Source organism: Watersipora subatra, chromosome 9, assembly GCF_963576615.1.
Source record: "Watersipora subatra chromosome 9, tzWatSuba1.1, whole genome shotgun sequence".
Taxonomy (NCBI): domain Eukaryota; kingdom Metazoa; phylum Bryozoa; class Gymnolaemata; order Cheilostomatida; family Watersiporidae; genus Watersipora; species Watersipora subatra.
The window spans coordinates 29442014-29493988 of NC_088716.1; the positions used below are offsets into that span (position 1 = coordinate 29442014).

Here is a 51975-nt window from a genome sequence, read left to right on the forward strand (position 1 = left end):
ATTGTATTTAAAACTTGGGAAATCCATGTAAGTCTGATAGTTCACATTAAAAAGCATCGGGGTGCAAATACATATTTTTTTCAATTTCAGTTATAGAACTCCGCTGGTGTTACTAGTTGTATATCAGTTCTGTCTATCAGTCCATTATCTTGATCTTAGTTAGTTCCTGTATGCTCCATCATGTGTGGTCTTAGATTCACTCAGGCTAGCACTGGCTCTGATCCAATTACATCATGTTAAAGCTTTTTTAGTGCTTTCCGCAGCTTTCTGTGTTATGTTTCCACAATCACAGTCAGTGTAACACTATAACAAGGTGATAAGAAGGCTTTTTGTGATTATACTACTGAATACAGAGCTTTCTGGAAATTTTATGTCCTTGAGACATTCTAAGCAAGTTATGCAATCATATTCTGTTCATACAACAGTTGGTTTTGTCTATATATCGATTTGGTAGCTTAAATCTCGCAATATAGCTTTTAATTTAATAGATGACGGGTTTGTACTATCACATGCAAATTATCTAAAAACGTCGGAAACAATCCACTATGTCAAACTTTGACATAATAGGTTAGTCCATTGCAATATCTGCTTTGTATGGCAATGCAGTCATAAGTTGGAGAAAACCTTCTTATAATAAATAATACATTATAGTAGCAGTAGTAATGGCATGCTTCTGTCATGTAATGACAATGCTTGGTAGTGTTTTGTCATGTTCCCTGTTTCCTTATCAGGAGTTTTCTAAAGACCTTTTGTGTGTCAGCCTTGCTGCCTGAGTAAAGTTTTGTCCTCCATTGCACTCTGTTCTTAGATACAGACGTCCAGCTGTTAGGGTCAATGTTAAAATCTTTGAGATCTCGTTTAAGTACGTCTTTATATCGCAGACATGGTCTGCCAGTTGGGAGGGTTCCGTTCTCCAGTACACCATGAAGTAGCTCATGAGGGATTCTGTCAGCTGCCATACAATTGACATGACCAGCCAAACGAAGTCTGATGAACTTCCGTCTGTTAGAAAGAGAAGCAGATCCAGTCAGCCTGAAGAGGTCTTCATTAGTGAGTTTATCTTTCCAAGTTTTTCCAAGGATAAACCTGAGGCTTCTGGTGTGAAATACACTGAGCTTGGATTCTTGTGGTCTGTAAGCTGCCCACGTCTCTGCACCCTAGAGAAGGACACTGAGAACGCAGGCTTCATACTCATGAACTTTGGTTTTGACACTGAGGTGCTTGTTTTTCTAAACAGGCTCGGTGAGCTTGCCAAAAGTCGATGATGCGAGACCCAGTCTTCTTGAGATTTCTAAAGGGGTATTCTGTGTGAGAGAGAATCCAAGATATGTGAATTTATCAACATCTTGAAAGACTTGGAAAATGGACATTGAGAATATGTTGGCTTCATTAGATTGAGACAAAGTCACAGTCTTCTTCGAACTGGTGTGTAATCCAAAATGACTGCTCGCTTCTGAGAAATGGTTGAGCAACAACTGGAGGTCATCTTGGGAGGCTGCACAGAGAGCAGTATCATCTGCATACAATAATTCTTGAATGATGTACTTTTTGGTCTTGGAGCTAGCTTTGAATTTAGCCAGGTTGAAGAAGTTGCCATAAGTTGTCATAAGTTGGAGAAAATATTTTTATAATAGATAATACATTGTATTTAGGTCAAGATTCAACAGCCTAAAAAGCAACAATCAACTGCGCAAAACAAAATCACTATTTAAAACTATGTAAAAATTAAATTGATGATGCAATTAGTAACAAAGTGCAGTTCATGTTGTTACTTCAGCTTAAAAACATGTAGACAAAGTTGTAGGCTTTGCAATCCTCAAGTTGGATAGTATAATAAATCATAGAAGTATGTGGCATAACTATGTAACTAAAAACCTGTTAGACATAATTAAAATTCACTAGGATAATCTTCAAGTATAGGATTTAATTTAATAGTATTAGTCTTTTTGGCTTTCTTTTATTTCATTCTTTACTCAGCTTTTTATTTTTGTTTACAAAAATGCAAAACTTTGAGAGAACATAACTCCATATACTGACACTACTCTACATGTTGAGATAAACACTTCTTAAAAATTCACATTGTATGTTGAAAAGATTGTATGTAGAAGTGACAGTATGCTTATGTAAGCGTGTATCTCTAACGTATCGATGAGCAGAGTCATAAAAATGAACTTTAAGATACCTGAATAATTAAGCTAGACCAACAATAAGAATAGGTGTTTAGGACTACATATAAATGGCTCAGCAACTGAAAATGGTCCTGCAACAAGACAGTTTGTTGGCATACCTTTCAATAACCATGGGTTTTTATGAAAACAAATAATAATGTCACAAATGATGTGGGATAAAGAAAAAATAAAAAGGCGTATAACAATCCTCAGTTGATAAATTGGTAGTTGTAATTTCTGAATTAGGGATTATTAGTTCGCTTAATATGTGATCAGCGGAGAAAAACCGCTTTTGAAAAACACCATAAGCATAGAAAGATGATCCTCTATAGCCTCCTCTGAGATAAGGTTAATGGGATCATAACTGATCAGTCACGATCAGGGAACTCAATCAGGAATTAAGTCTCCTGATCATGACTGAACAGACTCAAAGTTGCAGAACCTAAGTAGGTACGTATTTGCTACAACATATGAATTCCCTTTGTTGCTGCTTGAAAAACTTCCTTCTGATGTGAAATATGATTTTTTAGTTTTCATGAACAACATTTAAGGAGCCTGCACAAATTAGTCAAAATAGAGAAAAATGAAAAACATAGGACTTCATGAGTCTTATATGTCTTCATGTCTTCATATAAGTGAGGACTATTGTCTTATAGTCTTACTAGCTGTGCCACCCGGCGTTGCCCGTGTAATAGAAGAGTCTTGGGACAGAAAATTGATTTGTATTTAACATATAATAACATTTGCCATTCTAACTTTCAAACTACATATCATGAGAGAAGTGTGTCGAGTATTTAAAATATATTAAGAGAGAAATAAAAACAACTGTAAAGGTTTTAAAATTTTGTCAAACAACTGCACCATTCAAGCTAGTGGCCTGGCATATTGCCAATGGAAACTCTACTAAGCTAGTTAATAAGGTTAGGCTTCCAATGACAGTAAGAATTCCATGAATTTCCATGAAATTCCATGAATTTGAGTCTTTATTTTTGTCAAGCTCAGCTGTTCTAATAATAGTTATAGCCGGATTTCCAACAGACAGACGGAATTCCAACACACGGACTTTGAGAAATATATATATAGATTATAACTCCATTAGAGAAAACTGAATCAATGAATTTATTTATACTGTTTCAAAATGATGGATATTAGTTTGAACAAGTTTCATTCGTCGCATCCTTTATTTTAAAACCAGCAAAGCCATTTATATTTTTGCAGCCTTCATAGCAATAGTTGTAAATTGATGTAATTATTTTTGAAGTTGTCTACTCTTTTAAAGAACTTGACCGATTTTGCAAGGCATAAGGTCTTGCAAAAATTAGGGGAGTAGAATATACACCCGCCACCGAGTTAAACTGTTCCGCGGCCAATTCTTCCGCGTTCCCCGAAAAGCGTGAGTCCTGGTTAGTATAGTACAGTACATAATTGATTTGCTTAGACCGGCGTGAGCATTTTTTTTTATATATTACATATATTTGGGATATTGCCATTTTAATACAAGGTATGTTTGGTGTTAAAATGTAGTTCTATGATGAATTTGTTTTTATGCTCACACATTATTAAATTATCTTGACAGTTCCGTACATATCTATGATCACTGTCGGTCATTTATTACCGTAAGCTGAAAGCACCTGTAGATGTAAAAGACAAATGTAAACACCTGGTTGGACGTCGGTGAAGAAAGTGATACGGTCACAGTTCTTAGTACTAAAAAATTGATCGAATATTTGCTATGCTTTGTTATGTTTATGGTTTCGTATTAGAAAGTGAAGATATTAGACACTTCAGGCTACTAACTACTATATAAGACACTTCAGGCTACTAACTACTATATAAGACACTTCATACTACTGACTACTATATATGACATTTCAGACTACTGACTACTATATATGACATTTCAGACTACTGACTACTATATAAGACACTTCAAACTACTGACTACTATATAAGACACTTCATACTACTGACTACTATATAAGACAATTCAGACTACTGACTACTATATCAGACACTTCGTTCACATCACCGATTGCTATGTTGTTTGGCAGATACAGCATTGAACAATATGGTTTTATTTTTTCTTGATGTACCTTTGTGAGCAAGGGCTCTGCTCAACAACACATTTTAAATGTTTTAAAAAAATGCTTGTTCGTCTCACTTCATTTGACACGATTATGGTCAATTTCATAGAACTCGGCACTCCTTTCAGCGATGCCAGGTCTTGTGGTGTTTAGAAGACGATGGTCAATAGGCTCTGATGACCTCATACTTCCTGCTGTTGGTCTCGCCTTCCTCAACATCATCTGGTAAACATTGCTACTTTCCATGATACTTTGGCTTGGGAGTCTTTACATTGTGACATTAACTATTCTTCTACACATCACTGAGCGTGCCATATAGACCTAAACAACAAATGATGGTTGTTTCTCTTTAGTTGTGTGCAGTGTATCAGAATAGACCAATCTCGAGTGGAATGTGTGTTGTGACAAAAACAAAAGTGACCTACACTTTTGTTTGCACTGGGGTGGCGGCTGTACGCATAGGAACTTTGAAGCCATCCAAATGGTGGTTGTTGGTGTACTATGATGTTTTTCATTGGAACAATTTATGATCATCAAAATTTTTTAATTGTGTTAAAACATGAAACCATATTAAACTAGACTTCACATTTTGCTTCAATTGTAAGTCGATCGTTGTTTTGAGCAACGGTATCTACCATGTGGACAAACTGCCTCATGAGCGCTTTTTTGACCTTCCGTGATCTACGTGTCTACAATATTAATTTTTTTGACATAACATAGCGTCTTGCGCATGCAGTCCTTTTGCAATTCATTTAAACTTGTTTTGTTGCTGCATTGTGGAACAGCATTTATAAATCAACCACCAATAGTTATAAACTTGATAGATGTGTATGGTAGTACTAACTACTAGCGGTACACGTGTCTACTCGTCGTGTAGTGAGCTGTGATTGTCTTGTAATAATCAATCATTATTGTCTAACTTGGCCGCATACAGTATTTAATACGTTATCAGCAGCATATCCTGAGTACCCTAGGCGTTCAGTATAAATAGGCTACTACTTGTTTGAAAATAGCAAATAATCAATAGTCCAACACTTGTTCAGTGCATTCCCTGACATTGCTGCTTGACTGAAAGACAGCAACAAGTTAGCAAAGCTTGATCTTATAGTCAATCCCTGAACCACATGAATTGATTGTATAATGCATTTGCATTTATCTTCATGTGTTCATGAATGCTAGTACTCAGCGTTATGAACACATTCTGCTAGCATTGTTTAGCTTCAGTTCAGCATTGCTAGCTCACATTCATTTATGTTTAGTTATTTTATATAGGAAATATTGCTTTGAGGTATGAGAGAATTAACATATGAACTCAGTCCCAGTACGCATTATGCTCTTGTATGTCGAGGTATGGCTATATACAGATTAGAGATGCTAGATATTGGATAAATAGCCTAGAACACTAGTTACATTCACTAGTATGTATGGCTGGCTGCTCAAAGCCAGGCTGAAAGGAACTATTTTGGGAGCTCATTTTTTGCTAAAGATTTCCAGCATTACTCTACAATCCGAATTGGAAACCGAGCATTGAAAGGTTTACCATGTTTTTTGTTACTAATTTTACCCTGTAGCTGTATAAATTCCGGTGTGGTCTTTGGGGAGTTGAGTCTTGCTCTGAATAATATAGATTACTTATGCCTAGACATGAATATTCATTACTTATCTTTTGTGTATTGCTTTTCCTGTAGCTTGTTAGTCATTAGGTATTTTTATAAGTCGGTTAATTAAAGATCAGTTTATGGTAGTATAACATGGTACTAAAATATCAGTTTATGAGATACGGTAAAAGAACATGTACAATCAATCAAGTGCAAAATGACTCTGTCTAGCTGTGATTCTTCCTTGTATATATCGGGTCTAGGGCTTTGGCTCTGCCTCCTCCCGAGTCGGTCTCAAATTGTTCATAGAGCTGAGCCGACCCGAGTTGCATTGGCTGTTGAGGTCTTATCTGGCCTACCAACTACCATACAAGTAGAGTAAAACGCCAATAACCCCATAAGGCTTCTTTAAGCCTTCCCTTTGAGTGGCGCTTTATTAGAACGGATGTTCCAATAAAGGCTGGTGCTGTATTCTCAAGCATCTCGTCAGAATGTTGAGAAGATAAATTTAACCCTTTCACTAGCTAATCGAATGTTGCCCACCTTTCGCACTCTCTTTCGGGCAGTTCCACATTAACCCTTTTGGACGCAAGAAATTTGCTAGCTCACCGCCAGCTTGTTAAACATATCTAAATAAATATGCACGAGGAAGCTGATACATGTCTCTACCCGTTGATATCTATTGCTTGCAATAGACCTGCGATGATATTATAGCCTGTGTTACAATTTGTTGGAGCTTTAAATTTTTTATTTCAATTTAAATTTGAAAGCATATTTTCATTTTATAACTTTATTTAACAAGGTTGTATAAAAGCTGATTGCACTCAGCGATATGTTTGCTAAAGTTTGCAGCCAAAACTGGCTTTTTATGTGCAATAAAACAGGAGTTACTAGCGTCGGTCCATTGTAATCTGAGTTCAGATTACTGCAAACGTGCTATCAAATAGTATGCTATAAATCTGCCAATTTATAAGTTTGACAATATTAATCTAGCAAAAGCTACTAATATATATTTAAGAACAAGTGACATAAACAAACCATAATTATAATACATGCTAAAAGAAATATTAACATTTTTGAAACAAAAATATTTGCGTCGTTCGCTCGGCAGGTTCCGTTCTCATTGTTGCTTTTATATTAATTTTATCATCTTCTGGCTGTTCAACACCTTCTACAGTGTCTTCTGACCTGAACTCTACATCTGCACTGCTGAACTAGTCGATATTAGGGTCTAAACATTTTTTTAGCAGAGCAAAACTTTTAAGCATTGCCATCTGAAAAACCTTTCGCGAAAATAATGATAAACTTTTACGGATGCTTGCTTAGCACAAGTCGCCCAAAGCGTCATAATGGGTTAAACTGACTGGGAGGCTAAGCAGGACTGGGTTAAACAAGGAACTACTATTAGCCTGATACTGTTATTAATTATTTCTGGTTATTTCTATTTAATGTTGCATTCAAAGTTTTTAACGAACAAACCTAAAGACTTTGAGTTGGAAAACGAACTTCGATACGAACAGAAACAACGAAAGAATTACTTGTTATAATTAATGTTGGTATAACGAGTCATTGTTAGCACAATTTTGTGGACACTTCCCTACTGGTCACTTGCTATTCTCAGTTCGTACAGATTAGGAATGTCAACTAGTGGTGCTCAAACAAGGTGCTGTTCAAATACAGGTTTTACGGCGTCTTCAATTATGTAGTTTCATTGTAACTGGGATTTTGTAAAGACAGTCAGAAGCTACAACATAACGACATTGAATAAATCCATAAATCTTTCTACAGGATCTACATTTTTTACTGTGTCTATAAAAATTTTCATTCTTTTAACATTTCCTGTTTATACTACCATTGCATTGGTGCTGATGCACACTCATCTCTAAAATAGGTCTCTGATAATGCTTTCATGTTGTTGTTTTCAATTTCATCAGATATGATTGAACTTCCTGCTATGATTGTATCATTGTGTCATAGATAAGGAAATGCTCATTCAAGAACATGAACAGAATTTTAATGACTAACAGTCATAAGTTCAAATTTCAAAGCGCTCAGCACATTTGAACACAAACATGACTGAGCACGTTTGTGTTCAAATGTGACAGCTTGCTGTCAATGCCATCTATGTTTTAGCTGTCAAAGCCTCTGCGGTAGTTGTGCTTTCATCGGTATTTTAACAAGTGTGGTGAAGTTTTAGTTTCACTGTGGCGCGTTCAACATTGAACACTTTATACTAAAGTTTGGTTAGATACCACTTCGTTGTTTAGCTGAAATGCAGAGAGTAATTTTTGTTACGTTCGTGTTTAGTGCGAGTCCCGCTGAAGGTTTTTCAATATATCTGATACAAGTATGTCGAAGATGAACTAACATTGCAATTTATTATTGAAATATTACATCTTGATTATATAAACTACCAATTTTATGAAAATATAACGATGAAACAGTTGATATCAAACAACATGATCGCAAAAGTTAGGTAAAAATTCCATAGACTGCAGCCATAAGTGGTGAATAAATGACTCTCATGGTTCAAAATGGTTGATGAGCCAGTAATGGTGTGTGAATCTAGTGTCTGTGAATCTAGTGTCTGTGAATCTAGTATCTGTGAATCTAGTGTCTGTGAATCTAGTGTCTGTGAATCTAGTGTCTGTGGATCAAGTGTCTGTGAATTTAGTGTCTGTGAATCTAGTGTCTGTGAATCTAGTGTCTGTGAATCTAGTGTCTGTGAATCTAGTGTCTGTGAATCTAGTAAATCTAAGTGTTTGTTGTTCCTGGGTCCAGTTACAGCAATAAAGCTTTAGGAATGAAAAACCACTTCGCGCTGGAATTTAACTCACTATGGCACACGACCCACTTGCCATACTGGGAATACTTGTGCACATACTTATTACACCTGCCATCGGTTAAAATACACATGCTTCGTGCTTTGGCGAGTACCCTTGAACTAATAGAAGAAAAATATGTGCCCAGACTTACCAGAATGCTATAAATATGTGTAGATATAGTATAAACCTAAATAAACTTATAGCACACACAGAAATGAAACACCTTCCTTTAAAAGTTAGATGGTAAATGTTGATTAAATATTAATTTTCTGGTCAAAAGCTTTATTACTCATGCAATGCCAGCATTCATCTAGTTGTTTATATAGAGAGTCATTATTTATTTGACGAACTAAAAATCTTAATTTTACTGGCAGCGTGTTATAACTTTTTCATTTTCTTTTGTCTGAAGGTGTTGTACACTTTTTTAAAAGTTGTCTCATAGTCATCTTGAAGACAAACCTGAGTTGGTTAGTTGCGGGTATGTTGTCACGCAAGTTTTTGCCTTTGCTTTGTTAACGAATTTAAGTCTATTGCATGTCGCTATCGACATCAGCAATAGTGTAGCGCTATTAAATACGGAAGCATGATTTAATATTATATAATCTTTGTTTTGTTTCTATCAACCTTTCAGCATAAAAACAGCGCATTCAAAGTCTTTTATTTCTAGCTTAATTAAAACTATAACAATAGTTCAGGTTTTGAATTTTTTTGTTGTATAAAGAATAGCGGTGGCAACAGTAAAATATGTACTTGTCATCTATCAAGCGCACAAACTCTTAAAAGGCAGACCAAGGGGAACAAATCAGAAGTTTATTTTGCAATTAATAAAAATTTGAGAAAGTAATTGAGGTATTAAGTCTGTAAAAGTCTGATGTTGAAGTGATGCGCTTCACACTAAAAAAAGCTGTCTATCTTTATTGATAGGTAACGAAAATGAGTTTTTGCCTGCTTTAGTCATTTTTGCAGGACTTCTTTAGCATGCCAAAACAAGCTGACACTTATTATCTAATATGACACCTGTTGACAGGTTACTTGCCCTGGCCGTACTGCTACTCTATATCTACACATCATGTGGACCTGATGAGGAGACTTGTTTGCAGAAATTCATCTGGTACCCAGGGACAACAATGGTATTACAATTGGTCCTGCTGGCCGTTCATGTAGCGATAGCTGTTCAGAGTGGAAGAGGTGGAGTACTGGACACGGAGGCAAGAAAGCACCTTCCTTGCTACTGTTACATTCGGGCGGGTATGATTTCTACATCACCAAATCTTTAACTTAATCAAGTCAAAGTGGTAAGATAAAAAGAAAAGTTGTCGATACAAAGAAATAATTTTGCAGTTAATGTATAGTCATTGAATTTAAAAGTTAGGTTTAGTTTTTTCCTATTTGAAGGGCCAAAGGGGGAGTTTGGGAAGATCTTGGCACAGAATTTGCAATTTACATGTCATATCTCGACATACAAGTGTCTCGACATACAAGTGTCTCGACATACAAGTGTCTCGACATACAAGTGTCTCGACACACAAGTGTCTCGACACACAAGTGTCTCGACACACAAGTGTCTCGACATACAACTGTCTCGACATACAAGTGCCTCGACATACAAGTGTCTCGACATACAAGTGTCTCGACATACAAGTGTCTCGACATACAAGTGTCTCGACATACAAGTGTCTCGACATACAAGTGTCTCGACATACAAGTGTCTCGACACACAAGTGTCTTGACACACAAGTGTCTCGACATACAACTGTCTCGACATACAAGTGCCTCGACATACAAGTGTCTCGACATACAAGTGTCTCGACATACAAGTGTCTCGACATACAAGTGTCTCGACATACAAGCGCTCCAACATATGAGAAAATTTAGATAGGAGTAAAATTTCACGCAAGTTTCTCTATTGAGATACGAGTAATATTTGATATATTATAAGTGTACAAGCTGGTTCTCGATGCGGCTACACTGTATGGCCAAGTATGCGCTACACAAGTATGCGAGAGACCGTTTTTGAAAACAGAATCGCTCAGTTTTTTCCTCGAACCAGTTTGAAAAAAGTTTTTCAAAGGTTAACTAAAAGTTACATTAACGTGAAGCGAAAAGCATCAAACTGGAAACAGATGATAAAAAATAAGACGACAAAATTAAAGTAGGTTTAGAAAACAATTAAAACTTATCTTCAAGTGTTTGTTAAGCTAAATTCTTTCAAGCTAATTTGAAAGTTTCTGTTGCGCAGCGTCACCAAAGTTTAGTGTACAGAATGTGTTGCTGTCAAGTGTCTCTTAGGCATCCGTTGTCCACTATCATGCCTGTCTCAAAGTTAAAAACCGCTAGTAGTGCACATAGTAATGTTACATTTTATTTCAGATTTTAACAACTAAATAAACATTTGTTACTTTGTTAGTGTAGGTACTAAATTGCAGCAATTGAAAGCACATTTATCCACTGCAATTTCCTGTTTTATGTGGTTTTTCATAGTCTGGAAACGGATTAGTTTGTATTTAGTTATTTCATATAGGAAATAGTGTCCTGAGACACGAGTAAATTGACATACAAGCTCAGTGCCAGAACGCATTAAGCTCATATGTGAGGTATGACTGTACTTGCACTTTACTGTTCGTATAACGTAATATCCATAAATATAGTAAACCCTAGATATGCTAATAATCAAAACAAGTGAGGTCTATAATTAGCATGACGCAACGCCATCGTAATGTGTAAAGTTAATCAGCTGCTCTATGAACTCCTATTGACTTACCACTAAAAACTTCTCAATTATTCCATAGTTTGTGCATGTGAGACTGCATATTTTATTGATAATATATAAAACTGACTTTGGATGAGAAAAGCAAGAATCTTAGACACATGGTAATGGATAATACCAATGATTTAGAAGCTTCTATATCATTGATAATGCAAAGAGTGACCAGATAGAAATTAAACTAATAACAAACTAATGAATCAAATGAGATTTAGAATCAGTTATCTGCGGATGACATTCTTCAAATTCTTGATGACATCTGTCAAAAAGCCAGGCTGGCACTCTACTGTTTCAAACCATGATCGGATAGTGCGTGAATTTGGCAATGTAAATTGTGTCTGCAGGTATTCATAAGCCTTGGGAGAATAATAGAACAATGTTATGGCAAACTCTTTTACCTTTTTGCTGTAAGTCTTTTTAGTCTTTCTAGCTTTGTTGTGGTTTTATTTGACAATAATTCTCCCAGACATCCCTCCATCGATCGATGTAATCTCTATATTGTTGAGTTTATTGTCCTTTTTCAGTATTGGGATCAAATTATTTTGAATCCTATTCCTCCGCTCTGATCGACGGACTCTCTGCTGTAGAGCTTTGATTCTTCTTTTTAATATTGAGACACGTGTGACAGCAGGCTGTTTAGGTCTACCACCACATCGGCAGCTCGTTTTCAAGGCTGTAAGTGTGTCTTGATTGTCAGAAGCTGCAGGTTGCTCATCATCATGGATAGTAGTATTACCAGGTGTAGTATTTTCAGGGTGAGGTATTTTGGTGCTGGCTGCTGTCTGAGATGTTCTTCCACGTTTCAGCAGGCTTTCTGTTCTTATGGTTGGTGTCCGTCTTTTCACAGCTTTTGGCTGAAGGTAGGTTGGATAAGCTGTAAATATTGTAGGTATTGCATCAGATTTTAGTATTGGTTTTCTTCCAATACCTGGTGGAACCCTGTAGCAGTCTTTCTGAAAATGTATAATACTTTCCAATACTACTAATAATGTCTTTCCACTGCATAATACAGAGCTTGATGTTGGAGTCCAATCCTGTCTTCGCACCGCCTTTACCCAAGCATTACGGGTTTCAGATCGTTTCTCGTTTGGAAAGCGGTGAAATGCCAGATCTGGGCATTTCTCAGGATTGCTTGAATTTCCATAGGCACAACACAATACATACATGTAATAGAATATCCTTACATTACTTGGAATGAGACAAAAAAGGCATTTGATCAATCATGCCAAGCTAGATTACAACCCTATCAGCTGAGAGACAAGTTTGTAATGTGTTGTTGTAATCAGTCTAGACACTCTATTTTTTGATAGTCCCAAGCATTCATTTACTTCACTTTCAATTCAGAATAATCATAGAAAAGTATGTTCGTTGTTATGAGACCATAATAAGACAAGTAAGTTCACTTGAGTTGGTAGTTTGTTTCCAGTAGTAACTTACAACGTGAGCCAATAATATAGTACATGTGCAAAGGTTAGGTTTACCAAGTTTTTAAAATTTTTATTGTGGGTTATGTTATTTTATTGTTAGTGTAGGTACTAAATTTCCGCAATTGCAAACACATTTACCCACTGCAGTTTTCTGATTTATGTGGTTTTTCATAGTCTGGTAACGAATTAATTTGTATTTAGTTATTTCAAGTGGGAAATAGTGTGTTGAGACACGGGTAGATTGACATACGAGTTCAGTACCAGAACGCATTAAGCTCGTATGTGAGGTATGACTGTACTTGCACTTTACTGTTCGTATAACATAATATCCTTAGATTGCAACTGTTCTCACAACAGATTATTTACGTTGGAGTGTCTACTGTATTTAATTAGCAATTTAGCAAATATTGTGAAAAATAGATTCTGTACGTTAGCTAGCTAACATACAGATACAGCTAGCTAACATACATATACAGCTAGCTAACATACAGATAGCTAACATACAGATACAGCTAGCTAACATACATATACAGCTAGCTAACATACATATACAGCTAGCTAACATACAGATACAGCTAGCTAATATACAGATACAGCTAGCTAACATACGGATATAGCTAGCTAACATACAGATACAGCTAGCTAACATACAGATACAGCTAGCTAACATACATATACAGCTAGCTAACATACAGATAGCTAACATACAGATACAGCTAGCTAACATACATATACAGCTAGCTAACATACATATACAGCTAGCTAACATACAGATAAAGCTAGCTAACATACAGATACAGCTAGCTAACATACGGATATAGCTAGCTAACATACAGATACAGCTAGCTAACATACAGATACAGCTAGCATACGGATATAGCTAGCTAACATACAGATATAGCTAGCTAACATACAGATACAGCTAGCTAACATACAGATACAGCTAGCTAACATACAGATACAGCTAGCATACGGATATAGCTAGCTAACATACAGATATAGCTAGCTAACATACAGATACAGCTAGCTAACATACAGATACAGCTAGCTAACATACAGATACAGCTAGCATACGGATATAGCTAGCTAACATACAGATATAGCTAGCTAACATACAGATACAGCTAGCTAACATACAGATACAGCTAGCTAACATACATATACAGCTAGCTAACATACAGATACAGCTAGCTAACATACAGATACAGCTAGCTAACATACAGATACAGCTAGCTAACATACAGATACAGCTAGCTAACATACAGATAAAGCTAGCTAACACACATATAGCTATCTAACATACAGATACAACTATCTGTGTCTGTAAAAATAAAAAGTGCGCATTTAGCTTGTGTAATCAAAAAAGAATATACAGTATATGGTAAGAACGAAGGGTATGGTAAGAACTGCTTAGCCTTGAGGTTAGTGGTTATGCACGCTTGTTATTAGATTTAGGATTTTAATGTTGCGAGTTCAAATCCAGTACGAAGGTGATTTTTCGTTGCTATAATTTTATTGCAATAACTGGACAGACGAACGCCAGATGACAGAAAAACACTGAGATTTATAGATATGCTTCACCACGCATATGGTTTCACCACTCATTCATCCTCTATAAGTCTATCATTGTTCTAAACTTATTTCACCTACAGTGTCTGAGCCTACAGTAAGTGTGAGTATAACGCTTGTCAGCACTCTTTAGGTGCACGTGGTAACTGAAGTCTTACAGTCGCCCCTTTATTAGCCATAACAAGTTGTAAGGTGTGTATGGTAACTTATAGTCACCCCTTTATTAGCTATAACAAGTTTACCTCAGGTGTGGTTTCCCTCTGTCTATGGTCATGAACAAACTCTCTACTATTGCCCTCTACTATTGTTACCTGGAAGGATCAGAGCGACTGGCTCTGTTCTCACAAGTTTTTAGGCATGGTCCAGAAGAGGCGAACCTTTATGAAAAACAATTGTAGATGCTTTAGTTGGAAACTTATGTACATTTTAGAGCAGCCTGTGTAGTATCGACAATTATTCTCGTCGCTTATCTATTTGTTTATATGGGTTCAGCTTATATCTGCAGTTACACAAATGAAGCAGGATAAATTCGTTTATGGTTAGAGAAATACCAATTATATATCAACACGTGAGTAATTCAATTAATTAATGCTAATTAAGGTGAATGGATGAACACTCCGCTACCACCGCCCGTTCCAGAATAACTGTGAAGCTGGTACCCATAATTACATGTATCAGACTGTGTGGTCTTGAGCGCATGATTCTGTTATGGTTTGAATTTGGTACATTAATTCATTTCGGTCTTCACCTAGTAAATCATGTGTGAATTAATTGTTAAATAAAAGTTTATTTCATTACCACATCGTGCATATCATTTCATGAAATTTTTACGCCACTGTAACATTTTAGTAGGATTATTTTTCATGTTAGAGCAACTACATTAGCATATTTGTAGGCTTGCTTGTGGTCGAACTTGTCTGGTTCTGCGCTGGATGTGGCTTTCTCAACTGGAAGTTAACATCTGGCCATTGTCGCAGCACGGACTTCGTCTATATACTCATGTGTGGTAAGTAAAACATTATAGTAAGTGTATGCTGTGCCCATGACTGTTGTTAGTAATATCAAGCTATGGCTCTAGCCATAGTTGATTATTGTATAAATCCATAATGTGTTATGATGATTAATGTAGCAACTGTGTCTTCCTTGATCTAATTTATTGTTCGTATTCCTGTCTTCAATAACCTGCGACAGTAACAGTCTCGACGGCCTCGTCTTTCTGGCTGTCTCATCCTTCTGGCCGTCTCTTTCTCCTCACCGTCTCTTCCTCGACCGTTTCAGCCGTTTCCAGGGCTTCTGATTCTTACAAAAGTGAATGATTTAACTTCTGCACATCAATCCACTTAATAATCCAGTGGCATTTGTTAATGCATATAATCTTTGTTAGCCTTCTTTATGTTGTTATCTGATTGAACATTTGCTTGTCTCCCTAACAGTTGTTGTTGGCGCCAATGTGGTCATCCTATTTCTCACCATCCTCGCCACATATCTATCCTTTGATTCGGCTGGCAGAACTTTTTGGCGACTTCAAGAACTTCAAAACTGCACAGACGATGCAAGGAGGTCCGCTCTAGTCAGGTAAAGTGATTGTATGCCTTTCTCTCTTTACTTAGCTGGTGTACACAAAAGTTTTGTGTGGTTTTCAATATTTAAAGGAGGCACAACGTAATGAAATTTTGTTCAAAGTTTATGGCATCTGTCAAAGCCTCAATCTCTCAATTCAAGGCAAAGTGCTTGTGTTGCCCAACTATAAATGAAATAATTTGCATCAAATGGATCCTGTGGGTGGATCGGAGAATCTGTACAATCAGATCAGGGGAGATGAGTCTTCTGACGAGTATGTTCTCTAATCAGAAGGAGCAGCTTACAATTTGATATCTAATGCTTACTTTTGTAAAAAGTTAGTTAATGCCTAAAAATGTATATTAAAGTCCCGGAAAGAAATGAAATATTGTCAGGCTCTGCAAAGAGTTGTTGCAAACACCATGACCAGAAGTGATCGAGTATATTTTATTCAAAGGTTTTTATTTTTAACTGAGCCCAGAGAAGTATAAAGCATAAATAAAGATGCTGGAGACTGTTTGATGGTGGGAGTTCTGTACACAGCCATCTTGTATATCAGCCATCTTGTATATCAGCCATCTTGTATGTCAGCCGTCTTGTATATCAGCCGTCTTGTATATCAGCCATTTTGTATGTCAGCCATTTTGTATATCAGCCATCTTGTATATAAGCCGTCTTGTATATCAGCCGTCTTGTATATCAGCCGTCTTGTATGCTTCTCACTTCTTTTTCTTGCTACATATTACTACAGATACTACAAAACATCAAACAAATTTTCGCGGTATCTGGTGACATTCCAATTGTACACAACTTATTTTTTAGCCTGTCAAGTTTTCTGCTTTTGCTGCTCAGAAAAAAGCCCTTTTTTACAGGTGTCATTGGTCTTCCGCAGCGTGTGTTGAACCTTCATGTTAGTAAGTCTATAGAATTAAAGCTTGTAGACTAAACTCTTTTTTGATTATAGAAAACTAGAAGCTCGTTACAGACAGAAATGTATGAACAGGGTGAATCTAGCATTCTGCTGTGAATCCGTCTCTAAACCGTCTGATGTAAGTTGTACTTACTGTCAGTATAGTAATCTTGTATACTTTATATAAGTCTACTAGTTACTGTCAGTATAGTAATCTTGGATACTTTATATAAGTCTACTAGTTACTGTCAGTATAGTAATCTTGGATACTTTATATAAGTCTACTAGTTACTGTTAGTATAGTAATCTTGGATACTTTATATAAGTCTACTAGTTACTGTTAGTATAGTAATCTTGGATACTTTATATAAGTCTACTAGTTACTGTCAGTATAGTAATCTTGGATACTTTATATAAGTCTACTAGTTGGATGCCCGGCGTTGCCCTCGTAATAAAAGTTGTTGGACAAAAAGTTTATTTTAATTTAACATACGCGACATGTACCATTCTAACTTTTAAGTTTCACATCATGAGAAAGCTGTTTTGTGCAGTTCAAATAAATCATGAGAAAAATGCAACAACTGTAAAAGTGTTTAAATGTAAATGTGAAACAATTAGCAATAGCAAGTAATGGCTAAATAAAGTTTGGTTTGCTACAATTACATTGAAAAATGATTTGGGAATGACACAATTAATACGAACTGAGAAAACAAAATAAAAATCAAGAATATTTTGAATTAATAATAACAATTGGTGCATGGAAGTGTGTGTATAAAAAGGTTACTGTTCCAGCAGGAGCTTGTCCATCAAAACTTTGAATACGACGATACTAGTACTCTTCAATACTTGTACAAATGTCAAAATGAGACACCGTACTGTTTTTCTCATTAGCATCGGTACTCATATGTTTTCACAGCATTTAAAGGGAAAAAATCGGACAATTTCTAACCGACCTATCTTTAAGTTATTCGAAACATCTATAGCAATATGTTTAAAGTTATATTTGAAGTGTTATTCTAAAAACCATTCATGAGCAAATACAAAGTTGAACACAATAGCCGATGTCAAAGCGAGAGGGACAAACAGGAAACACAACTACTGACATCATTTTCAGAGATGTCTTGTTCTTCCTAGTGTTTCAACTGCGATGAAGTTTTGCCTATTTTAATCTTGAAACATCTAGACAGTCGGATCACCTAAAATGGTTGTGTTGTTGATACAGCTGTTATTTTACCTGTTGGCCAACGAATGTAAACTATTTAGTGGTAATTTTGTAAATTCATTAATTTTATCGGTTAGGCCGTAATATTGATGATCAAAACATCAGAGTTGTGCTTTTTGCTGCAGAAAAAAGTATTTGAAGACATTGCTTTGCTAATGGCGTCGTACTTGGATCATTTGGACCTGGTCTTGTCTGACTTCCTGGCGGGCATGAAGCTTCTTCGGCTACAACAGAAGGCTCTCTTTACCGAGGCTATCAATCAGGTATTCTAGTCGTTAGAGATCATAATCACTATGTTTCTGTGACACAGTTAATTCACAGGTTTGCATCATCCTCAATATGGAAACTGCCAAAATCCGCAAGTCAAGTGAGTTTTGTAACTTTAAAAATTTTTATCCAATATTTCATGCTTGCGAAAGATGAAAGCAACGCTTGCAAATGATGTGAACGAAAATGCTGTACAAGCGGTTCCATTTTAAAGACTTTCAACAATTCACTCGTTCCTATTTTGAAAGCGTGCTGCTAAGCGGTACAGGAGGGCGCTGAAATGATCTCTGGCATAGAAATCCTTATTTTATTAACAAAGCACTCGCATTAATCCGCAACATGCAAATGTCCATTAACACTTACCACATAATAATTCAATGTGTGCACGACTCCAACTCCACATCCACACATTGGAAACATTGTGAAGGAAAAAAGGATGCTAAAGTTAGGAGGTGTGTGGCAGCTCAGCCGGACTCTGATGGTGCATCCCATTTACTCAAGTGTTCCCATTTAGACAAGATGGTATTTGCTCACTGGTTTCAATTTTTTTATTTTGATTTATCTGACAAAATTATATACTAGGTGAATGCCCGGCATTGCCTGGGTAGTAAAAATGTCTTTGAACAGAAAAATTATTTTTATTTAATGACATAACAAGTACTTGACATAAGCAGGGTTGACATCAGGGACATCAGTTTCAGGTGATGATAGCAACATTAGGAATGGTATTTTGTGTACCACACAGATTTGTTTAATGGTTTGCATACCAGATAACCAGGGTTGTTTTAGTGGGCCTGATTCATGTATGAGAGAACTTATATGTCTATCAGACTCAGCTTTTTAGAGAATTTAGATAACGGTTCGGTGAACATGTCACAAAAAATATTACCAACAATTCTCCAATGTAAACTGTAAAATATATAATGTGAAATATATATTGCAAAATATATATTGTAAAATATATAATGTAAAATATACAGCATAATATAAAATATATAATGTAAAACTGACTAACGCAAACACACAGTTGGATTTGTCAATATAGATTATAAGTGAGTAGACGCCAAACTTGTGTGAATGCTCGTCTGAGAATAATACCCCAAAAACTTTTGCTCTCCAACTTTCTGAAAGCTATTTAACAATTAAAATTGCCCAGAACATTGCCAAAGGCAGTGTTCATGTAAATGATCATACAGGCACATACATGTCCCTACTGGTACATACTGTACATTCACCAGTTTCCTAACATAATAATCACCTATGATTGATAGTTAGGTAGATGATCAGTCATATGCGCAGCCTGCAGAAGGGGACCTTCCGTTGGTTGGGCAACCTTCTCTTCGGTTTTGGCTGAGTGGCTAAGTTTGAGAACATTTCAACAAATATAGTGTTGGAAACAGCCACTGTTTTGCACGCTGATTCATTCAAAGATTGGTACACCCATTATTTACACGCCTGCAGCTCGTACCTCTAACAAGCAAAGTTCTTCAAGGTTTCACTGTAAACAAATGACTGATATTGATGATGTCTGCCATAATTTTGTATTTAATTTTTTACATGCTTAGCATAAATAAGCATGGATAGAGAGACAGCAGAGGTCTCTATGACTACTACGTGAGTTGGCATATTCACTTATATTTGTATTGGCTGCTCTGCTCCCCTTCTGCTCTCCATTACGTTTAGTTATGAATATGGTGACTAAATAAGTTTTCATTATAAGAAATTCGTTGTACATCAAGGTTTATTAATATTTATTTATTCTGAGCGGTAATTACCAGTGGGAAAATCCCGATAAAGCCGGTCATGAAAAATATAGTGAGAGAAATGTAAACGGGAACAAGCAGGAAAATTTCAAAATATTTCTCATTTTGATCCTCATGCATCGAAATCTGTCTACTTAACCTTGACCTTAACTTAACCTTGACCTTAACTTAACCTTGAACTGCTATAAAATGGTGACATTGATATTTTAGCTTACATAAAATGTAGTTTGTAACCTTGATTGGTGAAGTGGTGACACTACAGATAAGTTGTACAACGTATAATTTATCTGTTTGTTTGACGTTTAATAACACACAGATTCCCGGGGAAATTGCAATCCTCTTGTAGTACATTTCAGGTATTATAGCGGAATGCTTTCTAACAATTAATTTAAAAGTTAACAAAACTAGTTATAATCAATTTCTTTTTATAGCCTATCTCCTTATTACACTCGGTGGCCAATCCAATGGCATAGACAACAATGAGAGAATAGCTCATAATAATTTTTAGACAGGCGGCTTACTTCCAGCCCTCAATAATCACGCGTCCGTAGTAACGCTGGCCATTTGTATCTTATAGCTGAGCTATAAAACATGTTTGCAATTCCTCTGTGTTTTTATGGCCTGAGACTCCTGAACATTCATCTAAGCTTTCTAACATCTTTTGTTTATTCTAGATTTCTCTAAACACCAACACAACAAAATCGATATTGATTATTTCTATTAATCACTGTGATTTCATGCTTTGGATGTGTTTGGAGTTGCCTGCTGCCGACGGATTCACACCCTACCATTTCAACAATTTGAATTTGCCCTATAGATCTTTTCAAGATTTACGATGTACCCCTCAAAACACAACTTATTAAAGTAGACACTCTTTCGGGTCATGATCACTTGTCAATTCATGTGTAGTCAACTAGTTGCACTAAAAAGTAATTATTTCATCATCCTCGTACGAGCAACCCATTCTTAGCAAGTAAATGTAAAATCAAAAGGCAGAAAGTGAGTAGGAGTAGAACATTTTCATGGACCTGCGTGGTTATGTGCCGAAATTTTTAAACTTTCCCTGGAGAAAGCTGATTGATTTGGATCGATCAACAGTGAGCATTTCTATGATATCGAAGGACTCTCACAGCGAATGTCTGTGCACAAATTTAGCCAAAGGAAATGGCGCCGAATGTGTTTTTATCGGTTTTATGTGTTTTTATTGGTTTTATGGGTTTTTATCGTGCATATTATTTCGAGTGAAATCAAGTTTGAACCCATTGGAAGCATGGAAACCGTGATTAATATTATTAGGAAGGTAGTTGAACAAGTTAGTCATTTTTTGTTTTGTTTCAAAAAAATTAAAAGATAACTTTACAGGTAAACATTGTAGTGTCAATGTAGATACAAAATATCCCAAGCATCAACACAATAGATGAAAAGTGATGGCAGTATTTTACAACCACTGCATGATTTAGCAACCCAAAATTGCATTTTTCTGCTCATCTGTTAGTTGTAGAACCTGATCAACTTTTTCTAATGATTTGGTAGTAATTGCTAATTGTATTGCCTAGTGCGTATTCAGGTGATTGTATTGCTTAGTGTGCATTCAGGTGATTGTATTGCTTAGTGCGCATTCAGGTGATTGTATTGCTAAGTGCATATTCAGGTGATTGTATTGCTAAGTGCGCACTCAGGTGATTGTATTGCTAAGTGCGCATTCAGGTGATTGTATTGCTTAGTGCGCATTCAGGTGATTGTATTGCTAAGTGCATATTCAGGTGATTGTATTGCTTAGTGCGCATTCAGGTGTTTGCATTGCTAAGTGCATATTCAGGTGATTGTATTGCTTAGTGCACATTCAGGTGATTGTATTGCTAAGTGCATATTCAGGTGATTGTATTGCTTAGTGCGCATTCAGGTGTTTGCATTGCTAAGTGCATATTCAGGTGATTGTATTGCTAAGTGCGCATTCAGGTGATTGTATTGCTAAGTGCACATTCAGGTGATTGTGTTGCTTAGTGCGCATTCAGGGGTTTGCATTGCAAAGTGCGCATTCAGGTGATTGTATTGCTTAGTGCGCATTCAAGTGTTCGCATTGTTAAGTGCATATTCAGGTGATTGTATTGCTAAGTGCGCATTCAGGTGATTGTATTGCTTAGTGTGCGTTCAAGTGATTGTATTGCCTAATGCGCGTTCAGGTGATTGTATTGCCTAATGCGTGTTCAAGTGATTGTATTGCTTAGTGCGCGTTCAGGTGATTGTATTGCTAAGTGTGTATTCAGGGGTTTGCATTGCTAAGTGCGCATTCAGGTGATTGTATTGCTTAGTGCGCATTCAGGTGATTGTATTGCTTAGTGCGCGTTCAAGTGATTGTATTGCCTAATGCGCGTTCAGGTGATTGTATTGCCTAATGCGTGTTCAAGTGATTGTATTGCTTAGTGCGCGTTCAGGTGATTGTATTGCCTAATGCGCGTTCAGGTGGTTGTATTCCCTAATGCGCGTTCAGGTGATTGTATTGCCTAGTGCGCATTCAGGTGATTGCATTGCTTAGTGTGCATTCAGGTGATTGTATTGCTTAGTGCGCATTCAGGTGATTGTATTGCTTAGTGTGCATTCAGGTGATTGTATTGCCTAGTGTGCATTCAGGTGTTTCAAAGAATTCAGTTATCAGTGTGCTTTATAAAAAGAGTTATGAATTTGTCTCTTTTTGTCTACACATTTGTTGTTTAACCATATGTGTCTGTTAGCCACAGAGCTATAGCTCATCTGTTCACTGGCAAGTATTTAGGCACTTGCATTGATTGGCCAAAACCTCTTGACACATGCTTATTGGTCAGTGTCTTTTGACACATCTATCAATTGGCCAATCTCTGTTCACACATGTGCTTGTTGGTCAGTGTCTGTTGACACATCTATTAATTGACCAATATCCGTTGACACATGTGCCTATTGGCCAATATCTGTTGACACATGTGCCTATTGGCTAATGTCTGCTGACATGTATTAATTGACCAATATCTTTTGAATCAAGTGCTTATTGGTCAGTGTCTGTTGGCCCATGGCTTAGTAGCCAGTGTTTGTTCATACACGTGTTTATGGGTCAAAGCCAGTTTACTCTTCTGCTTATTGGCCGGTGTCTGTTGAGACATGTGCTTATTGGCCAGTGTCTGCTGAAACACGAATCCCTTATTGACTAGTGTCTGTTGACACCTGTGTTAATTGACCAGTGTCTGTTAATTAATTTGTTTGTTGACACATGTGCTTATAAATCCAAATCTGTTGATACCAATAAGCACATTTTTATTGGGTGACACATGTGTTCGTTAAGTATTCTTCTTCATAAAAGCAATGCTTTATTTTATTGCTGGTTTACAAATTGAATGACTCTTAGTTTTGCACAGACAATACTGCGTTCATTGCATCCAAAGCTCTTAAGTTTTTTATTGGTTTTAGTCAACCAATGACATCTATCAGTACCTGTCGGGAACCCCAATTTCTCCGCGCACCAAGTTTCTCACTCTCAAGGATTGCAAAACGAAGAATGAACTTGAGTGCATGACTTACTTTGCGGAGTACGCCGTCGCCAGCTATGGCTGGCAAGGACAGTATTTCTTTTATCCGACTAAAGCCTGCTGCTCCATCAATGTCTGCTGCAGGTAGGTTTGTCTATACATTTCTTTCTTTGGGTTTGAAACAAATTTTGGTGATTGTTCACAAATAGAATGTAAATAGTAAAAAAGTTGGCGACTTTCGCACTGAATACATAAGAAGCTTTTATTATGTTCATTTACGTTCGGAAGCTGATATATTTACTAATGTTGATACTCCTAATAGCAGTGTGACTGTATCAGAAGCTGATAGAATTACTAATGTGGATACTCCTGATAACAGTGTGACTGTATCAGAAGCTGATATAATAACTAATGTGGATACTCCTGATAACAGTGTGACTGTATCAGAAGCTGATATAATAACTAATGTGGATACTCCTGATAACAGTGTGACTGTATCAGAAGCTGATACACGTATGTTTACTAAGGTTGATACTCTTAATAACAGTGTCACTGTATCAGAAGCTGATATTGTAGTAGTTGTAACAGAATGTGCTCACATGTTTGTTACACCTCTAATGTTATGTTGCCATACCATACACTTTATATCTGTCTAACATGTTAGGAACAGCGATTTGACAAGTTCTTATCAGACATTACATACTGTTCCATCGTCATGCACATATTACATGTTTTTATTTGGATAATTGATGCTTGGTAGCATCATCTGATAGTGTAACTGCATAAAATATTCTCTGAATAAAGTTTCTCCCAGTGTAAAAAATGTGCTCTCTAGAGGAGTTGTCGCCCTTGGAGTCTGAAACCCTCAAAGTTTACAACTGCCATTACCAACATCTGGTTCTTTGAAGATCACAGATTTTATTGTTGTTGCTGTCATAGCTATTCATATCAGTTTAGTATTCTGTCAAGTTAAATTTAGTGTTCATTTAAAAATTACAAGCAACTGATTAACAAATAACATAAAAATGGTTTGAAATCAATTGGTAACATGACATATAGTTTTGGGTGTAAGGGCTGTGTCAGGCAGGTGAATTCCTGGACTGTAATTTGTTATATGACATGCAATGCAGGTGTGAGGGGTGTGCCAGGTGGGTGAATGACTTGGATTTTACTGGTGACAACTGCTGTCAGTGCCAGTACACAGCGATTGCTGCCGGCTCTCCACTCGTTTCAGAGGAAGATTTTATTTATGGCAACTATGACAATGAGGTATGTAGAGCTTCGCTTCAACTAGCTGAAGGCGGTTTCACACTATATCACTGTATATACACCTTCCCTTTTTCAATTTTTCGTCAGAGTTTTTTCAGTCTTTTAAGAAATCAGAAATAGATGAGATGGTTGTAGACAAATTTTCCGAGTTACTTTGTCTGCTTGGACCACAAGTACAAAAAGGTCTTACTTTGTATAAGAGGAACCATGTCTATCAGCGATGCCGCCATTGACCTTCAGGGTGACATGAAGGAAATTCCGGTGGAACCGCGTCAGCCTAGTTGGCTTGGTCATGCGGTGAGTAATCATTACATATGCTCTGGTGCTTTATCTTTTTCATTATTCTTGTTTATAGATTATAGTGTGATATACATGCATGTAATATACTATATATTTGATTATAGTGTGATATACATGCATGTAATATACTATATATTTGATTATAGTGTGATATACATGCATGTAATATACTATATATTTGATTATAGTGTGATACACATGCATGTAATATACTATATATGTTGCGTTAGATTGTACTAATAGATTATCTTACCGATGTTGCAGGGTATGGTAGCTTCTGCTAGTAATGTTTACTCTGATGTTACAGGGTATGGTAGCTTCTGCTAGTAATAGATTATCTTACCGATGTTACAGGGTATGGTAGCTTCTGCTAGTAATAGATTATCTTACTGATGTTTCAGGGTATGGTAGCTTCTGCTAGTAATAGATTATCTTACTGATGTTACAGGGTATGGTAGCTTCTGCCAGTAATGTTTACTCTGATGTTACAGGGTATGGTAGCTTCTGCCAGTAATGTTTACTCTGATGTTACAGGGTATGGTAGCTTCTGCTAGTTATGTTTACTCTGATGTTTCAGGGTATGGTAGCTTCTGCTAGTAATAGATTATCTTACTGATGTTACAGGGTATGGTCACTTCTGCTAGTAATGTTTATTCTGATTTGGCTGAAAAGGAGGTATTAAAGCGTGCATTCAATCGCTGCCAGGTCAGTCTCTTCCATTCATTCATAAAACTAATTTGACTGTTTAGTCTAATTAGTTAAAAATGAGCTCAAAAAAGCGCGGTAACGACGCTAGCTTGTTTAAAAAAAAGCACTTTTTTGAGCTCATTTTTCTCAGCGTTCAGCCTATTAAACATACTGTAATAAGCTACAAGAAATTTTAAATAGTTTATATACCTTTCATAAATGACCGAGATTATTTTGAAGGCCGAATTTAGATAATAATGGGTTTTAAGACACCCATCGCTATCATTCTAAATCGGACTAAACAGCCCCAACTTCCATTCCTGAAAAGCTAGCATGCGTCACGTATTTATAGGCAGAGCTTGTTGTGCCAATTGTGTTGTTTTCGAGACCGATATTGAAACGCTGTCAAAAAGCCTTCATGACTTTGAAAGCTAGATGACCAATCTTTATTTTGAGTACAAAATCGGAATCAGCGTGTCTAATTTACCTAGAAAAAATGATAAAAGTTGTACGTGGCAGTTATGGTTCAAGCTTACTAACAAGAGCAGTGAGAGCAAGCTTTAGTGACATTGTGCATAACACAGCATCGTGGTGCGTATTTCAACTCATGTATCTGCTACCTACTGTATCTGCTCAATGAATCCTCTGGATCCAGTGTAGCTTAATGTGAGCTTAATTGTCGCCTTGTTAATAGGAGGTTCTGAAATCAAATCCTCTATGATGCGGAATTTTCATTCATAGATTTTAATCGTTATAGCTGGACATACACACGACAGACTGAGATTTATATATATAGGTGATTATTGAGGTAGTGTACATTGCGCGCATGGCTTTCCTTTAAAAGTTGACTTGCAACAAAATTCACATTACAGTTATTTGGTATCAAAAGATTCACCATGTCTTACTCTGTTGTGTTGTAAGTGCCAAATATGTGGAAATGTGATTACAAGCTATTAAAAGCTCAAAAACGAAAAGCGGCCGTAGATTGGAATCTCTTTATTTCGATGATGTAACCACGAAATTTGGTTATCGTCTGGTCACGTATGTTCTCACGTGAATTGAAAGGCCAATACAAAGCTCAATATAAAACCTATCATAGTACTAGTTTATGGCAAACACTTCGGGTTTTACCGAAGACCCCGTATCAAATATAGATGCTCGCTACTTTACAGTTTTGCTTCGGCATTATTCAATCGTCAAGTCGTTCTCTGATCATGTGACCCAATACTTCGCAAATAATTTTTGCAGCACTTTTCGATTATCACAGGTGACCAACAGGCTCGTCATGATTATCAGACAATGATATGTACTCCTTCGAGCTAAGGTTAAAAGTTTAACGGTTTTTTACGGTAAATTATAAGATATCAGTGCTAAAAGTGACAGCATTACAATGACGATAAAACAGACGCGTAAGAACAATAGACATAGTTTTATTGAATGCGTGAAGTATATTTGTGAAAATATTTCGACGAATAAGGTTGCAAGAAAGTGTAAACGGAAATCATCTCTCACAACTACATCACATTTGAGCCGTTTTGGAAAGAGAATCCAAACTACGGCGGTCTCATGTGGCTGCGATTTTCTGTTCGTTTTTTAGCTCTTGAGAGCTTGTAATCACATTCCCATGTATTTTGCACTTACATCACTGCAGAGTAAGACATAGTGAATCTTTTCATACCAAATAACTGTAATGTGAATTTTGTTGCAAGTCAACCTTTAAGTAATGCAAAATGATTCATCCATTTTTGTGCAAGAGAGTACAACTCCTGTTTGACTATGTCTTTTCTTACTGTTTTGCTTCTTGTGAGAAAGATATTGAGCATGCTGTTTACAGGGATCAGATTACCAATTACTAATCATTGGGCACTCTCTCGGGGCCGGAGTTGCTCCTATTATTGCCTTCATCTTACAAGAGCAGTACCCGCAGCTCTATTGCTACTCCTATTCTCCTCCTGGAGGCCTGCTCAGGTATGTTCTTGCTTGTATGGCTTGAGGAAGAATCTTCTAAGTGGCTGCCGCTGTTTAACTGGTTGCCTTCAAGGTTGAGCGGAGGTCATAAGATGAGTGTGTTCAGCGGTTGACCAAATACACATTTCTAAATTATTGCCATGACTGTGTACTTAAACCTAGCTGCTTATATGACAATTAAACGAATCGAAACGATTTTTAGCTCAGTATAAGCAATGATGTGTAAGTATGTATGTAATTAATGGTTTCGAATAGTTGCATATTCGAATGAGAGTTTGTATGGTTTTTGCTAGTCAGTGTAAAATTATTGTGACACCGCCATGATTAGCAAATTTCATAACAGCTTGCAAAGCCGTCATGAAAGATTGACAATCGTTGTATGAAGTTAGGGGTGATTAATTGCAGGTCAGCATGACTCAGCTACAATGAGACTTAAAATGTATTAGAATAATGAGTCAAATGCCCTGCGTTGCACAGGTAATAGAATAATTAGGCTACCTTATTAATTTGAGTAACTTACCTGGAAAGCTAGATTTTACTAAAATCTTCACTAAAACAATACCTGTGCTTTGGGCCAACTTACAATCGTACTAGTTATTAACCCCAAGCAAGCGCTTCAAGCGTGAGTATTTTAACCAATGTAATGACTATTTGACTAATGAATTCAGTGCATTTCATGTAGTGTAATGGTAAAGTTCCCCGCCTCTAGATCTGGAGGTCCCGAGATCAAATCCAGTGTTGTGTGCACTTTTCATCGCTAGATTTTAATTACTATAACTGGACACAAGGTTTAACAAAAAGACAAACACTGAGGTTTATATATATAGATGCTGATGCGTCTTAATGATATACTTACAATCATCCTTGTAATGTTCTCTGCTTACCATTATCTCAAATCATCTCTACGTACAAATTACTCCGAGTTTGACTTGAAATCTGTAATTTCAGCTAACAACATCCAATTTATCCCAAAGCGTTGCAAGTTTGTAAATCTGTTCCTATGTATTTGGTTTTTCTTCACCTAACCTGACTCTACAACACTTGACTTATATTAAATACTGTTTCATACCTACATTCTCCTTAGTATTAAAATGAGCAATTATAGTAAAACATGATCGAGTATTTTTGGGTCAATTCGGCAGCAAACTTGAGGTGTCTGCTAGTAGTTATTCTGAGGAGAAGATTGAGATTGTTGGAAAGAAAAGTGAGCCTGGAATGAGTAAAGGTTGAGAGGCTGTGTTGAGAGAGGCTGCGTTGAGAGAGGCTGTGTTGAGAGAGGCTGTGTTGAGAGAGGCTGCGTTGAGAGAGGCTGTATTGAGAGAGGCTATGTTGAGAGGCTGTGTCGATAGGCTGTGTCGATAGGCTGTGTCGAGAGGCTGTGTCGAGAGGCTGTGTCGAGAGGCTGTGTCGAGAGGCTGTGTCGAGAGGCTGTGTCGAGAGGCTGTAGAATGAGTGACAATACATCTCTCTTCTAGATTATTAGTTTAGTTTCTTACGTGTTGTCTACATTAAGGGTTTACTTACAATAGTTCCATATACATTGTAATGCATTTAGTTTAGTACTAAATGTAACGACCTGAGTATCTATCTCTAAGTTTTCATTCTGTGAATTGAATCTAATGAAATATAGTGTATTATTATTTAGTATCTGTTGCAACACGCGAATGGTTTGCCATAAGAAGGAAATCTTGAAACAGATGAGCTTTGCATTTTGTGTTTTGACTTTAAACTGCTGTAACAACTATTATGATCAGCCACTAGCTTCTGTTGTGGTTTCTTAAAAATATATATAGATATATATTTAATATGGTTGACAGCCTTGACGCGGTAGAGGAGAGCAAAAAGTTCACCACATCCATAGTCATCGGGAAGGACATTATACCAAGATTAGGTACAGCCCAGTTAGAGTATTTCAGGTCAGATCTGCTGGCCTTGCTCGAGGATTGCAAAGAACCCAAGGTTGGTGCGCGACCACTCATTGCTTCCTGCCATGAAGGCCTAGAGTGTTGTAGCAGCAGATGGTTATTAAAATTTATGTAAAAGCGTTATTAGGTTGTCACAGAAGAGAGCACATGTTCAGCAACTTTTTCAAAAGTCGTCTTATTGTACGTAAAGCAACTTAGATGTGGCTGTTGAGAGATTTCCAAGTGCCTCTTAATTAATTGGTGATTAATAGGTCAGTTCTATTAACAACTACATGTATTTTGTGTTTAAATCACCAGAAAATTATCTGCAATATTTAAATGCAACACAATTATTTTATTGAGTAATATATGCTTTATATCAATGATAAGTTTGTTATGGAGTAAGATAAATTTAACGAAGAAAAGTGAGCATTTTCTATTTTTCAAGTCAGTCAAATTTTCTCAAGTTTCTCAAACACACCTTGAGAACTTTTACAAAGTTTCTTAAAACGTTACAGTTTTTCAAATCAGCATGTTTGCTGTTTTCATTCACTTAGTCTCCTACAGTGTTTGAGTAATATTAAAGTTATTATTATAGCATTATTGTTTTTAAATGATCACAGGAAGACTTGTGTAAGGAATAGAGTGGCTAACCACGCTAATTGGAGACAATGTAAAAACTATTAATGTTTTAGTGGAAAATTATCTTTTCTGGATGGCCACTGATTGGTCGTTGTCTGAATGTAAAGGAAAATATGACTCTACCGAGGGCACGCTCCCAGGACTACAATCCATTTCAGCCCAACACTCACAGCTCTGTTCACACCCATCTCTACCCACCCGGCTGTATCATCCACATAGTCAAGAACTATCCTAAAGGTAGCATTTCTATACAATCATTTTGCTTAATACTCCGCTAGTGTTTATTAGCAACACGAACTGTGAGCACACAGTAAATAACTATGTTCTACCGCACAAACAGAAGCCATTTCATCTCATTACTATTTCAACACCAGATATTACTGTAGCTAACCTCTTGCAGCTGTCCTACAATGTCTTACAGTGTCTTAACACAATTAGCGAGTCACCTGATTTGTCTTATACTCAGTCAATGTTATTTTCTAATCGTTCCAAGTGGCAATCTCTTGAAAGTGCTGTTCTGGCATCTTGGCTCCGTATCGATCCCAGTTGTGTACCCTAAATGCACTGTGAGCTTATTCCAACATCGAGAACATTGGATGCAAACTAGTTTTCTGCACATATTTAATAAGTTTGTTATAGCTCTGCAACAACAAACCTGTTGAAATTATGCAAAAAATATCTAACAAATTTACTCTATACAGTTTTGGTTAATGTAGACACAATTCCAATAGTTCTGGACAGTGTAGGTAAAATTCCAATAGTTCTGGACAGTGTAGGTATAATTCTAATAGTTCTGGACAGTGTAGGTACAATTCCAATAGTTGTGGACAGTGTAGGTATAATTCCAACAGTTCTGGACAGTGTAGACACAATTCCAATAGTTGTGAACAGTGTAGGTATAATTCCAACAGTTCTGGACAATGTAGGTACAATTCTAATAGTTTTGGACAGTGTAGGCACAATTCTAATAGTTTTGGACAGTGTAAGTACAATTCCAATAGTTTTGGACAGTGTAGGTACAATTCTAATAGTTTTGGACAGTGTAAGTACAATTCCAATAGTTTTGGACAGTGTAGGTACAATTCTAACAGTTCTGGACAGTGTAGGTACAATTCCAATAATTTCGGACAGTGTAGGTACAATTCCAATAGTTTTGGATAGTGTAGATACAATTCCAATAGTTTTGGATAGTGTAGGTACAATTCCAATAGTTTTGGATAGTATAGGTACAATTCCAATAGTTCTGGACAGTGTAGATACAATTCCAATAGTTTTGACAGTGTAATTTTATCCATCACGGTTGTCATTGAATTTGTTAAGCTAGTGTTTGTTAAATAGCACAAGAACATGTTTAGTTTTACTGAAAGTTGAGTTTTGAGTTGAAGCAGAGTATACGCTAGTTCTCTGACGATCGAGAGGCTGTAATAAGTTTACAAATGTTTTTACTATTTTCATAGTAACTAGAAGGTATTGAAATGTCACTTCTATATATAAAAGTAATCTCAGCGATTCATAGTGTAATTACTAGCTTCCCTAGTAATGGCCATTGCTATTGTAAACCGTTCTCTTTGATCACTGAACCTGTGATCACTCTAAGTGGTAAGCTATTCACAGATTCTGGAAAAGATCAAAAGCCCATGTACCAAGCTATTTGGTCGGACAACAAATCCTTTGATACAATCATTGTCTCTCCTAAAATGGTTGAAGATCACATGCCCAACACTGTGCTGGATGCCATGAAAAATGTAAGTCTAAAATAACATAGTTCTATTGTTTAGAGTAGTGCTGCACGGTAAGATGATATCATTGGATGTGACGATATATTTCAGTGGATGATTTTATATTTGGTCAGTTTTCAAATTGATATGAATATCGAAGCTGATACTTTATTAAAATAGCGACATATTTTATTTTGCAAAACTAGAGTGTCCACTCTCCTTATTGTAAAGAGGGGACAACTTCAGTTTTTTTAACCGATTTGGACCAATATTTCTTTCATATCATTCATATTAAAGCCCAACACTATATATCGATAGAAGACAACTCCAATGCTCAATATTTTTCGATATTCAATATATTTAAAGACCAAATAATCAAGTTTACATGCGAAGATATCGTGCAGCTCTAGTTCAGAAGTCCGAGTTACATCTAACATGGCAAAGTTATCGGCTTGGATATATAGTATATAGTAGGTTCTATTCACACTAATGCATGTGGGTAGTTTCTATCCTGGTTCAACCTTTGTGAAAACTTCTCAGGTACAAAAATGTTAATCATTGGCTTGTATAGCACTGCTAAGACACTGGTATGAACATGATGTGATATGTTCAGTTGAAATGTTTTATACATATGTGTTTCATATACAGTCAGACTTCGGTTGACCTGTTTTATACATATGTGTTTCATATACAGTCAGACTTTAGTTGACCTGTTTTATACGTATGTGTTTCATATACAGTCAGACTTCAGTTGACCTGTTTTATACATATATGTTTCATATACAGTCAGACTTCAGTTGACCTGTTTTATACATATATGTTTCATATACAATCGCACTTCAGTTGACCTGTTTTGTACATATGTGTTTCATATACAGTCAGACTTCAGTTGACCTGTTTTGTACATATGTGTTTCATATACAGTCGAATTTCAGCTATGAAGGTAGTGAATTCAGATATTTGCTTTGTAGGTTTAAGCCATTGTATGCTAAAGGTAATATTCTTTTAAGAACGCAGAGTGTTTTCTTAGAAAATAGTAATATATACTTCAAGTAATTATTATGACATTAAAACAAATACATTGTATAGAATTGTTTAAAAACAAAATGTCAACATCTAAATTACATGTACAAACTAAATCAATAGCGTGACGTCCAATAAAAAAGGTCTCTGTAACTTTACCCTGTAAATGCTTAAAACAAAGTTTTGGCTTAGGTCTACTCTATTGCCAAATGTAGTTTAAATTATCTTAACTTAAATACAGTGGAAATGCTACTTATGAAATTTTGCTTCGCCTTACGAAAGATGTTTTTAGATACAAAAGGTTAAAAGACTCTTCTTATTTTGGCCTGTTTGTTTCTTATTTTTGGCCCTTTTGCTTCTCGTGTGTGCAACACAATGCACAGCGGGTCTCAATCAGTTTCATTTGCTAGCGAGAGTCAGTAACCGAGAAATGTTTGATTTTTATTTGTTGTATAGTTTGGAATTATCATATCTCACATACAGAGTAGGACTGCTTTGGTTTCTAACGATTCAAGTTTTTTGTTTTCTACATCCTGGTAGTTTGTCAGTTTGCGCCAATGTAAATAAATCTTTCTACATGTACTTGCTTTTTTAAAAAGCATCGTTTTTTGAGCAAAAAAGCCAAGACATCAATACAACACCGACCTCCTCTGACCACTGGCCTTTACTCCCCGCGATCTTCACTTAGCATTGTGTAAACGGCCAACGTCTAAGGTGAACAAACATACCGCTCAAAGTTTTTATTCGTTAACTTCTCTGTTCATTTTTCTTTTCGTGTATAATTTTTCTATTTATTATGCAGTGATATAATTTTAACATGAGTTTGTTACAGGGTTTTAACCATTATGTGCATTTCTAATTTACACAAATGTTATGGCCCAGTTTTGTTGAAGCTTGGAACGAATTATGGCATTTATTCTCTACTTATGAAATGATTTTTGGAATGAATCAATGTCATAAGTGGCGGTTTCACTCTATAAGTAAAGAGACACAAGCTGATATATACAGTAAAGAGACATAAGCTAATATATACAGTAAAGAGATATAAGCTGATATATACAGTAAAGAGACATAAGCTGATATATACAGTAAAGAGACATAAGCTAATATATACAGTGAAGTGACATAAGCTAGTATATACAGTAAAGAGACACAAGCTAATATATAAAGTAAACAGACACAAGCTGATATATTGAGTAAAGAGACATGAGCTAATATATACAGTAAAAAGACATAAGCTAATATATACAGTAAAGAGACATGAGCTGATATATTGAGTAAATAGACATGAGCTAATATATACAGTAAAGAGACATAAGCTGATATAAACAGTAAAGAGACATAAGCTAATATATACAGTAAAGAGACATAATCTAGTGTATAGAGTAAAGAGACTTAAGCTAATATACATGTATACAGTAATAAAGATATATAAAAAACAAAGATGTATGGTGATAAATGCAGTAACAGGCGAAGGGTCGATACAACAGTAAAAACAGATTGTCTCAGCATGGAGGTTTATAAGATCTACTTATGTACATGTATGACATGATACCACAGGTTCTTGCACATCACGGTCCTAAAAAGCCTAGCAAGGTACTCACTGAAGAAGAGAGACAGGCCATATTGCAGGAAGATGAGGGTGCGGATCATCACTCCCATACATCCGGTAGGTGTTAGAAAGAAATCAAAGCTTTGGAGGATGAGACAATTTAGGAATTCTTTTTAGTACACACTGTAATTGTATTTTTACCTCTTATAGATTATTTTAATTTGCTTGCTTTATGTTGCTATGGATGTTGTTAAGGATATATATGAAAAGGTATGGCAGCTAATTCTATATCAATATTAGTGTTTTTCAACTGTTCCTAACAAAACTTACAACCTTTTTGAAATCTTTCATCTTTCTATGACTCATTATTTCATTTAAATAACCCGTATAACTCTGTTTTATGTGTAAAACCGTTTTAAAACTGTAGAATTGTGGACCTTGCTCCTAGTACTGACAGTAGACACTCCTACAACGTAAATAATAGGTTTCGGGAACGCGTACATTATAGAGATGTTATACAAACAGTAGAATACATGTAATTGCCTAATCTGTTCCGAGATCGTCTCAAACTCACCTCTTTGGTCCTTCAAAAAGGAAAACAACTAAACCTAACTTTTTAGTTTAATGACTGTACAGTAATTGTAGTATTATTTGTTTGTATCAACAACTTATTCCTTTTTGTTCTTATCCCTTTCACTTGGTTTAGGGTTTGTGATTACGGTAAATTTATGTCAAGTTGAGGGAGCACACACCCCTTCAATGTCCATTTAAATCGATTTTTTTCCTTTTTTTCCGCACATCAAGGTCTATGCTGCAAAGACAAAAATAATGTATGTCTAAAATATAGTAAAACAAAAAATATATATTTGCAATCGTAAGAGTGGTGTCGGTCCATCTGCCATTTTTCCGAAGGTAGGATTAGTGGTTAAGATAAAATATTGATTTTAATGAGACTTCAATTCGTAATATTGAGCCTGATAGACCGACACTCTAACACCTGCACGAATCGGTTGCCTTTAGTTATTTTTAAATAATCGTGCAGCTACTTATTCTCTGCGCTTCATCAGCACACCTGACAATCTCTTACAGCGAACTATGCTGTCAGGGTACTAGCATACATATAATACATATGTAATAGTATAATATTGTAGTATATATAATAGTGAGAGTCATGTACCTCGTTTTCTCTTCAAAGTGCGGTCAGAGAGAAAGTTGTAATTTGAAGGCCAACTATGGGGCTCTCTTTATTCAAATTCAATTTGAGAACTTGCACTGACATTTTACATTATATGGACTTTCTTACATAGTACGGTGCAAAGACTGCACATATTCTTTCAGTTGAGTGGAATTTACATTATAGGAGGCTTACGTTATAGGAGGCTTACGTTATAGGAGGCTTATGTTATAGGAGGCTTATGTTATAGGAGGCTTACGTTATAGGAGGCTTATGTTATAGGAGTGTCTATTGTATTTGTCTCCTCTGCATGCACATCTTTTGGTGTATCTCTTATTTGTTTTCATACATGTTGTATCTTACAGCAGGTGCTTGCAGTGAGACTGTTCAAGTCAGTCCCTGCTAATCTATGTGGTAACACTATCTCTCTAATCCGTAACCAGGTGTTTTTCTCATTTCTTTGCTAATTGATTGGGGTGTTTGTTTGACTCGCTTTTAATCAGCTGTCATGCATGCAAACTATTGTTCCTCTCTGCACGGATTTCTAGCATTTGTCTATTCTAATGAACTTGATCTCTTCAAGAACTTGATCTCTCCAAACTGATTAGATTTTTGAGTTTTCATGTTCTATACTTGCTCAACCGTATGCTTTTTCTGAGGCATTTCTTTAAAACATTTGTTCTGTACTTTACAAATTAATGCCAATTATTACATCCATTTATGTACTCTGGTTGTATTTCACTTTTCCTCTATTTTGCCATATTCTACGCTCTGTTTAATCGACTAGCACTAGTCAACGATTTTGCAGTTTTGCATTTTTCTTTTCTGAATTGATAATCATTTTTACATCAAAAAATGATCCAGTTTTGACTGGTAAGTGTCTAATAAAACTTTTATAACTCATTACATAGAAAATTACATATATTATTATTACTGAGAATATTCAGGTGCTTATAACTAATCATTTCATATAAATATAGTTATTGAGTGTGATTTGACACAAGCTGTTTTGTGGTATGCCTTATAAGAACTTTGTTATCTTGAGTCATCTTGTTGGATGGCTAAAGATTTTAGTTGGGAGGATGCGTGCCCTAGTGAGGCCGATACAGCTCTACAAAAGCTTGTCATCAAAGATGAAGCCGAACCTCCTGTTGCTGTTCCCAATGGCGGCATAGCTGCACCAAAACAGTGGCACCCAGCTCCTCTTGCCTCCCTGGAAGACCTGCTGTCAATTCGCAGGAGTAGATCTAGCGTGAGCTCCAACAAAGGGTGGGTTCTGTCATTCCACGTCTCGGCTGTTTTCTTAAAAGAGTTTGATTAAAGAATACAGGAACAAGTTTTTTTATATTCTGGCTTGTCAGGATCAAATTTTGGTTTGCTTGTGTCTGTATTCAAGTACTGACAGCATTTCAACTGCTGCCGATGGAATATTTCCTATTTCCTAAAAAACTAAATAGATTAGTAGTGTGTCTACATCAAATTCGGCTAAAAATTGGAAATTTTGTATGCTCTGGATTTATGATATTTCGATAAATTTTACTCGAATAGAATCATAATCCAATAAAACAAACTTTACTGATTTTCAAAATACCGCAAAAGCAATGGTACAGTACTAAACATATCATAGCCATGCATGATGCAGTAAAATTGCGTTGCATACTTTTACTACTGCTCAGTACACAGTATGCATGCAGTCCGTACGACTATTTTCTAGTGCGCAGTAAGAAGCATTGGTGCAGTAGCGCTATTACTAGTAGCGCTATTACTAGTAGCGCTATTACTAGTAGCGCTATTACTAGTAGCGCTATTACTAGTAGCGCTATTAGTAGTAGCGCTATTAGTAGTAGCGCTATTAGTAGTAGCGCTATTAGTAGTAGCGCTATTAGTAGTAGCGCTATTACTGGCGGCGCTATTACTGGCGGCGCTATTACTGGCGGCGCTATTACTGGCGGCGCTATTACTGGCGGCGCTATTACTGGCGGCGCTATTACTGGCGGCGCTATTACTGGCGGCGCTATTACTGGCGGCGCTGTTACTGGCGGCGCTGTTACTGGCGGCGCTGTTACTGGCGGCGCTGTTACTGGCGGCGCTGTTACTGGCGGCGCTGTTACTGGCGGCGCTGTTACTGGCGGCGCTGTTACTGGCGGCGCTGTTACTGGCGGCGCTGTTACTGGCGGCGCTGTTACTGGCGGCGCTGTTACTGGCGGCGCTGTTACTGGCGGCGCTGTTACTGGCGGCGCTGTTACTGGCGGCGCTGTTACTGGCGGCGCTGTTACTGGCGGCGCTGTTACTGGCGGCGCTGTTACTGGCGGCGCTGTTACTGGCGGCGCTATTACTGGCGGCGCTATTACTGGTAACGCTATTACTGGTAACGCTATTACTGGTAACGCTATTACTACTAATAGCGTTATTAGTAACGCTATTACTAGTAACGCTATTACTAGTAACGCTATTACTAGTAACGCTATTACTAGTAACGCTATTACTAGTAACGCTATTACTAGTAACGCTATTACTAGTAGCGCTATTACTAGTAGCGCTATTACTAGTAGCGCTATTACTAGTAACGCTATTACTAGTAACGCTATTACTAGTAACGCTATTACTAGTAACGCTATTACTAGTAACGCTATTACTAGTAACGCTATTACTAGTAGCGCTATTACTAGTAACGCTATTACTAGTAACGCTATTACTAGTAACGCTATTACTAGTAACGCTATTACTAGTAACGCTATTACTAGTAACGCTATTACTAGTAACGCTATTACTAGTAACGCTATTACTAGTAACGCTATTACTAGTAACGCTATTACTAGTAACGCTATTACTAGTAACGCTATTACTAGTAACGCTATTACTAGTAACGCTATTACTAGTAACGCTATTACTAGTAACGCTATTACTAGTAACGCTATTACTAGTAACGCTATTACTAGTAACGCTATTACTAGTAACGCTATTACTAGTAACGCTATTACTAGTAACGCTATTACTAGTAACGCTATTACTAGTAACGCTATTACTAGTAACGCTATTACTAGTAACGCTATTACTAGTAACGCTATTACTAGTAACGCTATTACTAGTAACGCTATTACTAGTAACGCTATTACTAGTAACGCTATTACTAGTAACGCTATTACTAGTAACGCTATTACTAGTAACGCTATTACTAGTAACGCTATTACTAGTAACGCTATTACTAGTAACGCTATTACTAGTAACGCTATTACTAGTAACGCTATTACTAGTAACGCTATTACTAGTAACGCTATTACTAGTAACGCTATTACTAGTAACGCTATTACTAGTAACGCTATTACTAGTAACGCTATTACTAGTAACGCTATTACTAGTAACGCTATTACTAGTAACGCTATTACTAGTAACGCTATTACTAGTAACGCTATTACTAGTAACGCTATTACTAGTAACGCTATTACTAGTAACGCTATTACTAGTAACGCTATTACTAGTAACGCTATTACTAGTAACGCTATTACTAGTAACGCTATTACTAGTAACGCTATTACTAGTAACGCTATTACTAGTAACGCTATTACTAGTAACGCTATTACTAGTAACGCTATTACTAGTAACGCTATTACTAGTAACGCTATTACTAGTAACGCTATTACTAGTAACGCTATTACTAGTAACGCTATTACTAGTAACGCTATTACTAGTAACGCTATTACTAGTAACGCTATTACTAGTAACGCTATTACTAGTAACGCTATTACTAGTAACGCTATTACTAGTAACGCTATTACTAGTAACGCTATTACTAGTAACGCTATTACTAGTAACGCTATTACTAGTAACGCTATTACTAGTAACGCTATTACTAGTAACGCTATTACTAGTAACGCTATTAATAGTAACGCTATTAATAGTAACGCTATTAATAGTAGTAATAAGCAAGTACATGTATTGAGTTGATTCTGACACAACCACAGCACATTTGCAAGTTATGGATGCTCTCAAACTCGGGTATGAGTGGGCAAACAAGTTGATCACAATGCGCAAGTTTTATATGGTTGGAATGAAAATCTATTATAGTTTTAACATATAATGGTGATGTGACTACAATACCAAGACCCCTATTTCATCGGAATGGTTCTAATGCCTCACTCCCTATTCCAAAATTTTATCAGAATTAGAGCACAAGTTCATGAGCTTGCTAAACAAAGCATCTGATAATTTTGTATTATGCAATATGACGCTTGGAAAGCCAGAATTGGAAAGCCAGAATTGGAAAGCCAGAATTGGAAAGCCAGAATTGGAAAGCCAGAATTGGAAAGCCATGCTAATGTGTAGTTGGAGTGCTCATGTAGTTTCAGTTATTAAAAAATGCAGAACTTTAAAACTCGCAGAATGCATGAACTACAGGGTTTCAGGTGATGCGTCATGGAAGTAAATGCACATTGGGCAATTTGTAGTTGAAGCTCAGTTGCACTAGCAGTAAATGTCTACTGCGCATTAGAAAATTTTAATGTACTGCAAAATTACCACTCACTGCACTGCGATGATGCTGTGCAGTTTTAATTTTTAATGCGTCGCAACCCAGACTTACTTGTAATGATAGACAGTAGCAGTAACATACTATTGCCTGTAATAATATACAGGCATGCTTACTACTGCTTCCCTAATACATTTGGTTAGTTATAACTCTGTTGGTAGTAAAGTTAGCTTTTGAAGGAAATAAAGTGTTGCACAATTCTTGGATAAGAAAAGTAATTAGGTATTGGCGACAACAACGTTTGAGTTAGCCTCGTTGATTAGCCTGCCCTCCTGCTCATGTTCAAAAATAATGAACGATTGTAAATTATTGCACAAAAGACACTAAATGCATGAACTTTGCAGCAATCACACCTCCTTTAAGTACCCGGTCTCAGTTATGGAAGCAAATCTCACTATTGACCTTGTCAACTGATGTGTAGCGGTGGAAGCGAAAGTCATTTCCATTATACAATCAATGATCTATTAAATGAACCATAAGTAATATGGTTTGTACATATATCTTTGTGTATATGATTTGCTACTGTGTGTTCAATGCTGTATTGAAGCTCTCGCAGCATTGATTGCCGTCTGCATAGGTAAGTTTGCTATTCTTGTCTATCAGTGTATTTCATGTCTCTGTTGTTGATAACTTTACATTAGCCATGCTCTAACAATACTTCTTTACCCCAGAGGTTGCTTCATTTCTATTATTAGTAACTTAGCTAGAGATACACATGTGAGCTCAAGTCATCTGAGTTCATGACTGGTGCTAAATGTCTTGCATAAGTACTTTTACTAGCAGTGATTAAATGTTCAATCTCTTTGCTTTTTCATTTTTGCTTCATTTTCCTTTTTTACTAGGTCGTTGTTGCTCTTTTATTCATGTCTTCAATAGAACATACATACGTGTGCGTGCGTGTGTTCTACACATATATGTATGCATTCTACACATATATGTATGGGTTCTACACATATATGTATGCGTTCTACACATGTATGTATGCGTTCTACACACATTTGTGTATGTTCTACATACATGTTTGTTGTAGTATGCGCACAATGTGCCTAAATACGTACAGTACACTGAGTTTTTGTGTCATATTGTGTAATCGCCATTAAAGGGTGCTCCTCAGGCTATGTATTAAGCTGGACTCACTGCAACTTTTTTTATATCATTGTTTTAAGTAAAAGCTGTAAGTTGTGTTAAAAATTGGTTATAGACCAGGCTTGTGCGGTAAACACTAACCTGCAGTAGTCGATAAAATGCTTCAATGTCTGAGGAGTGTGGTAATAGAGCAGTAGTGCATGAGGTAACCAGTTACAGTTTGCTCTTCAGCCTATCAGAATCTCCAGAAAGATTCATTTTGCCGAGACGAGTGAAATCAACGAGTCATTTGCTACTGAATAGCCTCTCCCCTCTAGCTTGTACAGCAAAAGGCAGCAACAGCACAGAGTTACCTCACTCACAGTTCAGGTTAGCGCTTTGGTTTGCTTGAGTCTGCTTCACTGAAAATTCTACACACACACATATATATATATATATATATATATATATATATATATATATATATATATATATATATATATATATATACTTACACTAGCGGAATTACCAGCGTTGCATGAATATTAAAAATCAGCTTATAAACAGTGACAGGTAATGTAGTTGCTAGCCACTTGCCATTAGCCTGGCACATTGCCAATGGCTAATTTGGGCGAGCTGGTAATTTAAACTTCCTAATAAAAGCCGTGAGAGCAAGCTTTAGTGACATTGTGCCATTATGCGTATTTTAACTTAGATAATCACTCAGAATTCAATGCATCTCCGTAGCTTAATTGGTAAGATATTTACCTGGCACATGGGAGGCTCCGAGATCAAATCCAGCATGAAAGTGACATTTCCTTCCAAGATTATAATAGCTATAGCCGGACAAACTGCAGTACACACACAAACTTTTTCACCCCAGCCATACGACAGTTTTTCCGCCATACAATATCAACAAAAATTTCTCTCAACATTCAAATGTGGCAGTTGGTGTGCTGACTACGTCGGAATAAAAAAGATGCTGATATGCTGTTTGCCGTAATCTCTCTCACAACGCATGAAAGAGATAAGATGCTTGCCCCCCTTCCCAGTTCCCATTCTTTGTGTTTCGTGAATGCTTGACATTGCGAAAGTGAAACAAAAATTAATGAAAAGTAAGCGAAAGTTTAATATGTATTTTAGCATTTAATATAATATTTATTGACCTTAGGTCGTTATACATATATAACTTCATATAACTACATCTATAACTTTAATTCGTTAGCGATGGGTCGTTAGCGATGGGTTGTTAGCGATGGGTTGTTAGCGATGGGTCCGTTAGCGATGGTTTGATAACGACGTGAAAGGAAGAAGTAAGAACATGATCACTGTGACAACAAAGCTATTGTTACTAGGTTAACGATAGTTAACTATAAGTTAAATATAGTTAATAAGGTTAATACGTATACTATTTAGTTACTAATTTTTAGTAAGCACAGTACATATATAAAAGTTTTTACCAAGAGGTGTTTGCATTAGACAATTTCAATAGGCTTCTATACGACAAATATATATACAGTCAAACATGGATAACTCGGCCACGGATAGCTCGAAAACATGGTTAATTCGAACAGTTTCTTTGGTCCGTTCCCACGTAATGATAAATTGCTATAGATAACTCGAACTCAACACTGTTAATTCAAACTGTTTTTTTGCCCAACGGCTACCGAAACGGTTGTTATCGCCTTAGAAAATCACTTTATTCAAAGCCATAGAGGTAAACCTCATATTTTCGTAATTCATAAGCGTTGTTATTACCACCATCGGCAAAATAATTTTGTCAACGACTTTTCTAAAGGTTTGGTCAAATTTGATTTACACTGCTATACGATTAATAGCACGGGCTTGCCGGGTCACGCGCCCAAGGATTTTCGCCACGCACATACAAAACAAAAACAGCGTGTTGTTTTGTATGTGCGTGGCGAAAATCCTTGAGTGCGTGACCCGGCTAGCCCGTGACGAATAGTTTTCCGACGTTGATTCCGTGTTGAATCAACGTCGGAATGTTGAATGTTTAAAACGTCTTAAAATTGTTTTTACTAAACGTATACGTTGTCTTAGCTAAAAAAAACTATTCATCGTTTGACCTAAACACAGAATACGTGTGTACATTCAATAAGTATCCATTCAAAAAGCGTGAGTGATATACAATGTACCGTTAAACCTCGTAAAACTTTTAATTGAACTGCCTCGGAGTGTTGCTCTTAACGAATCCCAGGTAAAGTAAGGGATTTTTCTTTGGTAACTTTTTCTTGAAGTTGCATAAACTTCAAGAAAAGTCGGCAAAATTGATCGTGGGTAAAACGCTCAAAAGAAAAAGATGTCTTTTCTTTTGAGCATTTCAACAACGATCAAGTTTTGCCAATGTCAATCTAAAAAAACGTCCTGGCAATAACATCACCTCAAACAACAAACCAATCTCAAGTGATAGAAAAATCTCTATACTTTTTGATAAAAACGTTTTAAACTTTACATTAGAAGTATTTAATTTGAAACAAGCCATTTGTGCTTTTGATTTATATTATAGTTTGTATATGTACATGTATCTACTAATAAATAAGTAAATACATGGACTTGTGACAGTGCTCTGATAACTTGAACGCTCTGATAATTCGAACACTTTTGCTCGGTCCCGTGAAGTTCGAGTTATCCATGTTTGACTGTATATATATATACTCAGTATAATATATATATATATATATATATATATATATATATATATATATATATATATATATATATATATATATATATAAAATTCGCTTTACCCGAAAAAGTGCAAAATTTATCTTCCCAAGATCCTGACGAACTATTTAAAAAAATACAACGACAGCCTCTATTTGAACGCCACCTCCAATTGACCGCCACTATAGAAGAAGGGTTGAAAAATGAAGCACCATGGCATATATATATATATGGAGTATATACATGTATATAAAAAAAAAATTTATTTATAATATATACATATATATATGTATTTATATATATAGACATATATATATATATAGACATATATATATATATATTCCAATGTAGCGTGTTAAAGCTGCCAGATAGTGCTCAATGAGTGGTCAGAGCTTAAATATAAAATTTATTCATGTAAAACCTTAGATTAAAAACAACTTCATTACTATTAGTTTCATGTCTGTTACGCAGACAATCATCAGATAAAATTGTTTTGGTCCAACCGAGTTATATATGTAAGAGAGGTGTAATTACTATAACGACTGATAGCTATGTAATTGCATTTCGTAGTGTGTATTTAGTAGAATGTCGGCATGTGGAAGCTAGCTCGTTACGCTTGTTGAGTGAGCTCATTTCTGGTTTTGTGAGGATGATGTACTTTTCTGATATGCACAGGTTACAACGCTTGGTGGCTGGGTCGTATGGCCTTGCGTGTTGAACGATTTTCCATTTAATTGTATACGGTGTGTTCAGGCCTTTTAGCTGCCAGATGTAGTTACTAAGCTCTGTGGCAGATTGCTTGTCCTGGTACCTGAAAGATGATATGTGGCCGCTGAGTCGTGTCTTAAAGGTATTTTCTGTGAGGCCAATATAACTTTCTGTAGGTTTGCTACCGTCGTCTGCGGTGACTACAGCTTGGTAAATGAGCGACTTGCTAAGACAGTTTCCTTCGAGAGGGCATTCATTTGGTGCGCGACAGTTGCATGTTTTGTTGTTTGCTGGGTGCGTCGAGGCGTTGTTCAAGAGCTTCTTATTGTGACTGTTGATGGTTTGTTTGATGTTAGGCATGCAGCTGTAGCCAATCTTTGTGTTGTTTCTATTAAATAGCTTTCTTAGAGGGTGATTGCTCGGAAAAGATTTATTTAATATTTTGATGAATGTCTGGCCGATGTTATTTGCCACGTTTCTGCTATATGGTGGGTTGAACCATGTGATTTTTCTTCGTCGCCTGTGTTGTTTAGTTGGTGTAGTGGTCTCATGGGGTGCGAATTTCAGCTGGTGTGTATATCCGCTTGCTGTCAATGCCTGCTGGTATGGTGGTGCTGCTCGGTTGAACTCATTAGCATCGGATGAGATTGCTGATAGTCGGTGGTTGATTGCTTGAGGTAGCTGCTTTATAATGCAGGGTGGGTGGTTGGATTGAGTGTGGATGTATGACGGGATGTTATTGGGTTTGTTGTACGGTGAGTATTTCCCAGTTGTTAGGTCGAAGGTGACATCTAGGAAGTGTGTCACTTTTTTGTTGGTTTCGGCTGTGATGTTTAGTCCGTGCTTCTTGAATATAAGGCAGAGGTCTTTTTTTATTTTTTCGGCTTGGCGGGGTGTAGATCCTGTTACTGCTAAACCGTCAACGAAGCATAGCATCAACCTAGGACTGTATAGAGATGAGTAGAGCTTAGTAACTACATCTGGCAGCTAAAAGGCCTGAACACACCGTATACAATTAAATGGAAAATCGTTCAACACGCAAGGCCATACGACCCAGCCACCAAGCGTTGTAACCTGTGCATATCAGAAAAGTACATCATCCTCACAAAACCAGAAATGAGCTCACTCAACAAGCGTAACGAGCTAGCTTCCACATGCCGACATTCTACTAAATACACACTACGAAATGCAATTACATAGCTATCAGTCGTTATAGCAATTACACGTCTCTTACATATATAACTCAGTTGGACCAAAACAATTTTATCTGATGATTGTCTGCGTAACAGACATGAAACTAATAGTAATGAAGTTGTTTTTAATCTAAGGTTTTACATGAATAAATTTTATATATATATATATATATATATATAGACATATATATATATGTATAGATTATAGATAAATTTTTTTTTTATATGTATATTGTAAAACCTCTAATTGAATGCCATGGTGCTTTATTTTTCAACCCTTCTTTTATAGTGGCGGTCAATTGGAGATGGCGTTCAAATAGAGGCTGGCGTTGTATTTTTTAAATGGCTCGTCAGAATTTTAGGAAGATAAATTTTGCCCTTTTTCGGGTAAAGCGAATTTTTCTGTGGCGCGATATGAAACCTTTAGCATGCAATAAATCTGCTAACTTACATTACATCTAACTTGTCAAAGATCTCTAAATAAATATGCATTGGGAAGCCGAGAAATATCTCTAACAGTTTTTATCTATTGCTTGCAATTAATCTGCGATGATATTATAGCCTGTGCCTTGTTTGCAATTTGTTATAGCTTTTAGTTTTTTATTTCAATCTAAATTTGAAGGCATATTTATATTTTATAACTATACTAGCTGTACCACCCGGCGTTGCCCGTGTAATAAAAAAGTCTGGACAGAAAATTTATTTGTATTTAATATAAAACAGCACTTACCATTCTAACTTTCTAACTACATATCATGAGAGATGTGTTTTGTGTAGTTGAAATAAATTAAGAAAAATAAAAATAACTGTAACAATTTTAAAACTTTGTCAAACAACTGAAACTTTCAAGCTATTAGCCTGGCATATTGCCAATGGAAAATTGCAGTAAGCTGCTAGGCTTCTAATGACGGTACTCCATGACATTGTATTAGCATTGTTGTCCAGCTGCAGTTATTCTAATAATAGCTATAGCTGGAATGCAGACAGACATACGACACACGGACGACATACTTTCAGAAATATATATACCGTATATAGACTATATGAATGTCTGGCATTGCCCAGGTAATACAATTTGAAGGTGGCGGGAGGTTTTGGAGGTGAAATTTCAATTTATTTCAACTACACAAAACACTTTTCTTATGATTTGTAGTTTGAAAATTAGAATGGCAAATGTTGTTTTATGTTAAATACAAATCAATTTTCTGACCAAAGACTTTTGATTACTCGGGCAACGCCGGGTAGCACAGCTAGTCTATATATATATATATATATTTTGCAAAGTCTGTCTGTCATTCCGGCTATAGATATAGCTATAAGTCCATGCTGATTATTTTACCGCTGCGGCCACGCGTTACGACGCCCCTGTTAAAAAATATTTTTCGTAAGGTTCAATTACTATATCTGGGGTCAAGGCCAATTCTTCTCCCGCGGACAATTACATTGCCTTAGTGGGAAGAGCCCCGTAGAGTAGGAGTGTCTCCGTATTCAAAGTTTTGATGGATAACTTCTGGTGAAACAGTAACCTTTTTTATACGCGCGCGCACACACACACACACTTCTATGCAAAAATTATTATTATAATTCTACATATTCACGATTTTTATTTTGTTTTCTCAGTTTGTATTAATTGTATCATTACCGAATCATCTTTTATTGTAATCGTAGCAAAACCGACTTAGTTCAGCTATTACATGGTAATTATTTCACATTTACATATAAACCTTTTTATAGTCGTTTTATTTTTTAAAATTTATTTGACCTGCACGAAACATTTTCCTCATAATGTGAGAAAATATTAGTTTAAAAGTTGTTTGACAAAGTTTGAAAAGCTTTACAGTTGTTTTTATTTTCTCTTTTGATTATTTCAACCACACAAAACACTTTACTCATGATATGTAGTTTGAAAGTTAGAATGGCAAATGTTATTATATGTTAAATACAAATCGATTTTCAAATGCTACAAATATATATATTCATGAACAAGTGACATAATCAAACCATACTTATTTTACATGCAGAAACAAAAAATAATGTTTCTAAAACAAGAATGTTTGCTTGGATTGCTGCATTCTGATTGTTGCTTTCGATGGAACAAGCATATTCTTTTTGTTCAGTACCTTCAGCAATGTTTTCTGACCTCAACTCTTCTTCTGCACTGCTGAACTAGTCGATATTAGCGTCCAAACAATTTTTTGGCCGAGCAAAACTTTCACTCGTTGCATTTAGCACAAATGCAGCGCGCAAAGGTTTTGCTTGCTAAATGTAATCTTTGGCTCAAAACTTGCAAACTGTTTTTTATATATGTACATCAAAGTATTGGGACTGCGTTAAACAAGGAACTACTATTAGCCCGAGACTGTTATTGATATAAACGATTCATTATTAATACGGTTTTGTGGACACTTTTCTACTGATCAATTGGCATTATGAGCTCATAAAATCAAATAATGTCCAAGTGGCGGTCAATTGGAGGTGGCGTTCAAATAAAGGAGGCATTCAGTTAAGAGGTTTTACGATATATATAAGCAGTCCATAACCATTTTTATAGAAAAATGTTTGACATATATGTTGCTACAAAAGAATTAGGTAGAAAACACAATTCCAATGGTCACAAATTTATTATTCAACTCATGAGTAGCTTTGTCAAATGGATGCTAAACATTCCCTCAACTTTTAAAACTGAGAAGCAAATTTAATCCAACAGTTTGGAAGTCTGTGACTCTCGAATGTAAAGAACAACTTACCTCAAGGGAGCATGAATACTTTTTATAAAGGCTTACAACTCCCTTCATTATCAAAATTTGTTTTTGGTTTTAAAACAATCGATAATTATTCTGTTTGTTACGAGCAGCTGAATATTGTTCACATCAGTACACTGAATTAAACTATGTTATTCTTTGACAACGCCACTTGCTAGTGCTTGTCAAACATGAAACGAACATGGATGTGCACGACTTCCTACCACAGATATAAATTGTCTGTCTATCGGTTTTTATATAGCTTTTTTATATAGAACAAAGTTTTAAACAGTGATTTAGATTGTGTTTTGTTTTACATGCAATGGTGTACATTGTACAAATAGATTACATTTATGTGTAAAATGACATCATGTGATACATACTTGTATTCCAGCACATGTGATACAAACGCATCAAGCTGTTCACACGAGGCTTTGCAAGAGGCGCATCTAAATAAGGCATCCAATTTCAACTGCCTTGATATACCCATTGAACAAGACTACTTCGCTCACATTGGCCATGGCAATCAGGTAAAATATGCACTTGCTTGTAAGTTCCTTTGTTATGACTGTTTCTTCTACCATTTTTCATTTAAACTTCAGAGTATTTTTCAGTGCAAATACTCTAACAATCGTCAGCGCAATCAACTTGATTGATTTCAATAACAATAGATTGAAAACAAAATTAGGGTTGCAGTGTCTGGTCACAACTATCGCTGGCAGCATCGATTCTTATTTCTTTTGACTTATTTTTGATTATTAATTCCCTTTGACTAATAGTTTTGGTTTCAAGTTTGAAACAAGCTACTCAATTATCTTACTAGAGTCGAACTTCGACAAACTTAACTCATTCCAGTTTGTTTTGCATGTTGAAATCATAATATATCGGAACTGCTATTTTCATATGAAAACATAATATTTTATTAAATTTGCTTTAAAGCTCAAAAACCACAGCTTTAAAACTATTTTATATAAAAAACTCCACTTAGGAGACATGCAAATGGAATTTTATACTCAGCGATGCATAGGTTTGGTAGTAAAGTGAGCTATAAAAATGTGTGGAATAACTTTAACATACCCTAGATATTATTTGAAGTAGAGAAGTTTATTTATGAAGCTTTTATCATTTTTTGTAATAATTTTATGTTCTACCAGCTGTTTAGTTTTACTTACAAAACTTGAATGTAACAAGAAATTTAGTGCTGAAAATTACCTCAGATGTTGGAAATTACTTTGTATGTTAAAAATTGCTTCGTGTTAAAATATTTTGCTCAAAATCTATTCTGTGTGTCAGATGGTTTGGTTGTAAAAGCCGCCATGGTCAAAAATTTGACTGAATTACAGTTTGGATGCATTTAGTGTCAGGATGTATTTTGAGTTGAAGACGCAAAAATTGGCTGGTTACCTTCAGATGACCTCTACTTTTAGGTGGAGTATAATAATACAGACCCAGGGAATGCTTCTGCCTGTTTTTACAATGCTCAGCCAGCTAAATCATCAGATTAAATCAGTATTATTGAAATATCATGAAGCTATTTTTAGATATATATATATAGACTATTACATTCACAACTAAATAATCGTACTGTTGATCTCAAAGATGCTTTATATTTTCCAGCCGTTACTTGGTATCGTATGTGTGTCTTCAGTTTCTTTTAAGTTTGAATCCTTATTTAGTCATTAGTCTCTGTTACAAGTCAGAAATAGTTTTGTGTTGCTGTGACAGACAGATAAGTTAGGGTAGTATATAAACTGTCACAAAGTTAAGAGAGTATTTATTGCATACATTCCCATAAAAAAGTATTTTTAAACAGCGCACAATCTCTAATTAAAACACCTGCTAACTTTTGTTTTTCAGGTTTATGATAACATTTTTTACCATATCTATTCTGATAATCAAAGCAAATAAATCATTTTTACTTCATTGTTTTCTTTCAAAAATAAAGTTTTTCATCTAAGAAACACTGTTACGCTGTAACAAGGATTTTTGTTAGTGTAGCTGTGCTGTCTGATCTCCTATTTGCTATCTCGTCTCGCTTTCTTGACGATGTGCACACCAAGGACTGTTAGTTAATTTGTTTTATGAATATTTATGTGCAAGAGAACAAGATTTCATCTACCTCGACTCAATAGATTCTACTAATTGCTTACTTGCAACAAATACGATGAAGTACATTGAGATGTTGACTAACATTACATTGAAGTTGTCTTACCTTCCTACACGGAAGGTTGCATTGTGTAGGGAGCACTCTTTCGCAAACTTGTGTGGTCCAAACGATCTATCAACCCAGAAACATGGCAATAGCTAAGACACTGTTGCACAAAACATGGAATTCTGTCATCCAGACTGATGATTTCCCATTTGATGGGTGAATGGTAGCTTTCGCTAATGTCACCACTCACCATATCACTGCACCATATATTTATCTGACAATCCTTTTTATAGTTCATGCTCTCTGCAAATCTGTCAACATCTAACAAAACTGCTCTTTATATGTATTCTAAAATTGGTGGTATTATAATTATTACAACATAGTAGCTTCTTTGCAACATTTCTCTATCACTCAAAATTGTGACACTGTACAGTGGAAGTACTAGAGAACAATCAATCCTGCTACTGTATATACCCTATACTGACACTGTGCAGTGCAAGTACTAGAGAACAATCAATCCTGCTACTGTATATACCCTATACTGACACTACAGTGCAAGTACTAGAGAACAATCAATCCTGCTACTGTATATACTCTATACTGACACTGTACAGTGCAAGTACTATAGAACAATCAATCCTGCTACTGTATATACCCTATACTGACACTGTGCAGTGCAAGTACTAGAGAACAATCAATCCTGCTACTGTATATACCCTATACTGACACTACAGTGCAAGTACTAGAGAACAATCAATCCTGCTACTGTATATACTCTATACTGACACTGTACAGTGCAAGTACTATAGAACAATCAATCCTGCTACTGTATATACCCTATACTGACACTGTAGAGTGCAAGTACTAGAGAACAATCAATCCTGCTACTGTATATACCCTATACTGACACTGTACAGTGCAAGTACAAGAGAACAATCAATCCTGCTACTGTATATACCCTATACTGACACTGTACAGTGCAAGTACTAAAGAACAATCAATCCTGCTACTGTAT

General features: G+C 36.2%; 1 protein-coding gene across 4 annotated transcripts; it reads left to right on the forward strand.

Moving 5' to 3' along the window:
* The first annotated feature begins 3580 nt into the window (after nt 1-3580).
* On the forward strand, nt 3581-50763 carry LOC137403878 (diacylglycerol lipase-alpha-like). Of its 4 annotated transcripts, none has more exons than XM_068089974.1 (20): nt 3581-3669; nt 4362-4477; nt 9703-9923; nt 15331-15441; nt 15869-16010; nt 16960-17044; nt 18253-18390; nt 23596-23798; nt 24785-24923; nt 25059-25220; nt 25848-25928; nt 27745-27878; nt 29696-29837; nt 30478-30661; nt 32039-32169; nt 34726-34834; nt 36959-37160; nt 41734-41871; nt 49203-49338; nt 50236-50763. In XM_068089974.1, the coding sequence occupies exons 2-20, from the start codon at nt 4383-4385 to the stop codon at nt 50311-50313; spliced, it is 2631 nt and encodes an 876-aa protein (XP_067946075.1). In that variant the 5' UTR covers nt 3581-3669; nt 4362-4382; the 3' UTR covers nt 50314-50763. The 4 variants fall into 4 exon arrangements, with proteins under 4 accessions (XP_067946075.1, XP_067946078.1, XP_067946079.1 ...); XM_068089976.1 differs by having other exon boundaries at nt 3598-3669; nt 4381-4477; XM_068089977.1 differs by lacking the exons at nt 41734-41871; nt 49203-49338; nt 50236-50763 and having other exon boundaries at nt 36257-37098.
* The last annotated feature ends 1212 nt before the right edge of the window (nt 50764-51975 follow it).

Excerpts from the sequence above, each read along its gene's own strand:
- LOC137403878 (XM_068089974.1), top strand. The coding sequence starts at position 4,383 with ATGCCAGGTCTTGTGGTGTTTAGAAGACGATGGTCAATAGGCTCTGAT. Across the intron at positions 23,799-24,784 it reads TCCATCAATGTCTGCTGCAG|GTGTGAGGGGTGTGCCAGGT; the intron begins GTAGGTTTGTCT and ends CATGCAATGCAG. Across the intron at positions 41,872-49,202 it reads TTACCTCACTCACAGTTCAG|CACATGTGATACAAACGCAT; the intron begins GTTAGCGCTTTG and ends CTTGTATTCCAG.